Below are 72,089 nucleotides of genomic sequence, written 5' to 3' on the forward strand. Positions count from 1 at the left end.
CTAGTACCAATGCCCAGGACACCAACTAAAGTATCTGTCCTTCATTTATTTAACACCAATGATAAAAGTCGCAATAAAGAATAACAATAAGTATTATTATCATTACTACTACTACTTTTGCTGCTACCATCATAATCATCTTCCCTTAAAATCTTTACTTTGCTCTTTAAATCAAACTACCAAGTCAGCTTACAATAAAATAAAAAGTACATAAATAAGGTCAAACCAACAAACTTATGAAAGCAGTAATACAATAAATAAACGAGGCAGAATAAAGCAGATCATCAAAAGTTTAAAAGTCCAGGAAAATAAAAATGTCTTCACCTGGCTCCAGGAAGTCATCAAACTAGGCAGCCTTAAACCATTTTCTAACATCCAAACAAGATTCCATCTTGTCTGCGGCAGGGAAGAAAACACAATTCTAAACATTTAAGCGCACTCTGAAATATATGCTTTAACAATGAATTTTAAGGATGTTTTCTCAGTTGGGTGGGAATTTAAAAAATGAGCTAGTGCTTAGATGATGGTGATGTGGATGACAATTTGTATCTAAAGTGGAAAGGCAAAAGGACAGTCCTTCTCTGCTCTTTTTTATTATTATTAAATGACACACAAAAATAGGTACCGGAGGCAAAGAAATGGTGCTTCTCTGAAAGCTGCCTCCCAAGAAAATGTTTCAGATTGCAATCTAGGTTCATCTTTCGGTTACACGTAGCCTCTTCACATCAAAATTAGAATGTTGCACCTGTTTGTGTTGGTGGTATTAATAAGCAGTAATATCATCAATGTCTCAACCAAAGTCATGTTCCTGCCCCAGCTTATTACCTATATTTGGGCTTCATTTCTGCTGGAGGAGAATCTTCATATACACTCCCTGTTCATCACACTTGACCTTCAGCAGGAAAATTTCCCAACTGATTGCATCCAATAGGTTTCTTTCTTCTTCTATTAGTTCAAATGAAATGTGGGGAGGTGTGTGTGGATTATCCATATGCTAACCAGAGCCACAATAGTCCAATTTCTGGAGGGCACATATTTCTTACTATTACATGAAGGGATGGGAATCAGCCCTACTGAAAAAACTGACATATAAACTGAGAGCCTCTAGAGGTCAAAAAAGTAAGGACACTCCCCCCCCATTTAGTATAATTTTGTTTATGTTAATAATGCAGATTTTCACCAATCTCAACCCCTGTAACCTCCAGTCAATAAATGGCCGTGGATAATACCATAAAAAAGAAATATGTGAAGAGTTTCACGAACAAAGGTTCGATGGAAATGCAGCTCATCCCCCTGACAAATAAGGGATATTCGTGTTAATACCTGATTTTGTTTTATGATTGACTCTGTATTTTAATAAAATATGTGCATTTCACTTGTCTACAGCATATGGATATGCTAAAAATAAACCCCTGTAGTTTTGACTGCTCCCTGTCCAGACACTTTACTTGAACCACTTGCCCAATAGCCAGCAGATCCATCATGAATTTATGACCCCCAGCATCTTGGTCTCTTATGAAGTAGAAGAGATATGACTCGTAGCCCAATGAATGTTTTAAGCAGTCATTGCCCTTTAACCCAGGGCGCTTCTCATAGACACATCAACTATTCCGTTTCTTAAAGACCTCCAGTGGGCCCTCTCAAAGTAGAGTATCTTTCCCTCTAGGCAACTTGCTTAGATTCCGTTTAATCGTGGATGATTTTTATTGCCAAGCTATTTCATTCTGTCAGATTTTATGAGCATTCATATACTGGCTTACCCTGTGATAATGATGTTCTCTTTTCTCAAAAACTGTGAATGGAATTTAACCTATTGGGGGGGGGGGAATGGGGCTAAATTAAACATTATGCTAAATACACATCCCAGTAAAGCACCACTCAAAAGTTGAGGTCTCTGTGGTCCCTAATTATTTGAAGCATGGTTCATATGTTGGGCTCATTGTGGAAGCTGTGGGCAGAAGGGCCTAAGCATGGTGAAATTGGAATAAACGCAGGATAGCCACTTGAGATTAAAATGGGCCACAACTTTATTGATTACAGATGTCATTAGGTGTATATCCAGAATACCCATGAGTGTGGATAAACCAACCTGTCTGCAGAGTTAACCAAGGTTACAGATCACCCTATGTTGTATACCAAATCAGGGAGACCCAGCCTGAGATCACCATAGTGGAGCTATGCCCATCCCCCATCCCCCATCTGGGCATCTGGATAGAAGTACAGTCGTAACTCGGAAGTCAAACAGAATCCGTTCCAGAAGTCCATTCGACTTCTGAAACATTCAGAAACAAAGGTGTGGCTTCCGATTGGTTACTGATTGCGCAGGTGCACTGGAAACAATAGCGGAAGCTGTGCCGGATATTCGGCTTCCAAAAAGTAACTTCTGGGTTTTGATGGTTCGGGAGCCGGAATATTCGACTCCCATGGTGTTTGGGAGCTGAGGCACGACTGTACCCTGTATCCCTTTAACTGGATACCCTGTTTCCTTGGCCCAGTGGAAGAGGAAGTGACGTCCTTGCCCAGCCTGAGAGAATGTTCCTGTCCTAATCTCCACATATAAATAAGTCACAGTGTTTAAGAATGTAATTAGTGGCCATAAGACATTCTGTGGTAACAAATCACATTGCTTAATTTTGAACTGTGGGAAATATTCGCTTACACTGGCTGCTATCAATTTCTTTGAGAAATTCCAAGCATGTTTATTTTGAAAGTGAATAATCTTTCCCCTTGCTTTCTCTCCACATCCCATAATGCTCCCCATCAATCATCTTCCCTCTCCTAATCTATGAAGTCCCAACACTTTAAGCCTTTCTTTTTAAAGATTATATATCCATCTGTTATTTCTGCTGCCCTTTTCTGTACCTTTTCTCTATCTCTTTTCAAGGCAAGGTTAGGAGACACACACACAATTCTCTAATGGATGTTGAATGCTAACTGTTCTGTTTTCTTTTGTTATTAGCTTCCTTTAAAAAAATAATTCCCTGCCTAACCACCCACTTCAGCATTTGGCCTATGCATTTTGGTGATTACTCTACAAGAATCACTTTGTTAAGAAACTGTCCAAACCACCTCACAACAGATCCATGCACGTTTGTGATCAATATACTTGAGGAAAAACAGTTAAACCTCCTGCTCTTTAATGATCACTCATGCTGCAATCTTGGCAAGCGCCATGAGGGTCTGACCTAAAACATTTTGCTGTCAGAGTTAAAGGACACAGAAGGCGGGCGCCACTACCGAGAAGGCTCTCTGCCTGGTTCCCTGTCACTTCACTTCTCACAGTGAGGGAACTGCCAGAAGGCCCTCGGAGCTGGATCTCAGCTGGACCCAAACTGAACAAAAGGGGTGAAGACATACCTTCAGGTTGAGGCCATTTAGGGCTTTAAAGGGGCTTTATAATTGCTGCCATAGTAAGGGTCGCCCTGTGTGTGAGGCAGGAGGCAGTTCCACGCTATACATTTCTATCCCTCAGCCACCCTTTAAAAAGGCTGCAGTGGCTCCCTATAGGTCTCAAGCAAGGTTTGGCTGCCCTGACTGAAGAGCTTCAGTCCTTTCCCCTTTCCCTCTCTCCTGAGCTCTCCTCCCTCTGCTGCCATGGATGCCTTACCTCAGCCAGCTCTGATAGTGGCAACACTTGAGGGTGCCCTTCCAAAAGAGTTCCCTCACAGGGCAGGGGAGAGATATCTTTCTTGGGAAATGAGAGTTTCCAACACCCACTCGCTCTCGTCTTTCCCTTCCTTCCTCCCTTCCTTTCCCCTTTCCTCCTCCTCGTCTGCCAGCTGGCACCCTTAATGCATCATGCTGGCAGCCGCCATCCAGCTATGTGGCTGCTCTCTGCCAAGTCCGCGTCCATCTGGCCTCACTACCAGTGCCTTCTGGTGCTCTCATTTCTGGCTGATGGTGGCCATGACTTGAGCTGCTCAGTCTGTGTCTCAGACCATGGGCAGGTAAGCGGGTGCTACAGCAGATAGTGAGTGATGTGCCAGTTAGTGTTCTGCCCAAATGGCTTGCAATGACTAAGTGGCAATCAATAAATCATGAAAGCTAAGCAACATGGCTTGACTACTGAGTATGGAACAACCAATGACTAACATTAGTAGCAGACCATGTCAAAAATGTGCCAGTTGTATGAATAATTTATCCTTCTTTGTGTCTCTTTTGTGGCTGTGGAAACTCAGTAATACCAGGGTTCTGATCTCAGACTCATACCTGGTCTCAGAAAATTTTCCTAGATTAGTGGCCCATATGGTCAAGGATTGGTGCAGAAGCCTGTGGCGCTCACTTAAGTAATGGAAGAAATCCTGTTAATTTCTTCAGTAAGGAACAGTCTGGGAAGCACTGAACACAGCAATTTATACTCAAGCTTTGAATATCTTCTTACTATTTTCTCAGAAGGCATAAGATAGTAAATGAGTCATTTTCTGCCGTTTAAAAATATAGCCTTGCTGTAGCCCTGCTATACGCATAGAATCAACCTTGGTAAAATATACCATGTGTGCAACCCTGCGCCTCCAAAGAATAATTAAAATATTTTCATTTAAAATGAACGCCACCTGGTTAACATTCATTAAAATGTTTTAAGAGAATGTATTCTGTTAATAAACAGATGCCTGAAACATATTACAAGTAATTAGGTGGTGGAATTATCAGCGAAAAAGCTGGTAATAATTAAGCAGATGGTTTTCTAAAACTACCTGTCATGCATACTGTCATAGAGTTCAAACAGAAATGCCCATGAATGTTCATATATTCTAGCTAGCATGGGTAAAGCCACTGTTTTGCACAATGTGGTGAAATTCTGTTTGGAGTGCATTACTATAATGCTCTGTCTGTTGGGCTGCTCGTGTCAGACACTGCTGTCAGTACAAAATATGACCACTAAGAACATGAGAAGAGCCTGCTGGATCAAGCCAATGGCCCATCTGATTCCAGCATCCTGGTCTCACAGAGGTCAGCCAGATGCCTGCGGGAAATCCGAACGCAAGACCTGAGCCCCATAGCAGCCTCTCCCACTTGTGATTCCCAGCAACTGGCATTCAGAGACATCCTGCCTCCTGACAATGAAGGTGGAAGGTGGAACGTATTGACCATTTCTCATCCCTCTTTGCTCCTAGCCTGTTTCTGTGCCCAGTTCAAGGTGCTGGCATTCCAAACCTACACATGGGTTGAGAGGGTGATAACTTAAAGGTTGCAAATCTGCCTGACTATTAATATATTCTTCATCAGCCATTCACCAAATCCACTTTGGAAGTTAGGCAGGACTTTTTCACTTTGGGGTCCCTGACTTTGGAATACTTTCTCTAGGGGGTGGGGCTCAAGGGCACAGAACATGATATCTTAGCAGTTCCGTGTGCAGTGTTGTTTTTTCGGGGCGGGGGCGGGGGCGCAGGGGTATGCATACCCCTAAATATTTTGTGAATCTAAGTTTGGCCTCATTGAGGGGCAGTATTTCAATATGAGTAGGAAAATGAGAGTAAACATTTTTTAAAAAAGCACTGGCTTTTGTGAATAACTCTCCAATCAGGCCTTATCATTTATAAACTTCATGCTGCTTCTGTTATGCCATTTTTTTAAAAAAAAAAACATTATTATTTTAGTGTTGCTTTCTCCCATTTTAAAAGCCACTGAAGAATGGAGCATATCGTCTCAAAATAAATGAATGAATAAATTTGTTTCCAATACCAATTCCAAGTTCTGGCTTTGACCTATGAAGCCATGGATGGCCAATATCTCAGGGGTCCCTTTCCCCATTTAAATCTACCCAGACCCAGAGCTCAAAATCTGAGCCCCTTCTCAGAAGGCAGCAATGAGAGAAAAGGCCTTTTCTGTGGTGGCTCCCCCAGTTGTGGAATGCTGTCCTGAGTGAGTTTTACCTGGTGTAGACTTTGTCATCCATACAATGCCAAGCAAATATATTTTTACTCTTCTGGGCATTTGTACAGTGCTAATTATCTCCCTCCCCACCCCCTCATGTACTAAGGTGATTTTTGTGGATGAACACCTTTAATATGTTCCATTTTGATGATTTTTTTTTGGGTATATTTTATGTGTTATTGTCACTGTAAATCACTTTGAGACTCCCTGGACAGTGGGAAGTAATGCCTAAACTGAATTAATTGATATGAATTTAGTAAAGTGAGAACTAAATTTTGCAGGCCACCCCATTGCCATATTATGCGAGCAGTAAAAGCATGCCACTTTTGTTTATGAGCATGACATCCATGCTGATATGTGGCAGGATCCATTATCCCACTGAAATTTCATGTGCCTATCCAACACTCTGAGTGCTCTATATTTGTAGGTGGTTAGAGGTTGTCTATTTCAGCATTAAGACATGAAGGGAGGAAAGCCCATGTGTGAGCAATATTTGTTACTGAAGTGGAGCTGTTTCCCAGCACGAAATGGGAATTAGGTAAAGGAGGTCTATTATTAGAGAGCCAACAGGCTCACATTAGAGAATATTTATCTTCTAGATTTATTTGTTTGTTTCATTCTTGAATGATCATAGAAAGCAATTCACATAATTTATATCAATAGGCTGCTTCTGCGAAGTGTGAAGCAAATAATAGTCCTCTACAAATGGCTTCTTTTTTAAAAAAGGCTGCCTTTTAATCCGCTTATTTACCTTTATGCAAACATGGCCGCTGCAAAAAACAAACAAACCACCTTTACAGAGTCATGTGAATCGCTAACTAAGTAGGATGTGCCAGTGTTTGGGTTTTATAGCTGAGATAGAATAACATCTTCCTATCTGTTTGGCTTGAGACAGCACTCCATTCATTAGGAGAACATTCTGACTATTGACAATTTACTTCCCCAGCCTGACCTGCTTAAGCTTGTGGTTAGGGCAAAAGCTTCCGTAGGCTCGTCTGTGTGAACAGGTCAATAACTTCACCAACTAAGTTCCTCCGCTTTGCCTTTCGAAGTGACCTTTTGGCTCGCCATCATCACATTCAGCTCATGCTTTATTTCACTTTATTTTACTGTGGAGCACTTTGGAATGTTTGTCATGAAAAGAGCTACATAAATATTAATGTGTTGATGGTGTTATGGCTTTTCAGGTCTATTTTTCATTTCATGGGGTTTAAGAGCTACAAAATTTACTGAGTGCACAGAAAATATAGGTATAATGGACTTTCCGAAATGCCCTGAATGAGATAAAATATATGAATTATTAATCTCGGCAAAGTTAGTGCAATCCTGCTTAAGCACCACATTTTTTTTAAGCCTACCTTGTATTTTCGTCTGCTGCCACACACACAACAATATATGCTGTAGTGAGGTTGGTGGACGTGTTTTAATTCAGCGATTAAAAGGAGAATGTAGATCACTTATAGGGCTTCATTTGTCATAAGCTATGTGGCATGTGGCTTTATACTGTACATGAAGGTGAGCCACAAGATAAGTGGAAGCTCACCAAACTCTTGACCAAGATCTCATTAATTGTATGCAAGAGCCCAATGATTCCTGGATCCATCAAGTCTTGCAATTTAATCTCTACTCCAGGATACAGGGGCCCCTCCATCAATAAATAAAGCCAGAGGTTAGAGTTAGGAGTAATGTGACCTAGAAGAAAGCAGCAATTTGGAAAGCCAGAGAGGCAGAGCATGATGTTTGATTTCTGCTTGAATACAGGACTGTGGCTATGGGAGAAACAAGACCCTTTTGCGGTCTTAAAGCTGTGAACATGTCTATCATAGGCTCAGGTAGTATCAGTGCTTTTTTTCTGGGGGGACACAGGGGTACGCGTACCCCTAAACATTTTGTGCATCTAACAGGAGGAGAAACTAATTTTTTTAAAATTAGTTTCTTCTCTAGCAAGGAGAATTGTCAGTTCCATTGCTACCCCCCCATGGCAGCCTCATTTCCTGTCACGGTGTTTCCCGAGTCTCAGACAGAAGCGCGCGTTTGATGTGTGAAATAGGAGTTGGAATCTAGCACGGTGATTGGTGAGTTTTGTTGTCACCACCTACGACGGTGGCTTCGTTTTCTTTCCCGGTGACTTTCAAAATGAGAATACCCCTAAACATTTTTTAAGAAAAAAAGCACTGGGTTGTATGCAGGTGTAAATAAACCGCATATCATAAAAACATAACAATCTCTGCTGTGCCTCATTACCAAAAAGAAACATGAACCCTGAGTCCAACCCTGGACTGTTGCACCGCTTGGAGATTGGGGTGGCGTGTAACAGTATGCTGTTTGTGATAGTAGAGATAGCCAGCATGGTAAGTATCCATATACAGACATCTCCTTCCTCCTCCTCCTCCTCTTCATTTCATACCACTTTTTATTTTTAAGTAAAATCTGAAAGCGGTTTATAGCATATTAAAACATCAATAAAACAATCCAGAATCAAACATTTCTGAAGAAAGTCAAATATAGTCTTTAGTCAAAGCAACAGAAAACTAAAATATTATCTTAAAGATTTCAAAATAAAACATTACAAAGGAGGTCAGCTACAGAATATTCAACACAAACAAAGTTAACAACAACAACAGCAACAAAATCTTAACCATTTCACACACAAAAATGAATTTTTTTATCATTCATGAATTTCAAGCTGGTGGCCATGACTACGTCTGGTGGTAGTGAATTTGAACTTCAAGCTTTGTGATTCACACAAGGGCCAGTCAACACTGTGTGGAGCCTAGATCTAAAACAGGGTGTGAAGTAGTTCTGCTTCTGAAATAAAAGCTGGCTGGTTTCTGCACCGACCAAACAAGTGTGTCTGCTGCCAACAGTAAGACTGTGAATGTGTCCCAAATGGTGGCAATTACATTTCGATAGCAGAGTCACCACTAAATCTGTGCTTGTCTCCATGCAGCCTTGAGAAGGCAAGCCTTCCAGGTATTTCTAAGCATCCAACAGGAAACTTTCCTCACATATTCAGCTCCTAAAAATAAGGACCAGAAACAACTTTGCTATTTGAGTGAAAACCCTATTGGTTCTAATTCAGTGGGGGGGGGGGGGGGACAGTCCATGCAACTGAAAGAATATAACCTACTTCTTTATGAGTGAAAATGCACATGCCTTCTCCTAAGAAATGTATAGTGCTATCAACAGAAAGATTTCTATCTGAAACAATTTTTTCTGCTTTACCTAAATAATAAAGGCTGGCAGAGAAGTCACTATTGCAAAAGAAACCACACAACATCTTGGTTAACAAAAGCTGCAAAGGATACCAATGCAGATTTAGAATACAAGGGGATTGTTTCATCTCTCATGATTTTTGCTGTTATTGATCACTTTCCTGCACAAATCACATGGTTCGCTTTATAGGAAAAGCTTGTTCTTTGTTCTTGGTAGAATATATCTATCTATTTTCACATTTTTTCAAACACTTGAATTCAAGAATTGATAGATTATTGTGCAGACGTTCTCCAGAAATTCAGTGCCAAACTCCTGCATTGGGAAGATGGGCTGGAAGGTGTATGAACATCTCTACCTTTTGAGTTCTATGACTTAAGCATGCTCAGTTCAATCCATCAATTCCAGACTTCCTACAAAAAAACCCAAAATACACCAAGTGGGTGAGAGGATTGGGTTTAAATAGATAATTTTCACATTAAGAGACAAATGCCAAGGAGTTGGGAAATTTGTCATTTCTTCAACCCATCATCTTCCAGTTCTTTCCTTCCCATGCTAATAAATGTGCAGCTGTTTTTTTAAAAATAAAAATATGAAGTTCCTTAATACTATGTCATGGGAAGATGATGTCACTGGGTGGAGTGTGAAAAACAATCTGCTTGTTTTCCACAGTTACACAACTGCTATCATGCGAAAATTGCAAAGCAGAAATCCAGCTGTAATTCTGGTTTCAAAGTTTGCTTTGGCTATTAATGGATACTGATTCATTTAATGGAGTTAATGGGCGATATCTAAATTATAAAAGGATACCTTAACATGCCTGTGTTGTTTGTTTGTTTGTTTGTTTGTTTGTTTAAGTATGACAGGAAAGCGTTTTAAAATTTCATATTATCCACAATTGGATTGCAGACATTTTACTTTACCCCTAGCAATTGAAGCAAATTATACATGCTGGTCAGCAACAAAGTGAAATAACATTCTCAGCTTTTATGATAGCGAATGCATTGAATGACTTTTACTTCATAAACTGCAGTATATGGAATATACAGTGTTGAAATGCATAGAAATGTGATGAATAGCCAGAGAAAGTCAGTTATGCTGAAAAATGCTATTTAATATAACCCCTAGTTATCCATTAGAATTAAAATGAGAAGCTCAAAGGGAAGGTGCATGTGTACATTTCTTACTAAAGGTGTAGGAGATGGGGTTATTTATTTGCTGGAAATGGTCATTTATCTGGTAGGTGAGGTTTCAAAGAGTATGCCCAGGGGTTCTTGAAAATATGCCTTTTAAGTGCCCCTGGTGATGACACCTGGAATTATACATGGCGATGGAAATGAATAGACACCTGACAAAAACATTTTTATTCCAGAAGGCTTATGGTTTGGGTGGCCCCTAGATACTACTGTTATGCTGTCACCTCCTGTATTATTCAATTTAGGTTGTTGTTCTTAAATTATGTTGCTAGTAGACTTGGGAACCTCACATTTTATGAAGTGGCACTATCATGACTAGAGCTTGCATCAATGTAGTTTTGTTTTGGAGCTTCTCCTCCTGTGAACAGACGCCAATTCTGTGTTTCGATTCTTGCTTGCCAATAAAGGTTGATTAACTGAATGATCGATGAAAAATGTGTTGGTTGATAAAGGTGTCACAAGACTCCCCTTGGTCATTTGTGAGTTAGGAAGATAATGCATCCATCACAGGTGGTAATCTAATCTGTGCTTAAAAACCGCCAATGAAGCAGTTACTGTTACTGCTGTTACTGAATATGTTGCCTGTTCTTTTAACAAATTCAGTAGTTATGAAAGTATGTACAGTACCTGATTGTTTTGCAAACAATTTCTTTCAATACCCTCCAATTCAGTTCAGATTTGTTCTCTTTTGATTGGTCTATCTTGCCTTTAGAAAACCCCAACAACAACATAATCTATGGAATGCCCTATCCTCTGACCATTGTTTGTCTTTTAGGTTTCTCCTTGCAAGGAATGTGGGGTGATTAAAAAATGGGTATTAAAGGGGAAAGAATCTGGAGCCAATGTATGCTGGCACAGTTTTCATTCTGTCCATGTATGCAAGGTGAAAATATTGATAATTTGTTTAGTCTCTTTTAATGACAAGGACTGAAATGAAATTTCCCCAGACTGTGCCGCTTCTAATATATATATCCATTGTTTGTCCAAATCACTCTTTATCATATATATATATATATATATATATATATATATATATATATATATATATGTCACAGTGGCCGGAGTGGGCTACTTCAGAGTAACGACGCTACGCAGCTCTGCATTTTATTCTTTTATTGGTGCTGCGTATTTACAGTGCTGAAGTCATTGCTATTTACACGGAGTGATGTGGTCAGTCGGTTCCAGAACCTCCGAATGGCTTTTGGCGCGTCTTTCTCCAACACAAAAGCTTTGGCAGACCCATCCTCTTTCCCCTCCTCTTTCTGCGTAATTCCGGAGTTGGGGGGATGGGTCTCCCCCCCTTATTCGCCCCTTCCTGTCCCACCTGGGACCCTGGCTCCTCTACCTTGCCTGAGCCTCGGACACGACTTCCTGCTTCCCCATTGGAATCGGAACTCTCTCTGCTTTCCCCTGTGCTCGGGGATGGGCTTGAACTCAGGAGGGGAGGGACTTCGCGATATCCCCTGTCCCTCACATCCACCCCCCCAAGCTCTCCTTCACCCCTCCCCAGGTCCCCCCCAGGTGTCGGTGACGACTGGAAGCCTAAGAACTCAGTGCTTTCCGAGCCCGTTGGTGTGAACACCTCCCCCCAGTCCTGCGAGCCCCCCCCTTCCGCCTGGGAGGACGGGAATCCCAAAAAGTCCGTGGCGTCAGAGCTGGTAGGGGTAAAAACGTTCTGCCAATCTGCTCCTTCCTCTGACTGGGTGGATCTCGGTGACACCCATACCTCATCCTCTGGTTCCTCAAACTCCGCTTCCCAGCGCCATGGTGAACTGCTCTCCCGTGCTTCCTCCCCCTCCCCCTCCCTTTCCATGTGCCAGGGCTTGGGTCTATGGGGAAAGAGGGCGTGAAATTCTTCTACCAGGAATTCCTCCTGTATCTGAGTGGCTGGGACCCATTCATTCTGGGACGGTGGAGCATCCTCCCATGCCATGAGGTACTCCAGGCCCCCCACCCCCCTCCTTGAGTCCAGGATGGCCGTGGCCTCATTGAGTTGCTCCCTGCCTTCTCTCTCCCCCCCTCCCTCAGGGGTTTGTTCGCTGCCTCGGAGCCTGCTGCTTTCCCTGTACGGCGACAGCAGCGATCTATGAAACACTGGGTGCACCCTCATGTCCTCCGGCAGTGCCAGCCTGTATGCCACCGGGTTGACCTGTTGCGTGACCGTGAAGGGGCCCAACCTTCTGGGCGCCAGCTTTTTGCACCTCCCTCTGATGGGAAGGCCCTCCGAGGACAACCAAACTTTGTCCCCCACCCTAATGACCTCCCCCGGTCGCCTGTGGCGATCTGCCCCCTTCTTGTACGCTTCCTTGGCTCTCTCCAAGTGTTCTCTAAGCTGCTGGTGCACCGTCTCCAGTTCCTCTGCCCAATCCTCAGCCTGTGGGCCCTCCTCCTCCTCCTCCCCCTCCCTCTCTGGGAAAGATCTGAGGTCGCGCCCGTAATTGGCCTTAAAGGGCGACACCCCTGTGGAGACGTGCACCGCATTGTTGTAGGCAAATTCTGCCAGTGGCAGGCGATCCACCCAGTCCGTTTGCCGCTGGCTGACGTAGCATCTCAGGTACTGCTGCAGAATGGCGTTGACCCTCTCCGCCTGTCCATTGGTTTGCGGGTGTCTAGCCGTCGACAAGCTGACCTCCACCTGCAGGAGGTTCATTAGCCGCCGCCAGAACCTGGAAACAAATTGGCGGCCACGATCCGAAATAACCCTTAAAGGTAATCCATGCAGTCTGAATACGTGATCCACAAACAGTTTGGCTGTCTCCTCTGCAGAGACCGCCCTGGCACACGGTATAAAGTGGCACATTTTGGACATGAGGTCCACCACCACCAACACTGCGGTCTTGCCCCTGGAAGAAGGCAGATCTGTGATGAAGTCCATAGACACCACTTCCCACGGCCTGTGTGGCGTGGCTAAGGGCTCCAGCAATCCCGGTGGCGCTGCTCTGACCACCTTTGCCCGCTGGCAGGTGTCACAGCCCCGTACATAGTCTCTAACATCTTCCCGCACCCCTGGCCACCAGAAGTGTCTCATGACTAGGTGAGCGGTTTTGTCCCTCCCAAAATGACCCGCCGTTGGGTTGTCGTGCATCTGCTTGAGGACCGTACGTCTAAGCTGGGTGGTGGGCAGGTACAGTGCACCCTTGTAGAAAAGCAGCCCCCTGCGTTCTGCAAAGTCTTTTGCCTGCTCCCCCCCCTCTCAGTTCTCTGAAGATGCGGTTGGCAAATTCATCCGCTGTCGTCAGTGCTGTGAGTTCCGCCTCGCTCACCACTGCTGCTCCGCAGGACCATGCTGACGGGGGGGAAATGTGTCTGGGTGCCGGTGGCGCCTCCTCCTCCATGTACTCTGGCTTGCGGGAGAGGGCATCCGCCCTGACATTCTGCTCTCCCGGGATGTAGTGTATGGAGAAGTTGAAGTTCGAGAAGAACTCTGCCCACCGTATCTGCCGCTGGTTGAGCACCCTGGCAGTTCTCCAGAACTCCAGGTTCTTGTGGTCTGTGCACACCTGGATGGGGTGCTTGGCGCCCACTAGGAAGTGTCTCCAGTGCTGGAACGCAGCGTGGATCGCAAGAAGTTCCCGATCAAACACCGTGTAGTTTCGCTCTGGCTGGGTCAACTTCCTGGAGAAGAAGGCACAGGGTCTCCACTCTCTGTTGGCGTCCAGTTGCAACAAAATGGCGCCCACAGCTTTATCAGAAGCATCTGTCTCCACGCGTAGGGGCGCGTCCTGAACCACGTGGAACAGGTTCTGGTCTGAGGCGAACACCCTCTTGAGGCTTTCGAACGCTGCTTGCGCCTCTGGTGTCCACCTGAACTTCTGCTTGCCTCTCAGGCAGTCAGTGATGGGAGCCGTAACGCGAGAGAAGTTCTTGATGAACTTCCTGTAGAAGTTGGCGAAGCCTAGTAGGCGTTGGGCATCTTTGCGCGTCCTGGGGCTGTGCCAGTCCAGGATGGCCTGCACCTTGTCCTTGTCCATCGCCAGCCCCTTGTCTGACAGCTTGTAGCCCAGGAAGTCCACCTCCTTGGTGTGAAACTTGCACTTCTCCAGCTTCACATACAGGTGGTTCTCCTTCAGGCGCTGCAACACCTCCCTGACATCTTTCACATGCTGCACTGGGTCATCGGAATAGATAAGGATGTCATCCAGGAAGACCAAGCATTTCCTGAAGAGGAGGGACCCCAGGACGTGGTGCATGAAGGCCTGGAAGCATGCTGAGCCCCCTTGCAACCCGAAGGGCATCACCAGATATTCAAAAGAGCCCAGAGGCGTGAACATCGTGGTTTTCCATTCATCGCCTTCCCGGATCCTGATTAAGTTGTACGCCCCCCTCAGGTCTAGCTTGGTGAAGATTTTGCCCCTGCGCGCTGCTGTCAACAGATCGTCCACTCTGGGCATGGGGAAAGCCACTGGCTCTGTCACTGAATTCAGCCGTCTAAAATCCACCACAAGACGGCGCTGTTGCGTGTCTTTCTTGTCCACCCAGAAGACTGGGCTGCCCCCTGCTGCCTTGCTTTCTCTGATGAACCCCCGCTCGAGGTTCTTGTCGATGAAAGCGCGCAGATCCTCCAGTTCCTGGTCTGACATGGCGTACAGCTTGGCTGGGGGTATAGTTGCCCCTGGCACCAGGTTGATCTGGCAGTCAAAAGGCCTGTGTGGGGGTAGGTGGTCGGACTCCGCTTCGCTGAAGACCTCCTGCAGGTCCCAGTACGGCTTGGGTATCGCCTCACCCCCTTTGACGTGCATGGTGGCCACCGTGGCTATCGGAGGCCCCTCCCCTGGTTGGCGCTGCATGCAATGTTCCAGGCAAAAGTCCGATCCAAAAGTGATGCATCTCTGGTGCCAACTGATGGAGGGGTCGTGGCGCGCCAGCCAGCTCATGCCCAAGACGATGGGGGGGTCTGAGATGGTGGTGACGTTGAATGCCAGTGTCTCTGAGTGCCTTCCCACCGTCATTTTCATGGGGGGGGTTGATGAGTGATGGCCCCTCCCAGCAGCTCTCTGCCGTCAATGGTCGCCACGTGCAGAGGAAAATCCAGCTGCAGAAGCTGGATCTGGTGCTCTTCTGCAAAGTTTCTCGAGAAGAAGTTAGCTGACGCCCCACTGTCAATTAGGGCGAGGACCGTCAGGGGATAGCCATTTGGGAGCGTGAGCGTCACTTCTAGAACCACTCCTGCTCTGGGAGGGGTGGGCTGGCTCTGCTCCTCTCTGTGCGGGTGGGTGGGCTGGGGCTGTTGTTTGCTGACTGTGCCTGGCTGCTGCCCCTTGTCTCCTGCAGCCAGGCTTTCCCGTTTCCCTGCTGTGGTGCTGCGTCAGTGGGGGAGGGCACAACCGTTCCCGCCTTTCCTTGCCACTCCCTGCGATGTGGGCAGTCTCTGACGAGATGCTGGGGGGAGTTGCAGAGAAAGCAATTCCCACCCCTTCCCTCCTTGCGTCTTGGCGCCGCTGGGGTTTGAAAAGCCCCCGCGCGCGCGCTATCAATCTGCATGGGTTCCTGGTCCTGGCTGGCCCCAGGCGTGGCTTGAAAGGGTTGTTGGGGGAGTGGCTTCTCCTGCGACCGTGGGAACCAAGCCCGCTTTGCGCGCGTTGCTTGCTTGTCGCTCCACCGGGATTCCTGTCTCACCCCCACCGCCAGAGCCGCTTTGCTCAGCTGATCCATATTACTGGGCTTTGGACCTCTCGAGAGCTCATCCTTCACCTCCTCATGCAACCCCAAGTAGAACGCCGCTTGCATTGGGGGTGACTCCAGTTCCCACCCCAATCTGTGCATCAGCATGGTGAATTTCGCCCAATACGCGCGAACTGTCATATTTCCTTGGCGTAAATTATGAAGTTCCTCCTTAGTCTGGTCCATATGACTATCGGACGAATACATCGTTTTCAAACCTTCTAGAAATAGTTTGACATTCTTCATGCAAGGATTCTTTGTTGCGATTAACGGTCTTAGCCACTCCCTGGCTGCCCCGGTAAGGTGCTCCACAATAAACGCTACCCTGTGCTCATCATCAGGGAACTCATCGTGGTGCAGCTCAAGAGCATACACAATCTCAGTCTCAAAGCCCTGATATTCCCTCGGGTCTCCATTGAACTTGCTTACTAGGGTCCCGGCTCTCCTTCCTGGCAGCACTTGGACTTGGGGTGCCCCTCCCGCCTTGTTTTTCTCTGCATCCAGCTTGTTTTGGAGGTCTACCGCCACCGCCCTTAATTCCTGCTCTCTTTCCTGTAGCGCTCTCACCTGTTCCGCAAGTTGTAGCCGGTCGTCCTGGACCTTCTTAGTCTCTTCTTTAGCTGCCTTCAATTCCCCCTGCGCCTGCAGCGACAGCTGCTGCAGTTCTTGCTGGGCTTGCTCCGCGATCTGCCGCCATCTCTCCGCCTCTGACACGCTCATCCCGGCAACTCCAAAGTAGCCCAAAAAAGGATTCGGAGGTTGCTGTCACAGTGGCCGGAGTGGGCTACTTCAGAGTAACGACGCTACGCAGCTCTGCATTTTATTCTTTTATTGGTGCTGCGTATTTACAGTGCTGAAGTCATTGCTATTTACACGGAGTGATGTGGTCAGTCGGTTCCAGAACCTCCGAATGGCTTTTGGCGCGTCTTTCTCCAACACAAAAGCTTTGGCAGACCCATCCTCTTTCCCCTCCTCTTTCTGCGTAATTCCGGAGTTGGGGGGATGGGTCTCCCCCCCTTATTCGCCCCTTCCTGTCCCACCTGGGACCCTGGCTCCTCTACCTTGCCTGAGCCTCGGACACGACTTCCTGCTTCCCCATTGGAATCGGAACTCTCTCTGCTTTCCCCTGTGCTCGGGGATGGGTTTGAACTCAGGAGGGGAGGGACTTCGCGATATCCCCTGTCCCTCACAATATATATTGTCTCAATTGAAATGTTATAAATTTTTAGAAAAGCATGGTGATCTCCCGAACCCTCCCACAATTGCTTTACCTTTTTACTTAGTGGTTCCCAATCTTTTTCCCCCATTGACCACTTGAAAACTGTTAAGAGTCTTGCTGGACCACTTAATGATTTTTCTGCCTGTTGTAGCAACTGTAATGCTCTGTAATGATCTTAATCGTATTTGTACGAGTCAGACATACTGCAGACCACCTGAATGAAGTGGTCTGGGGAACACAGTTTTGGACCCCCTGCTATATATGGATTCATGAAAGTCTCTGGGAAATTCCTGACTATCATGACTAGAGTTTGCACCAATGATTTGGTTGTTCTTTGGACTTCTACAATGCTCAGGCAGTAGTCACGGTGGAGTCTAAGCACCATTTCCTCTGACTAGAACCTTTTCATTGCTCAGGATTACGATGGAGTTGTAAGCAATGAAATAAGTTGCAATAGTGACTGGAAGACATACAGGGATGTAGAGAAAAACTCAGCATGAGTTCTTCTAATGCAAGTAAGATTGAAAAGAACTAAAAGTTCATCTTTGAACTTTCTCTATGGGAGGGATGATAGTGGAAAACCAATATTTGTCCATCACTATTATATGTTTGCAGTATTTCAGAGCCGTGTATGACCTAAGGATGGCCAAACATCTCTGTGCTCACCTTGAAAACCGTCTTGGTTTTCCAGCCATTTCTTAGGATTGCAGATCCTCAAGGGATTTTGTGCACTTTTGGAAAGAATGATGGCAAAAGCAAGATAACACACATAGTTCACAAACAATAAAGAAACTTTATCTGTGCAAAGTGAACATTTGAGGGAGTCGAACATCCCACACAATCAAAGTGTGTCAACTATTTCAGAACATGTTCAGAACCTTCTCTTCCTGATGGGACTAACCTTTCTGCTAAAAAGACTTCAAATCCCACCCTTTTCATAGGAAATTATGAGCATGAAATGCAGAGTGGGAAAATGATTCAACCTTTATAGGACTTCAGTTCCCATGAGACCCATCCAGCATGGCCAAAAGTCAGGGATGATGGGAGCTGTAGTTCCCTACATCTGTTGGTTACCCCTGTACTAGAATAAAGTGAGACATAAAATGTTGTTTCTAGCTGTCCCCATTTACAAGAGATCCTAATTCTGATTAACCGAGAAAGAAGAGATAGGCCATTATCAGTGCTGAAGATTTGATAAAAATAGAGAAGGGAATGGAAGCAATTGTGTGTGCATGTATTAATTTAATTACATTGAAGAGATTAAAATGATTGTTTTGCAGCAGGGCACTAGATTAAATGAATAATAATTTGGGCATTTGGATAGAAGAGCAAGACACAAAGGATTTAAGGAAGTTTCTGGGAAAAATGATAGCCTGGCAGCACTTAAAATGATGAAATCTCAATTGCCCTCCGGAATTGTCAGACAGTGTAATTTTATAATTAAGAAAAACACACTTGAAGTTAAGAGATTGGGATATAAATATTGAGACACTTGATCTTGTGCTTGGAATTATCCAATTCACAGTTAAGCACTCAATTTTATATTGAGACAATATAAGTAGGAGGCACAAAAGTCACAGGATGATTAATCTAAGTGAACAGATCCATTGTTATATTGTTGTGTATAGTATGCACAGTATATTAAATACCTGTCAGCAGAGCACAATTGTTCACATCCTCAAAGCTATTTGGGGACCAGGAATAAATCACAACTGTTTCCATTAAAAAGCATTCCCTATTTTTTCTTATTATGTGTTACTGTGCATATAGTTTACAATTCCCTAAAGCTCCTTTCCTCAGCCTGATGCCCTCTAGATGTTGCTAGACTACAACTCCCAATGTCCCTGACCACCGGTCATGCTTGCAGGGGCTGATGGGAGTTGGAATTCTACAAGACGGGAGTTGGGCTTTGACAATACCTCCAAGCCACCAGTTGGGGAAGACTGGTCTCAAGTTGTTGTTGTTGTTTAGTCGTTTAGTCGTGTCCGACTCTTCGTGACCCCATGGACCATAGCACGCCAGGCACTCCTGTCTTGCACTGCCTCCCGCAGTTTGGTCAAACTCATGTTCGTAGCTTCGAGAACACTGTCCAACCATCTTGTCCTCTGTCGTCCCCTTCTCCTAGTGCCCTCAATCTTTCCCAACATCAGGGTCTTTTCCAAGGATTCTTCTCTTCTCATGAGGTGGCCAAAGTATTGGAGCCTCAGCTTCACGATCTGTCCTTCCAGGGAGCACTCAGGGCTGATTTCCTTAAGAATGGATAGGTTTGATCTTCTTGCAGTCCATGGGACTCTCAAGAGTCTCCTCCAGCACCATAAGTGTCCCCTGTGTCTCAAGTTACATGCCTATGAATCACTGTGGTGACAAAAAAGACACAAGTTTTAATTGTAAGTATGAGACACATTTATGGACAGCCTAATGCCTATTTAGGTTGGGAACTGATACTAGTGACAGACATCAGGCAGTCGTGTATAGATGAAAAACAGTTTGCCTTACCTTGATATGGTGCCCATCAAGTCATTTCCTGATGCATACAGTCCAGAAAAGAGCTTTTAATTTACACTTCTTCTTTTTTTACCTACCCAAACTGAGTATATACATTATCATCTGCTCACTGGAGAAGTTCATTGTTAGAAAATGCAGCTGGTGAATAATGTGCAAGTAGCATTTCCTAGAATTTCACATTTTTTGTTCAAAATTCATTGGCCGTTTCATGTAGCGGTAAAAACTATATTGAAATTATTGTTGCACTTCTGAGAAAAATCTGTATCTGTTTCCTCTTCCTAGATTTCCCCCGACATTACAGGGATTTCAAAGGCAGAATTGACATCTGGGGAGAATTTCTGAAAGGCGGCACTTTGTCCTGGATCTTAGGGAAGTCAATTGAAAAATTGCAATTTTGGGGGGATTTTGTAAATAATAATAATAATAATAATAATAATAATAATAATAATAATAATATATTATTTATACCCCACCCGTCAAGTTTGGGATCTTCCAAGTTTTGGGGTGTCCTGGTTTTTACTTTTTGAAATATGGCAACCCTAGTCAAAAATCACCATTGATCAACTTGGATCCATGTATTGGTGGAGAAAATAGAGAACATTTTCAGTGTCTTGAATACCATTTGCTGGAAACTACATGGAAAGAGGTTTTGCCCTGTGCCCACAGACATTTGTATGGTCACTGTGAGAACAGCAGTATTTCTTACAGAATGGCCCAATAGGAACAATGTGACATTACAAGGTTGCAACTCTCCCAAGGGCATTGTGGGAGGGTGGAGAGCAGCCCACTGGCACAGCTATCTCCCTCACCTCTCCCAACAATGTTCCTGGGAATGAAACCACACCAGGGATGGCCAGATGTTGCTGGAAAACAGGTCCCATCAACCAAACGCAACATGGACAATGGAAGGTGAGGATGAGAGTTGTGGTCCAACAACATCTGGAATCTCCCCTGACATTGCATCACCCTTGTTGGACCATTCTGTAGGAAACAGCAGCACTGTTGGGCTGATTATTGTAGCTCAGTGTGGCAGCAAAGCTTCTTTGTTAAAGAAGAAACAATGGAAAACCTGTTGCCATACTTTCCAGAGCAAACCACTATACCCTGCCCTGTTATAGATTTTGCCCTACCCCCCCCCAAACCACTCTCCTTTTCAGCAACACTTTTTTTTAGCAACCCTCCCTTCAGCGGAGAATCACAGAAAAAGTCTCTTATGGAAACATCAGTCCAGCACAAAGTCTGCTGCTCTTCAGGGACACTTCCCACTGTCAACTTTAATCATTTAATGCAGAATTTCAGCGAGTCTAGTATTATGCAGGTCTCTGTTACATCAGGAAATACTTCCACTTTACAATTACGGTACCTGTGCACTACAGCAGGAGGAAGCACCCGCTGTCAGTGGCTTCTTTTACGGTGTCCCAATACAAGGCTGTTGTTAAAATATGTTGTTAAGTGGTAAACAGTGTTTTGCAAAGCATGTAATTTTGTTGTCCTGTGTTGATGAATATTCCCTCTGCAATAGCTGCTAATAGTAGGAGGAAAACACACTTACAGAACACTGAAGTCAAGTGAGCGGAACAGAGCATAAATACCAGGACGAATCCAAACTATTATTTCTAGCATAATATAGATATGTGTGAGAGTTTTTAAAACAGCATGTAGTAGCCTGTGCATGTTTTATTGGGGTAAGTCCCAGGGAGCAGAATAGGGATTACTCACAGGTAACCACGGTGCATGTCTCTTGTTAGAGGAAAGAAGATAAAAGTGACAGTTGCCTGGAGTGGTTATGAAGAGCCAGATGGTTCTCCTCCACTTATGAATTAAACAACACAATTCTGTGGTGCAAACTGCTATTTGTGTTGCTATGAATTTAAGGAGATTCATAAGTGCAAGACAGAAATTATGCAAAAGCAGGATGACATCCTGTCCCCCTCTTCCACACCTTGCTTATTGCTAACAAAGCTCTAATCCCCATCTTAAATCCTTGTTCCACATTCATTCAGCTCAGTGTAACCTCATTGCAGCTGTGATTTCCTGATAAAAGCTTTAATTAAAGGCCGGCTTACACAAACAGGCAGCTCTTCATACAAGACTGCATGTGGTCGGGTACACCAACTGTTTACATTGACACCCATTTCCATAATCATATTAGCTTGGGAAGGAGAGGCCATGATCATAGCATTTTCTGCAGCTGACCCTAGAAGGGGCCAGAAATGTCACCACAGCGCCATGTCTTATGCGGAGAAAATTAATACCACTTGTTTGGATAATTGTGGTGGCCTAGCTATGAACATCTGGTCATCATTTTTCAGTGGTACATAGAGCAGAACTAGGAGCGGGGCGTGTATCTCTGAGAAAAGCAGAAAACGTTTTACCGTTCAAAGTGGAAAGATGACACCCGATGTCAGAAAGTCCACAGTGTACAGCGACTGTCACTTTTGGGCTTCATGCACCAAATATGTGCACATTTAAAACACCTAATTTCCCCATCCTGGGAGCTGTAGTCTGTTAAGGATGTTTGGAATTCTGAGGCATAAACAATGATTCCCAGAATTCTTTGGGGGGAGGTCATGTGCTTTAAATGTGTGTATGCAGTCAATCTTAGTTATTCAGTCCCATGAATAGGGGTGAAGAAATTACTGTTATATGAAGGGATGCTCTGAACTTCAGCACCACCTCAGAGGTTGTATTTCAGGTGTATTGTGGCAGATTTTTTTTTGCATGCTTTTTTCTGACAGCCACCTTGTTCCTCACCAACACCACCTCAAATGCCCCCAACCATGTTACAATGTAGTTATTTTGAGGTTTTAAATATGGCAGCCCTTGTGTAGCAAAACAAAAGGTTAAGAAGCTACCTCCCACTACCAAACCTAAAAAGAACCCACAAAATGGCAGTGAATTTCCCACTCTCCAATAATACCTCAAAGCCAGCTGATAACAAAGTTGCATGGTATGTTTGAACTCTGAAAACACTCAGTCGGAGCACATTCATTTCCCGGCTTGAGATGTCAGCATAGCTCTCCAGAGGCAGGCTTGGAACAGAACTTTAGGTTGTCTGTTAAAGCCTGCTTCACAGGAGAGTCAAGTTTCTTTTCATTAGCTTGCATAGACTGTGTGTGGTTATTTAAATTCTTAGTTATCAACTCCTTCCTGTTCAATAACTTTGCTCAGAAATCGAGGCCCTTCTGGTTGTGCCCCCATCTAAGAATAGTTTGATTGATAGGATGTGGGAGGCCGCCATTCCAACATGACATTCAAATTATGGAATGATCTCCCCAGAAAGGTTCAGCGAGCCTCACCATTGCCTGTTTTACTGCCTTCATTACTGGAGATGGCATGCCTCAAAATACTTGTTTGTATAACATTATTCTTGTTTATAAAACCCAATAATAATAATAATAATAATAATAATAATAATAATAATAATAATAACCAAGAGTTGCTAAGGAACATGCGTAGGGAGACGTTCGTGCACCCAGGTCCTGTTTGAATGCTTCCCACATTTGGTCAATGTGAGAACAAGATGTTGGCCTTGATGGGCCTTTCACCTAATCCAGCAAGGACGTTCTTCTGTGATTTATTATTTCATCACACCCAGATAATTTCACTACAGCTGGATTTTGAAAGGTGTTTTTTCCTGTTTTTATTGTGTATTAATTGTTTGATTGTATTTGATCTCATTTTGTTACACTGCTTTATCTTGAAAAATTGTATGTTCCTTTGAGTGGACAATTTTCCTAGAAATCCACAGCTATCAATTTTAAATACATGCATCGTTGTTCCTCACAGAAATGATACTATTCTATGGCCAATCTCAGAGGGAACATCTGACCTTGTACCATGGAAATCTCCACACTCCTTGCCTTACCGGCATTGAAGTTCCAGCAACAGTTGAGGCAACCCCCGCCCCGCCCCCCAAAAAGCCATACTGGGTTGGACTGGGGGCTTGGCAAATGTAGATCACAGAAACTTTGGGGCCTGAAGGATCCAAAGTCTTCACATTTCCCTCACACCTCTTCCCCAACCCAAACCCCAAAAACCTAGGGAGAATTATATGCTACCCCTGGAGCTAGAATGCATATTTTCTTCTCCCAATGGGAGGGAAACCATTAAAAAGAGTTTAAAAAGTGGGGTGACAGTCTTCTTTCCCTTCTGCCTATTGCCATGTGCCTGAAAGGGATTAGAAGATTCAAATTATCTAACTTCAGGTGTGTGTGTGTGTGTGTGTGTGCGCACACACACACACAGAGAGAGAGAGACAGAGAGAGAGAGAGAGCGCCATCAGCAGGATTACTCTATTGCAGGCACGTCCAACAGGTAGATCGTGATCTACCAGTAGATCACTGGACGTCTGTGGTAGATCACTGGTAGATCACTGGCTCCCTCCAAAGAAGCTCAACAACTTTGGCTCCCCTAAAAATGCTCAACATTTTAGCCCTTCACCCCCCCCCCAAACAGGGCTTTCTTCCCACCTCAGAAAAGCTCAACAACTCTGACCTGAACCCCTAAAAAATGGGCCTTCCTCCTTCCTAAACAACTTTGACCTGAACACCCCAAAAGTGGGTAGATCACTGCCAGTTTTTAACTCTGTGAGTAGATTGCAGTCTCTTCGGAGTTGGCCACCCCTGCTCTATTGAATGTCTCCTTCTCATGTAGACACATTTGGGCCCAAGCCTTAGATGAAACAAATGGTCTACAGAGATGCTCTTTAGTAAATTTTCTCCACAAATGCCTGCTCAGATTGAAAGCACTGGGTTTTTTTTTTTCCTTCAGGAAAACATGACCAAGTTGTCTTCTTTTCATCTCTTCAATTTATTCTGTGGTCCTCAAAGAATTCCGCCACAAATTGAAATATCAGCATGTTTTTTTTCCTGCACTATTGAATGGCATACAGGGTGAGCCCAGTGTGAAGTTTTCCTACATCACCCCATCCTCAAGTTTTTTCAGCTACTTTGACAAAATGATACCTTTAAGCCTCCTGTGGAGATTTCTAGTTAACTGATTCTTTCTAGATAAAACCGATCTGTTTGTAACTATCCTGCTCTAACCTTTATGGTCCTTGACTCTGCCTTTAGGAAGTCTCTATGGAAGCAAATATCAAAGGAAGAGGAGGCCAATTAAACTGTGCAAGGTATTTTATTTTTAGAGATATAATCTGGGAAATTGCAAACAATTTATCAGCAAAGGAGTGGGGTTTTTTTGTTAGTAGTTGTCAGGGTTTCTAACAGATCACTAGGAATTCTAAGTGAATTCTCCCAAACTGGTCTTTAATCAGTGGGTTATCAGAAAGCACTGTTCTGTAGAATATTGTTATAGAACATTTCATTTCTGCTATAAAGTTACTTTTATTTTGCCTGTCATTATCAAACTCCACTTGTAAGGTATGGACATCTTTTAAACAAAAGGCTGACTTTATGATCTGAGTCTGATTCCTAGATTTGAAATTGGGTAGGATTTCTTTCTTCAGCCAGCAACTACAGAAGGTATCTTTGCTACCCTTTAGCCTATAGTTTGGTCATTAGGTCTGAGTCATCTGGATTATTCACAATAGCTTCTTCCCATATTATGATTATGGACTTAGATGTGTAATTGACCCTATTGAATTGTGGCTTAAGGATTCACAGTGCGGCCCTATATGTGAATGTTCAGAAATTATAATAATAATAATTCATTATTTGTACCCCGCCCACCTGGCTGAGTCTCCCCAGCCACTCTGGGTGGCTCCCAATTGAATATTTAAACAATACAGCATTAAATATTAAAAACTTCCCTAAACAAGGCTGCTGCCTTCATGTGTCTTTTTAAAAATAGGATAGCTGCTTATTTTCTTGACATCTGCGGGTGCCACTACTGAGAAGGCCCTCTGTCTGGTTCCCTGTGACTGCCTGCTGCTGGACCCTCAACCCTGCACCTGTTCCTGCTTCTACACCACCATCTTGCCTCTGGTCCTGACGTCCTCAGCCAGGGCTTCAACCGCCCGCTGACCGGACCGTGACAGTAATATGGTCTCGATGGCCACTCCCACTCACCAGCCTGGCTGCTGCATTAGGAAGAACGACATTAGGAAGAGGAGTGTAGGGGGGAGCGCACCGCTCCCAGCAGCGCGATCCCGGTGGGGTGCCAACCTGGCTTCCCTTCCCCCCCACGCTGGGCACCTTGCCCCCACAGGCAGCGCGCCACGCCTCTGGGATGCACGCCACCCCCGTCTGCTCTCCGCCCCTCGGTGCCAGAGCATACCTATTCCTGATAGGTATGATTTGAATTTCACACTCAAAACACCAGCCGTTGCTTCTCCCAACGGAGTTCAGTCTATGGAAGCATTGCTTGCAAAACCCCAAGTGAGCAGCAGCAGGCAGACACAATGTCTCATTGCATCCAGGGAGCAGGGACCAATTCAATGACAGATAATTACTATACAGTGCTGGGTTTTTCTTTGAAGCTTGCCTATAAATTTAAGTACATATTTTTTTTTTTAAAAAAAAAGAACACCAGGGAAGGGTATAATTCCAAGTAAATAAAATTAGTTTTCAAATAGTTTAATTCTCAACCACAATAGCCCATTCCACTGCCTAAATGGGCTGCGAGATGGAATGTTGCTTCCTTCAATTAAGCTTTTCTTATTATCCAGTTATTTGTCTCACTGCTATTTTTGTGTGTGTGAGCATAGACAGAGTTCCCCAGATACCTTCCTCTTCATTCAAATCTGGGCCATTTCTCCTTTGTAGTTTAGGTTTGCTGGAGCAGAACTTGCTCAACTTGGGGTGTTTTTTTATTATTGTGGCTGCTTAGCTAAAATACAAGCCGTTCATCACAGAGTAGCCAGCGATACAAAGAAATGTAGCTTTGGGGCAAATTATTTTTCAGGATTTTCAGACAGCCACTACACTAGACTGACTGAGCATTTCCAACCATATAATTGTGTATACAGAGTGCCTGGAGCATGAATGAGAAAGCAGAGAATAAGCCGTAATTCCTATTTATTGAAGTGTTTCAGTGAATGTGGGTTTACACTACTGAAGAAAATTGGATTACTGAGGATTTCTACAGGTTTTTTTTTTTTTTTTGGCTTTTCAAAGCACCATTCTCGCAGTGATTCATGCATCCACATGGAGACTCCTTGGCTCCAGTCAGCGAGCTCCTCCTGTCCACCTGTGCATAGCTGATCGTACTGGCTTAGAATGGTTAGCATCTTCAAGGATGCAGATTAAAGCTACGTAGTTTGCACAAGTCTGCAATGAATGGACAGGTTTGAGCTGCTTTGTTTCATACTTGTCTTTACCCACCTGGTGTTCTCCAGATATTTTGTAGACTACAACTCCCATCAGCTCCAGACAGCTGTTGTCAGGTTTTACGATGCCTCTCCCAGCTGACAGGTTAATTACTCTTCGATTTATTTAGTAATTCACACAGTAGCTGCAGTCCGAGCTCTCCTAGCTCAGTCATCACTGGATGAACCAGTTGGCCACTGGATGACGCCGTCTGCGCCAGCAGGATATCCTCCACCTTTTGCCCCACCTCCTGCTGGTCTGACGTTGCCCCAGTACCCGGTTCTTCTTCTTCTTCTTCTTCCTCCTCCTCCTCCTCCTCTCAAGCTGGCTCTGTGCTGCTTTGAGAATTGACAGCCTGCATTCCAGAGCGAGAGGGGCTTACATCACTCTCAATGTGGGAAGGAACCAAGTCTCTACTCCCCCCAGTCTGCTCTCCTTCCTCTTCAGATTCCTCGCTGTCACTCTGGGGAGGAACGTCCCTACAGCTACGAAGGCTGTAGCTTATGGAAGTTCTCATCCAAAACATCTGAAGGGTACCAGGAGGTCAAAGACTGTTCAGTCTAGGTCAGAACCACACATTGGACAGTGCATCGGACAGGAAAATTCACTCCAATTCAATTTATTCAATTTAAATTTATTCATTTTAAATATTCAAAAGCATAATATTACAATTATATAAGTAAAAACATTTAAAAAAACACACCAAGCAAATCACATTTCAAAGGCCTGTCTGAATACCGCAGTTAAACAGAAAACAAAACAAAACAGGGATGGTTTCTGCTGGGCTTCCATTGGGAAGACATTGTGCATGGAAAAGACTTAGCTAAGATAAAGCACTTAACTAAAAAATAAAATGGAATACCAATGTGAAAAGGTATTTTTCTTGTTCCATAAGTTAAAATATATGCAATAGGTAAATATTAAGAATGTATTTGCATTACCTTGCTTATAGGCCACATGCCAATTAAATGAAAGTGCTCCTTGAAATGATTCAAACATCACTGAGAAGCTACAAGGAAGCATAATTACATGCCTTTGGAGAGGTTTCATTTTATTTGTCTGGCACATACATTGGAATTCAATGCAGCATTAAGGAGATCACTCTGTCAGCACCAGTGCAGGATCTACATATAAGTTAAACAAGCTATAGCTTAGGGCCCAACTCTCTTGGGCTCCCCAAAAAAATCTAAAGGGGAAAAACCCTGGATGTACATTTCCAAAATATAAGATAAAAAAGAAATAAAATAAAACCTACATGCAGCAACAGTGTTTTGTGTTGTGTAGGATCCTATGGTTTAAGTTATAGCCCCGCCTGCTCCCTAAAATATCACTGGTTTGCTCATTTTTATATATAGAGTACCTACATTCTGCATGGACTGGTTGCATGGCAACATGTGCAAAATGGCTTTAGATACCTTTTAAAAGTAAAGGTACCCCGGACCGTTAGGTCCAGTTGCAGATGACTCTGGGGTTGTGGCGGTCATCTCACTCTATAGGCCGGCGTTTGTCCGCAGACAGCTTCTGAGTCATGTGGCCAGCATGACAAAGCCGCTTCTGGCAAACCACAGCAGTGCATGGAAATGCCATTTACCTTCCCGCCAGAGTGGTAGCTATTTATCTACTTGCACTTGCTGTGCTTTTGAACTGCTAGGTTGGCAGGAGCTGGGACCGAGCAACAGGAGCTTACCCCGTCGCGGGGATTCGAACTGCCGACCTTCCGATCGGCAAGCCCTAGGCTCTGTGGTTTAGACCACAGCACGCATCCTCTTGCCCACTTCACCGGATTAAGAGAAACAATCTTTTCCAACATTAGAGGTGATCTGAAACTTGCCAATACATGCTCATTTTTATGCTGTGTTGTGGATATTTTATACAGCCACAGGCTGTAGTGCCTGAAGTACGTAGTTTCGAAACAAGAGTTATTACCCACTGCCCAAACTTTAAAGAGTCTTTGTGTGTGTTTGTGTGTGTATAGCATGAAATCATTGCTAAGGTGCTTAAGGAGAAACGGGCAGGATTTTCTTATTATAGAGGCATAAAAACTTCAAACAAAAATGCTCCCCATTTATTATCTTTCTAAAATTGTTGGCATAATGCAATTATGCAAATGACGATCTGCAATCACACTGAGTATTTCTTCCATTTTTGAAGCATATATTTATTAGATCAGAGCTGTTTCTTTTTTTAAAGAAGAAGAAGCAAAAGCAGCACTAGGTTGAATTCAGGGAATGTGAAAGAGCATGAGAAATTCCCATTGGAACTGTTCCCGATTCATAAATAAAGGTAGAGAGGATGGTTGCTGGAGGTTTTATATAGCGTTTTTTTAAAAGTTCTTTTTTGTGTGTGTGCAGTTTTTCTTCAACATTTTCTCAGAAAAGAGAATGTGAAGCCTGGGGAATGAGGCATTGCCGAAGCAGTCAGGAAGCCCTCTTCTATCCTGGTTTCTGCCTAATTTTCCCTTTCAGACCCACCAGCCCTCTCTCTCTCACTCCACCACAAAAGGTTTCCAGCGGAGAGCAGCTGGTGCCTGGTTTTGGCAGCTTTCCACGGTCTCTGGGGCTTTCTCTAGAAATCAATGGCTGCTTATTTTCCCCTGCACTGGGTTTTTATGTGTGAACTGACATGGCCTCAACCATACTGACCCATTCTGTTGAGCTATTTCCATTCAGATTGTGGCTCTTTACAAATAACGGAAATTAGTCGAGGGCCAGTGTCAAACTGCTTGTCACATCTTGTTTTCAGTCTGTTGAAATCAGGTTTATAGTGTCCTATTCAGAAGCCTAGACGGCTTTTGAAGGCACACAATGCATTTCAGGAGTTCCATCAGGCGGTAAATACAGAGCTCCACATTGCTATTAAAAAATAATAAAAATGATTAGTCTTTTGATTTTTTTTCTGAAATAACGTCTTTGCATGGAATTTGTTGTTTTAATTGCACAACGTCACTTGTTTCTAGGTATTCATCCCTGCAACGTGTAAAATCATTTGTAGCTGATCTGTCAGTGTTGCAGCTATAACACGTGAATACGTTTCCCCATTGAGTTGCTAGCAATGAATGAATGAATAGATGGAAGAATGAATGAATGAATGAATGACTAATTTGAGAGTTGCTAGAGTGAATGCAGTCAAGTTTAGCTTTAGGAAGACCTGAAGACTGTGTCTAACCCTCCCAGAATGCAGCTACGTTAACATTCTGCATGGAGCATTAATTAAAACCAATGAGGTCATTAGTTAGAGAAAGTGTTTATTTGCTAAAGTTGGAACATTTTATATTTTATATGTTTAAAAGATCCTTGTTTTTCTCTCTCTCAAGGCTCCCACTATTACGTCTGACAAAATTTCGAAATTATACAAGTATTATTTATTTATTTTTAAAAAATATTTCCATATTCTTTGCAGCTGATTTCAAGGTCTTCCCATGTAGAATTGGCATCACACAAAATAACAAATGCCTTTTCGACTGGCTTTCGATGCATATCAACTGACAAATAATTAGGTTGTTTGGAAATACATATTCAGATCCCCAATTCAATATTTTCTACCAAGTCTTAGCAATATGTAGAAGTACAGAGTTTAAGATGCACTCACCATTCTGATGTAAAAGCACCTGCTGCCGTATGTTTGTGAAAGGCACATCTCAGAGTGCCTATTGGAGACTCTGTATTTAGAGATGTGGGACTCGTATACACAGCTGCAAATGAAAAGATTTAAATGTGTTGTAAAGTGCAATGTGCAAATGTGATACTAGAGGGCGAAAGTGAGCTATGCAAAGTTCAATGTATTTTTTTAAATAAAAAAAATAAGCATTTTCGCAGCATTTTTAATATGTGTGTAGATTCTCCCCGTGGTTTCTTCAGTGTGTTCAGATGTACAGGAAGGACATTCTCTGCAGAAACACATGCTACTTTAAAACAACTTTAGGACGTGATCAAATCCTAGGGCATCTACAGCTGGAGGAAGCCCATAGGATCAGCAGACTCCTGTATTAGGAGTCTTAATGAACTACAAGATAAAAACCCTAAAAAATACTTAAAGAAAACAGGGAAAGAAACTGAGTATAGTTGCTATGGAAAAGGAATTGTTTGGACAAAAATATAGGTAAAGTACGTATTAATCACTGCAAAATTGGAGGATCTGTTTTTATAGAATTCTGCCTCCCTCAGCGATATTTGGTATCTCAGATGTATAGCCTGTATGGGATATTTGCTGGAAATATGGAAAACCTTTCTGCAGATTATTTACACTTATTTTGGCAGTGATACAGGACTTAAAGCTTCTAGAGGTTTGTGTTCTATTAAACAGATAACTGGATGTCATCTCCCAAATGACCTAATTATAACACGACTGAATTATTTGCTTTTTTAAAAAAATAATTTTTATTAATTTTAAAATAAATTTTAAAAAAATAAATTAAAAAAAATTAAAAAAAATTAAAAAATTAATGAATTATTTGCAATGACATGTGGAGATGGTTACCACAAGCGGCGTGTATTAAAGAAAGAAGGTCGCACCCTATATCAGAGTTGTTTTCCAGGATCTGGGATACACCTATAATGTGCAAATTGACCTGATATATTCAAATGTGGGAAAGCTGTATTTGAATACCAATTTTGTAAGAAATGGTCACTCTTCACCAGTTATTGAAATGATAAAAGTGGTGATGGTGTGTGAACATTTCACTTTATTTACATTGGTTTGATGAATTTTGGGTCGGGCTTTTTCTTAAAGCAATGTGATGAATTATTTAATAATTCTTTTCTCTGCCCACCCAACCCTGACCCACCCTATATCAAGCTTTTTCTTTTTCAGCCTGTGTACCAATGAAGAAATTTTGTACTGATTTTAAAAAATGCAAATAAAAAATAAATTGTGTAAATCAGGTTCTCTTTCCTCAAGGAAATGAGGAAACTCTGGATAAGATGTACCCAATGCTTGCAAAGTCATTTTAAATAGAAAGAGGGTGGCATAAGAATGGGAAAGACAAAAAATAGCATTACACTGGCAGACATGCTTTTAAAACATTAACAGTACCAAGTTTTGATTAACATGCATAGTTCTACTTTATTATTTATTTTATATAGTAAACCAGTTGCCTACCTTTAAAATTAATTATTATTTGGAGCAAAATATCCATCAGGAATGTAGAGAGCCACAAAACAATCCAAAATATTCTATGATAAAACAGTGAGATCAACTACAGTAAAACCAAAACAATAAAAGCAGTGGACGTGAGATTGACTAAGGAAAGCACAGAAAAATGAAACAGGGTGAAATGGGATATTAATGTCTGTCTACCACCAGGATGAAACTTCCTCTTCTCCCAGCAATTACTTGGAAACACCTAAAATCTGCTCTAGGAGTTGGGAAAGAAGAGGCAGTCCCATCATACAAGCAGAAGCCCACTTGCATGGTGTTTATTATATCTATCTGTCTATACTGCTTAATCATTTGTGTTTCTAAGCATTATATATAAAAGTAAATGAAGCAGAAGCCTGAAGACTACAGTACCTTAAATGCCAACTGGAATATGAAAGTCTTTGTCTGAACTCAGCCCGAACTTCATCAAGATGCGGGACTATCTAACCTCAGTTGGGTGGGGGAGCCACAGGCTTGGGGCCACAATACTGAATGCATCTTGGATGACAAAACTGAAGTTGAATTAGGTGAATTAGTGAAGTTCTTTGGAGTGTCTGTCCTACAATGGAGGCACCCCAACAAAAAGGGTTCTGTTTCCAATATCCACCCATCTAACCTCCAGTGGTGGGATCATCTGGAGCAGAACCTCTGATGACAATCTCAGCAAATGGGCAATGTTGGAAGGTTGCCTGCAGAACTGTGAGCCAGAACTTATATGAATCCTTGTGTGTGTGCTTCTTGATAATGGACTCTATATGTAAAAAAAAAGGGGGAGGGGTTCCAAAGTTGTATGGCCCTATTGGTAGAATAAATGTTTTCAGCAACCTTTCCATGCATCAGCTATATAATGCATTATTTATTTATTTTATTATGCATTTATTGCCGCGGGATCACATTCATCCAGTGCTTTACCAGCTGTACTGGCTCCCAGTAGAGTACAGGATCAGGTTTAAGGTGCTGGTTTTGACCTTTAAAGCCCTATGCGGCTTAGGACCCTCATACCTACGGGACCGCCTCTCCTGGTATGCCCCGTGGAGGACCTTAAGGTCCACAAATAACAACATGTTGGAGATTCCGAGCCATAAGGTGGTTAGATTGGTCTTGACTAGGGCCAGGGGCTTTTCAGTATTGGCCCCGACTTGGTGGAACGCTCTTTCACAGGAGACCAGGGCCCTGCAGGATTTGTGATCTTTCTGCAGGGCCTGCAAGACAGAGCTGTTCCTCCTGGCCTTTGGGTTGGATTCAGTCTGACCCCTGTGTTTTCCTCCCTCATGGTTTTGATTTATAGACTACTTAAAATGAGGCTGCATTTTAAATTTTAATATTGTACCGGTATTTTAATCTGTATTTTAATTAATTTTTTTCTTTTCTTTTATGTCTTATTGTAATTTTATTGGTGTTAGCCGCCCTGAGCCCAGTTTTGACTGGAGAGGGCGGGGTATAAATAAAAATATTATTATTATTATTATTATTATTATTAGTCCTGTTCCTGCCACTATGCAGGTTCAGGTAGACTGGAACCAATGCCTAAGCAACCACTCACATGCTGTAGAGGCAGTCCGTGAACTTGTCTCCTACGTGATTTCAAGCACCTCACTCTTTAAATCTCGTGCATATACCTTGCTTTATTTGTGTGGTTTACTTTGCTTTACCACAGGTACACATAATTAGTTGTGGTTTTTGTGAACCTGGGCAGAAATAAAAAACAGTGAGGATTTGTGGAAAACGTAGGTGACATCTGAAGCAAAAAAGCAGCAGGAGACTGTATTTCTTATTTAATATGTCCATCAAAGGCATAAATTAAAAAAGCAAAAAAGAAATGATGATATTGAAAAACCTGAGGGGTTTTTTCTTCTTCTGTGCATAGGGATATTGTAAAAACAGCCTTGGCATATCATTTCTCTCTCCTCAGTGAAGGTAAATGAAGCTTTTACCTTCAGATTTCAGTGTCAAACAGGTTAATGGCAAATTAGATGTCTATTTTAGAAACTTTAATTAACTTGAATAATTGAAGCTGATGATACCTGGAAGCCCCCCCCCCCCCCAATGTCTTATTGCATGTCAATTTGTAGCAAAAGCGAAAGTGTGTTTTTAAAGTATAGCCTGAGGTGAGTCGCTCGGCTAGGTAAGCTGTGTCAGTAGAAAAACACAGCTTTTAAATAAAACTTCTTCTTTTTTTACTCCCCCCTTTTTTCCCTTTTGGTAATTCCTGCACCTGTGCAATGACATCACACCCACCTAGGTCTTTGCATATTTAAATCAACATTTTTGGATCTTAGACCTACAGTAACAAGGATTTTCAAATATAGAAAGCCTAATTCCACAAAGAAAGCCTAATTGCTACACCAAATGATGACAGTCACCTCTGACAATAATAATAATAATAATAATAATAATAATAATAATAATAATAATAATAATAATAATGTATACCCCTGGATAGCAAACTAGGCTTCTAAGCAGCTGACAAAGTATTAAAACCAAGTTACACAAACATTTAAATATAAATACCCACAATTAAAATGCACACTAAAGTAGTACTATTAAAACAATACAATCATTAAGAAACGGAGGCTGATCAATAACAGGAATGCCTGTGTGAACAGGTGCATCTTCAAAATCCAGAAAAAAATGCCATTACAGATGGGCTATTTCATATTTCAGCAGGGAGTATACTCTATATACTACTAGTATGACCAGTGGGGAAAAAAAACATGTCTCCACATTGGTACAGGCCAATAATCATCAGGCTGTACCAAGCTAACTGGATTCTATTTGTTCATCTTAATGCCTTGCTGGTCAGCGATGGGAAAGCTGGTGTTTGGGGTCCAGAGCTGCATAGAGTTTTATAAGTATGTAAAAAGACCTTAAAATTGGCACAGTGTCTAAAAGACAGCCAGTGCAGGTTCTTCAACACTGGTGTGATATATGCTCAGAAAGGGGCATCATTCACCTTTTGGGTCACCACATTCTGCATCAGCTGAAGTATCGAGAATACTTTTCGGGGAGCCCCACATATTGTGCTTTACAGTAGCCTAATGGAAAAATTACCATAGAGGTCAAGTAATTCTTAATATTAGGCGTTCTATGCCATGGGGGCCACCTGGAGCGCCATAGACAAATACAGTTCCAAGACTGTGTACCTATTCCTTTAGGACAGGCTTCCTCAACCTCGGCCCTCCAGATGTTTTTGGCCTACAACTCCCATGATCCCTAGCTAGCAGGACCAGTCATCAGGGATGATGGGAATTGTAGTCTCAAAACATCTGGAGGGCCGAGGTTGAGGAAGCCTGCTTTTGGAGTACATCCAGAGCAAGAAAAGGCAAAGGTACCCCACTCTTGGACCTGGAAACCACCCACCGACAGTGCCTCTGTCTTAGCAGGATTTAGCTTCAGTTTGTGGTCACTGGTTCAGCTGGTTCGGTTTTTTACACTGACTCAGTTTTTTACACTGACTCAGTTTTTTACACTGTGCCCAAAATCCCCTTATGACTCTTTCCAACCATTTCATATAAGCAATGATGGAGCTAAAATGGTGCCTTGTAGCATCCAGCAACTGAGTTATCACTCAGTTATCATTAAATTATAACTTATCAGGGTGTGGACAAGTAGTTCTTCAAGGTCCTCCGATTAGGAACAGAACCCCTGTAGAAAAGTGTCTCCAACCCTTAACTCAGAAAGAGGGTCCCGAAGGATACCATGGTCAATGGTATAAACAGCTGCTGAGAGATCCAGAAGGAGCAAGCCTTATTATCCTCTGTCTACCTGACCCTCCATATATCTTCAAGATTAATCTTCTATATCCAAAAAGCAGCATATCCAACATATTGCTGATATTAAATAAGCCCATGACTGTTTCTTTTGTTGTGTGCCACATTAATAAGTTCAGAACTAGTAATTACAAATTGTCAGGCTTCAGGGAATCTGAGCCCACTCACGGCAGGCAGCCAATAATTAGATAAACAAGGAGAGTTCTTACCAAGTCTTTTGTTCAATATTCACAGAGAGAGGCTTTGAAAAGTGCCTCTTTTGCAGTAATGGCGTTGCTCCAACTAAAGCCCCACCCACCCCTTTGTCTTTCCTATTATACATCATCCGTATGCGGGCCAATCTGTGCTTTCTGCCTCTGAGCTTTCTGTTCTCCTACTTTCCATGCCTGCCGGGTTCTGGGAGAAGGGGGGGTCTGGGATGCTTTCTAAAGACACTGAGTCTGTCAGGTATCTCTCCCCTGGTGTTTCTTCTTCTTCCTGCTTCCAGGGCGCCACATTCTGGAGGGTGCCAGGGAAGAGGGGGAGGCTGGACACGGCGCCTCCTGGCATCAACTCGCCACCCTTGCCTGCCTCTACCAAGCCACGCCAAAGCAGCGCCACGCCTTGAGCCTCCGTCTGCCATGGCCATCATGGCACGAAGCGGCCAGCCGCTGCCTGCCTCCTCCAGTCCTGCTGGCAGCACCGTCCTCCCTAAAAAACTCTGGGAAGGGGGGTGCCGGAGGGAGCTTTGCACCATGGCGCCGGATATGCTTAAGACGGCCCTGGGGCTAGGCCTGGGGAAATGAGTGAAACTGATGTGGGTGTGGTTTGAGAACCACTGGCTTTGGTGGCACCAGCCATCTACAGCAGCTTGACATTTTACTGCATTCCTGAAAATGTCAAAGAGTTGTGTCAGCCTGCGTTGTAACATTAGCTCTCCATCCTGATTTACTTAACCAATGTTTCAAAACTCTTCCAGGAATATGTTAACTTGTGTGTTGGCTCATAGCTTCAATTCTAATGCAGGCACTCTCTTGATTTCCCACAACACACATATCCCCAAATCCTTGCTTTGGCACTGTCAGGAATGCATACACAATGCCAGCATGCCCTACAAAGCTGTATAGTCATTTAAGCAAAACTTTTATTTGCTTATCCTCATCTAGGAATTCTGTTTTGATGCTTGCACTGAGGGTGGCAGTATATGAGTTGAGCAAAACCTATTATTCACATGCAACTATCATTTCACATGGAACACTGTGCCACACTCAGTATTCTGTTTGCTGAGTGCTCTCTATTCGGCTGCAAAAACAATTTCATTGAGTTATGTTGTTTGGACAACAGAATTTATTGACCTATCTTTTCAGCCACCGGTTGCATTTTGAAAACGCCTGGATGGTACAGTTACTTTGCCATCTGTGGCAGCAGTTAGAAAACATGGAGATGATGGTCATAATTCTTCGTGACAACCTATATCCTCGCATCTAATAACAGCTGCCAAAAAAACACCTGCCAGGGCTCCTTGAATTCTTTATGGCTTACGGATTCCAAACTAGGAAGTTGCTAAACAAAAATAAAGGCCACCATCCGAAGCGAGACTGATGTGCAAATGTTATTTACATTTGTTAAGGACAAGAGGTACCATAACAGGGCCACATGTCTACAAAATGTATCAGTCGAAAGATAATCAGAGCTGCGATCCCTGATGGGCCTTGTTAGTTCAAAGTTCTATCAAAGATGAGAAATGAAATAGCGTCCAATATTTTCTTTAGTAGAATTCCTCTGGGTTATATTCCTACAGTATTTATCAAATCAAAACAGCACTTTTCAACAACTCCACTGTGGATAACAGCATTTCAGCTCCACAAAGTTAATGTTGATACTGTCAGACCAGAAAGGCAAAAACCAAAAATAAATCAAGCCCAAAATGGAATGATGTGATTCATATTTTACAGCATGTGACATTTCCCCCTGAAATCATCTCTGAGAAATATTTCCAAGGAACTGGACAGTAGCAAAGGAGGATAGTTATTTTTCTTCAGTATTAAAGTGCAAGTTATAAATGCTGCTGTGGGGTTTTTAAAAATGCTACAGTTCTTATACCTTCAGTATTCTTGGGAATTGAGACTAATGGATAACGCATAAGAGAAATATTCTCATAAATATATTATACATCTAGCAGTTTAGGCATGATGCCTTATCTGAGGGGTTGAGTTTGCCTATGCCTGGTATAAAGTGTCATCAGCTCAGCTTTGGAATTACACAAAGAGATTTTGTCCAGATCCACAAACCCAAAGGATGGCCTGAACGATACCAAAGAAGGGTGTCAAAAATGCCAGAATGGCCAATACTAGTACTCTATTAGAAGAAAGTGTTCCTCACTGAAATGCTTCTGTCCTGTGACCTCTCTGAGGGTGGAGAGAGGGAGGCCCAATCTGAGAGGGGACACCTGACCTTGTACCATGAAAATCTTAAAACATAACCGGAACATACCTTCCAAGTGTCCCAATTTTCCATGGACAGTCCCAGAATTACAAAAGCCATCCTGGCTTCTGGTTTGATCCTGGAATGTCCCTATTTTCCCCACCAGTGCTTCTGCTGCCAAGCTTAGGGAAAGAGGATGAGCCGACACTTGTCCTGAGCAGCACTCAAGGAGAGTCAGTTTTGGTGTGTGAGAGAAATGTCCCTCTTTTCATCTGAAAACTGTTGGAAGCTCTGCCTGCAGAACCTTGCTGTCATTACAGACTCGGCATGCCACTGAAATGGCAAACGTTCGTAATGACTTGTCTGCACCCAGGAAAATTTTTATTTATTACTTCTATTAAAAGAAACAGCACACATCAATTTGGGCACAGCCTCCCATCGTTCCACCTGCCAATGACAGCATAGGAGGTTGACATCTTATGGATACGTCCCCTCTTTAGGCCAATAAGGATAAGCATAGCATCAAAGCAAACCAATTAGTATATATCAAAGCAAGCGCATAAGCATATGTGAGCTCATTCTTGCAGCAACTGCTTATCTGTCCTGGGGGTTATCTTGACTACCAAGATGTAATTTACAGGCTTTGCAGAACATTCTCACCATTTAGTTCTACACAATTCAGGATAACCCTATCAATGCGATCTTCCGCAGTTCCCTTGGGGTCTCGAAGGAGGAGAGTTGTGTGGTGAGTTTGCTATTCAGCTGAAAGCAACATCCACAACAACAATACAAAAAGTCACAATGAATTGATCCTATTACTATAATAGTGACCAAAAAATATGTTAATAAGCAGTGTCACCACCCTCCAAGCCCTTGGGACCACCCTTGTATTACAGTGCACCATATTTTTTGTTCCAAGTCAGCTATCTTAGCACTAATTTGATATAAAGCATGCACGGTTTTATTTAAAAAGCCAGATTAGATGATAGATAGATAGATAGATAGATAGATAGATAGATAGATAGATAGATGATAGATAGATGTAGAAGAATAGATAGATGATGATGATAGATAGATGATGATAGATAGATAGATAGATAGATAGATAGATAGATAGATAGATAGATAGATGATAGATAGATAGATAGATAGATAGATAGATAGATAGATAGATATAGTTGATAGATATTTAGCATTCCTTTTTAAAATTAATAATAATAATAATAATAATAATAATAATAATAATAATAATTTATTATTTCTACCCCGCCCATCTGGCTGGGTTTCCACAGCCACTCTGGGCGGCTTCGAAGAAAAGATTAAAAATACATTAAAACATCAGTCATTAAAAACTTCAGATGTCTTCTAAAAGTCAGATACAGTGGTCCCTCGACTTACGAATTACTCGACATCCGTAGGTTTTGACTTACAAATGAGACAAATGGCCGCATGCTTACGAATTTTTCTACATCTGAACGGAAACCATTGGCGGCTTTAAGGTGGGTTTTTCGACTTACAATTTTTTTCAAATATTTTTTCCTATGGGAAGCCGCGTTTCGACTTCCGAACTTTTCGACCTACGAATGGGCATTCGGAACGGATTAAGTTTGTAAGTCGAGGGACCACTGTAGTTGTTTATTTCCTTGACATCTGATGGGAAGGCGTTCCACAGGGCGGGCGACACTACTGCCTGGTTCCCTGTAACCTCTTCCCGGTTCCCTGTAGTATAGAGTCCAGCTTGGGGCAGTGAGAGACCCCTCAGGAGGCTGCATGCCTCACGCCCTGGACAGTGCCCAGAATGGGCCACCTTGAAAGCAAGCCCTGGTGAGGAATCTGGTTTTTGCTCCTTTGTGAATAAACCCTGGCCAATGTTGTGAGTCTGATCTTGGCTTCCCAAGAGGCCTGGGGTCCTCACATTCAACAACAACAATTTATTATTTGTACCCCGCCCATCTGGCTGGGTTTCCCCAGCCACTCTGGGTGGCTCGCAACAGAATAAAAGCAGAATAAAACATCAAATATTAAAAACTTCCCTAAACAGGGCTGCTTCAGATGTCTTCTAAAAGTCAGATACAGTACAGTAGTTGTTTATGTCATTGACATCTGATGGGAGGGCGTTCCACAGGGCGGGCGCCACTACTGAGAAGGCCCTCTGCCTGGTTCCCTGTAACCTCACTTCTCGCTGTGAGGGAACCGTCAGAAGGCCCTCGGAGCTGGACCTCAGTGTCTGGGCTGAACGATGGGGGTGGAGACGCTCCTTCAGGTATACTGGGCCAAGTCCATTCCTAACTGCATAAAACCTATTAAAAAGAGAATACTTTTAATACGAAAACACTGTAGCAATCTAGACTTTGTCTCTGGGGAAGAGAGAGCCAAGAGTGAGTGACAAATGCTATTAAACCACAGCACTGTTAAACTGATTTGGAATGAGTCAATATATCTCAGCAAACTACACATGGAAAATAATTTAAAGTAATAAAAATGATATAGCAAGCAGAGAAACACTGTCAACTCATCACTTAGTGTGGGTGAAATCTTGCTATGAAGTTAAGCTTAAGGATTTTCAAAACTACCTTTGATTAATGTGCGTCTATAACAACACACTCGTTATTTCATACATTATGAATTGTTTTAATGAAATCAGATATGTTTGTTTGCTTAAGATGAAAATCAGATACATCCATACCCCCTCAACTCACAGGCTGCTTTTTCAGCAAAGAGATTAATTGTGTGCAATCTAAGACAAGTTAGATATATGAAGAATTGTGCTGTAAATGTCCAAATCCCAACTGAAATAAGAATGGAGACTATAAACAAAGAGTCTGTAGGTTCCAGATCCACACAACATCAACCTTACAGTCAAGCAAGGAATTCCCTGTTCTCCATTCTTACCAGGTCTGTATTACATTGAATTGAGATAAACACAGAAAACATGGCAGACCCTTTTGATTAGGCAGAATGAACATTAATTTCAGTTTTAAAGTTCAAAGACTCCATTGTACTCCTCTTAAGTGAGTAAGCTTAAGAGGAGCAATGCAATCTTAATTCCAACTCTCCTATTTGAATTCTAAAGACAGGGATTATTTTATATAATCATGCATGTGGAGTTATCAATCATGTGGAGTAACTCTGTGTCAATATTAAAAGATATAGTTTTGTAGTTAGATTATTGTGCAATTCTTGTACTCATTGCTGAAACAATGTACAAGAATTGCACATTGCTCTAGGTGTTTCCCCAACGCTCTGGAGCCTATTTGCGGAGGATGCAGCATACACATGGGTGGAAGTCCTGTTATATAAGCAGTAATACTTGGGCTGGTGGGACACATTAACTGAATATCGCCCTGGATGAATCTTCCTATGCATCGCCAGGTCTTTCTACACTGGCTCCCAGTACATTTCCGAGCACAATTCAAAGTGTTGGTGTTGACCTTTAAAGCCCTAAATGGCCTTGGCCCAGTATACCTGAAGGAGCGTCTCCACCCCCATCGTTCTGCCCGGACACTGAGGTTCAGCACCGAGGGCCTTCTGGTGGTTCCCTCACTGTGAGAAGCAAAGCTACAGGGAACCAGACAGACAGAGGGCCTTCTCGTTAGTGGCATCCGCCCTGTGGAATGCCCTCCCATCAGATGTTAAAGAGATAAATAACTACCTGATGTCCTGACATTTAGAAAACATCTGAAGGCAGCCCTGTTCAGGGAAGTTTTTAATGTGTGACATTTTAATGTATTTTAAATCTTTGTTGGAAGCCACCCATAGTAGCTGGGGAAACCCAGCCAGATGGGCAGGGTACAAATAATAAACTGTTGTTGTTGTTGTTGTTTCTGGCTTTTTGTTACGTAGAGTCCTAAACAATATTTTCTCCCTGCCACAGTTCTGGAAAAAAATTGCATTTCTTAAAATGCAGATAGAAGCATCTGATGTGATCCTTATTTACTGATGTAGGTGGGCGTCACATACGCCTGGAATAATCACTATTTGTATCTTCCATTTATATTTGTTCACTAGTTTTTCTTCAAGAAGTAGAACTGGCAACCTGGCATATTCAACCCATGTCCTATCTAAATTTTAAATGATGACTGGGGGGAAAGGAACCTTTTCCTTGCTGAATTTTTAAATGTTGAATTAAACACATGTGGATAGTGTCATTATATAGATCAATCAGTAGGTGGCACTGGACTTAGTTGTTTTTGGGCAGAGTCCGAAGTTTCCGGTTGTTGTTTTGTTCTTGTTTCGGGGCGCAAGAGCGCGAAGAGATCTTCTCCAGCTTCCCGACTGGCATGCCTTCTAAGTCTTCCATGAAAAATTGCCTGTTAATTGCCTGTTAAAAATTTATTTTAGTACAAGAGAGGGCAAAAAGATAGGCAAACTATCTGTCTCTCTCATGATGTGCTTCCAACAAAGACAACAAAGTCGTGATGTGCTTTAAGGTGTGGGGGGGAGCCATTTATTAGGGTTATTAATACAGTGGTACCTCGGGTTAAGAACTTAATTCGTTCTGGAGCTCTGTTCTTAACCTGAAACCTGATGTACCACTTTAGCTAATGGGGCCTCCCACTGCCGCCTCCATGCGATATCTGTTCTTATCCTGAAGCCAAGTTCTTAACCCGAGGTACTGCTTCCGGGTTAGCGGAGTCTGTAACCTGAAGAGTCTGTAACCTGAAGCATCTGTAACCCAAGGCACCACTGTATAAAATTAAAGTTGTTGTTTCCCTTTCCATGAAAAAGATACAAGCTTTCAGGTAGCTAAAAAGAAACTTTTCCATGACATTTCCTTTTTCACGGTGAATTTTCCCTTCAAGGACTGTGTTTTACCCATCAAACATTTTTTTTTCTCAATGGAAAGGATATTTTCAGTCATGAAAAAGTTTCCTCTGTAATTTCTGTCCAGTTCTGTGAAGTCGCAGCAGAGGTCTGAAAACGTTTGATGCACAAAACTGAGCATGCTGCACTACAGCAGCCAAGTAGGACAGAGAAAAAAGTTTTTTATAAGGAAAAATTATATGAAAATACTTTTTTCCCCTGCATCTGTTTTCTTCTGATAAGGCAGCTGTAAATATCATTGCTTTTTATACCTTTCACGACACTAAAATTGAGTGAAATGTGAGCTTTAAACACAACAGTCATTATGAGCCTCTTTCTCAGCTGAAGTACTTTCCCTTCTCATCAACTTGGCAGTCTTGCCATTGATTTATTTAGGTTCAGTGCTATCCCCCAGTTACATTTCTCAAGCTCAGAATTAGACCTTTTAAAGAAGGAAACACACTGTACTTGTAAAGCACATTCAAATCTCATTATCTACCTCAAAGGATTGTTCGTTGAGGGCTGCTGGCAGGGCTTTTTAGCAGGAACTCACCGGAAATGGCCCCTCTCAGGTGGGTGCCATTGCCATTGCATGACCAGGCGGCGACAGCCCCAGCCCCCAGGGATCATAAGGAAGGAAGAAAGACTCTGACAACTTTATATGGAATGAAAATTAGGCCACAACTTTATTAAACCTCCGAATGTAGAAAGACCCTGGCTTAAGCCTTGAGCGTGTATCCCTCCCAGCCCAGATAGGGCTCATCAGGGTAAATGGGATATGGGGGTGCTCTGCGAGACGTAGGTGTAGCAGGCGGCCAAGCCCATATCCCCGCATGCAGGGTAGTTCACTGACAACCTTTCAGTGTATGGCCAGTGACACCCATATATATAACCCTTTTAAGAGGGGGACCCTGGAATCATCGCCACAGGGGGGGGGGTGAGTGACCACTTCATGCCCCCCCATATAGGGAAGAAAAGACTAAAGGATTCCACCCAAGGTGATAACCGCCAAAGTTGTGACGAATTGCTACGGGGACCACAAAACCTGCCAATGCAGGAAAATTTCTTCCCGGGCTTCAACAGTCAAAGACCGTAGCAGCGCCCGCTAAACAGGAAGAAAAAGTTAACCCACAAACAAGAAACATTAAAGAAAGGGAGGGTAGAGAGGGTGAATCTCCGGAGCTGACTGCCTGGCTATTGTCAGCTCCACCCCCTATTTATAAATGGGGCTGGCCCCACCTCCCAGCAAGAAACCTGATTACTGAGGTTGGCCATGAACCTCCAAAAATTAACACTGAGAGGCAAGCCAACCCCTGTTTGCTAGTAAGCTCCCTGGGAACTGTAGCACCACGCGCGATCCTGCAAACGGCACCCTCAATGTAAAGTGTGAGTGCTCATTATAAGAGAATAAGGGAGTTCTGGCACCTCATGGTGAATTCAAGCACCTCTTTTTCTAGCACTGGTTGCTGGGAATTGGAGCTCTGAGTGGGGTAATAAACGACAGTTCCCAGAATTATTTGAGGGAAAGAATGTGCTTTAAAGGTGTAGTGTGTACACAATTCTCCATAATTTACTTCATGAGCAGCTTCCACTTTGGGCGGCTTCCAACAGAGATTAAAAACACAATAAAACATCAAACGTTAAAAACTTCCCTAAACAGGGCTGCCTTCAGATGTCTTCTAAACATCAGAAAATTGTTTATTTCCTTGACATCTGATGGGAGGGTGTTCTACAGGGCGGGTGCCACTACCAAGAAGGCCCTCTGCCTGGTTCCCTGTAGCTTCACTTCTTGCAGTGAGGGAACCACCAGAAGGCCCTCGGTGATGGATCTCAGTGTCCAGGTAGAACAATGGGGGTGGAGACACTCCTTCAGGTATCCTGGACCAAGGCCGTTATGCTAAATATTCCCATAACACTACCTTAGATGGGGGGAAAGAGCACAAAGATCCTGTTCCTGTCAAAAGAATATATTTCCTGGACCTCCTACACACAAAGGACTACATCATGATGAGAGTATATTTTGGTGGGGGTGTATACAGAGGATTTGCAGTCCTAAATGTACTCTGAAGAAACTTCAATTTAGCACAGTGGTGCTTACTTCCAGGTAGATAGGTACAAGATTGGAATTCTAGGTGAACTACAGTTTATAAGCCAAGCTCCTGGCAGGAACAGTAGAATGACTTTTTGATGTTTTCAATGAGGATTTGTCTGCTATCTATAGTATACAGCTCTAAATAGGCAAATGTAAAATAGCACAAATGCTCTTATCTAAAACATTACCATCCTTGAGAAACTGGAAGATTATGTGAAGTGGAATGTCAAAACCTATCACATTTGTCTTTCATTTTGCAAATCCATCTATTAATTTCTCTTTAGCATTTTTCTGTTCTAGGAAGCCCCGGGAAAAGCTCAACATCAGAAATGTGTTGGCATGTGTGAAACTCACTGGGAGAATTTCCCTCTTCAGTTGCTTTAAATCTTGAGCAGCAAATTTCTGCACACCCACATAACTTATCTGCCAGCTTTAATTTTTGTGGGTTGCTGTTACACATCAATAGGATCCACATTGTCACCACTGCACTTTCAGTCAAGACCCTGAATATTTTTGTGCATGTATGTTTCCCTTGCAGGTGCAATTTATTATGGAGTTTGTAGTTTTAAAACTGCATCATTACTTAGATTGATATTCACATATTGTAAGGGGAAGAGAATACAGAGATCCCCCTCCCATCATCAAGAGCAGCTCCTCCAATAGCAGCAATGCCAGCGGGGAGGGGGAAGAGTCCAGTGAGGAAGGAGGAAGAGGGATGCAGGGCTCCAGCAACACAGAAGAGCCCCTGCTACACATGAGGGAGGAAGAGAAAGAGGGGGAAAGGGGGGAGAAGGAAAACATGGAGCGTAGACCCTTTTTTCCTCCAGTTCCGGAATTACGCAAAAGAAGGCGGGGAAGAAGGTTTGCCGTCCCGAGACTCTTATGCTGGAAGAAGTCGAGGGGCGGTCCATTCCCGGATTCTGCCTTGGACTAAGCAGACATGTTTTACACACCAACTCCACTGTAAATAGACTGCACTAAATAAAACTGTTTAAAGACAAGAATGTGGAGCGTCGTTACTCTAGAGTAGTCGCAACAACAACCTCTGACACATATTGATGAATATTTCTCTTATGTGCCTACAGTAATATTGCCACAGGCATAGACCAATCTGATTTTTCAGATCAAAACCCGGGACACGGTTCTTCCGAGATGCGCTGCTGGGCAGGTCATGTGACCCGTGCTGCAATCTCACTCCAAAAAAGCACTTTAGTGAGATGCGAGCATGGCGCAAGATTGCGCAACAGTGTGGCACCCAGAATGGCTGCCATAATTTCACATGATAAAATGGGGTGTCCCATTTTTCCCTAGGACACTTGGTGGGTATTTGTTCCATAAACCTCCACGTAGCCTTTGGTTGACTGAGAGCAATTCATAACTCAGAGTGATGTGATTCCTACAGCTTCCTCTGTTTGTTCCAATCTGGGGCTTTCACCTCTACAGTCGGCTGTGGCTGAGTATCGTGCTTATGCACAGTGAGCCAGGCTTCATTGATGCTATAAATTATCTACGCAATCTGGCCTAACAATTTCTGTAGAATTTAGCATCAGATAAGCAACAACATCCAAGACTTTGGTTACCATGGAAATATAAGTTCTATTCAAAAGTTATTGCCGGAAGATCTGCAGTGAGGAGTGAGGCTGCACATCCTAGCCCTGCCCTCAATTTATTTTTTTGTATTTGTCTATTTACTATGTTTTCTAAACCACCTTTAATCCCAAAGGTTCCCATGATGGTTTACAAAATACTAATTCAAAAACACAATATTAAATTACACAATCATTGAAAAATTTAAACCAAAATAAAGCTAACAGCATTCAGATCACTATATTTCAAACATCCAGCAACAAAAAGGTGCACAAGTCTAAGAGCTCATCCACACTTCTGCTTGTCCCATGCCTGGTGTGACGGATTGGGCTGGCTTGAATAGAACTCCAGGGTGTTAAGTGTTAAACCCAGCCTCTTAGTTGATTGACGGCATTCCATTCCATGAGGGGCGGGACAGCCACGGGTTTAAAGAGGATGGGTAGCCGTTAATTCTGAGAGAGAGAGGGTTTTGGGAGCGGGAGCATGTGGGAGGTTGTGGAGTAGGTTACTAGAGCAGGTGTAGATGAGGAATTGGTTAGGTTTGTAATTATATAAATTAACAAGAACAGTTCTATTGAAACCACATGCTTGTACATATGAAACTTGAACGCAACCATTAAGAATTTAAGACATTAAATGTTAAGTTAAAGTCCCATTTAAACTACCGTCGGTGTGATCTTTCCAGCAGAGGTATCTATTGATCATCTGGAGGGGATACTCATTAAAAGGACAAAACCCCTATCCAAGGCAGAAAGGATAGTTTGTTGTCCCTTGAATGCACCGAGAGGGGGGAAGAAGAGGGAGACTGCTTCAAGGGTGACACAAAGTTTCCTCGGGAGGGAGGAAAGCTTCACAGTGGGGAAAGCTCAAGTGAGGAGAACCCCTTACTGGTGTGTACACTAAGAAAAGTCTCATATTCACCCCAGAGCTTAAGAAGATACCGGGCCATGTTTGGGCTGGAAAAGTACTCTCATTTTATTTGTAAAACCCACAAGGGATAGGGGAATTACAATAAGGCTATAGGGAAGAGTGGAGAGGTTTAGTGTTACCTCAGAAATCCCTATTAGTGCTTTTATAATTTGAGAGGTTTGAAAACAAAAGGCGTAAGGTGGGGACGTCTTACATCGCACCTGGAAATCAAGGATCAGAGTGGTTTTCTGCTTGTTCCACATTTTCTTGGCATGCGTCCAACCGATTTTACCTTGGCCTCACTGCTTTCCCCCAGAAAGCCCACTCTTTAGGGCTAAATCAGAACAAATCACAATCCGCAGAAAACTGATCTAGTGCTAAATATCAGATTCTGCCAGGGGGAAGAATAAACCCTAACCTTAAGCACCCTCTCCAAACACACGAGTGAACAAATAAGTAATAATAATAATAATAATAATAATAATAATAATAATAATAATAATATATTTATACCCCGCCCATCTGGCTGGGTCTCCCCAGCCACTCTGGGAGGCTTCCAACAGAAATATTAAAATACACTAATTTCTTAAAGATTAAAAGCTTCCCTAAAAAAGGCTGCCTTCAGATGTCCTCTAAAAGTCTGGTAGTTATTTTTCTTTTTGACATCTGGTGGGAGGGCATTCCACAGGGTGGGTGCCACAACCGAGAAGGCCCTCTGCCTGGTTCCCTGTAACTTGGCTTCTCGCAACGAGGGAACCACCAGAAGGCACTGGACTTCAGTGTCCGGGCAGAGCGATGGGGGTGGAGACGCTCCTTCAGGTATACTGGACCGAGGCCGTTGATGCCAAAAGTTAAATAACAATAGCAAAAGAGATAATTCCCCACCAAAGGGTTGAGTTCCACAACTGGGGCTCCACCACAGAGAGGTCTCTATTCTGTGTCCTCGTACAACAGATTATAACTATTAGCAGAACCATGAAATAGGCATCCTATACAGATCTCAGGACCTGGGCTGAAAGATGTAGGGGAAAACGCTCCTTCGAGGATTTGGTTCCCAAGGCATTCAGGGCTTTAAGTGGGTTCAGTAGCTGCAACTTTGTCTTCCTGGGACAATGTTTAATCAAAAAGTGCCCCAAGCTATAAACCTGCTCTTTCAGGGGCAACGTGACTCCATTCAGAACAGGTTGTCTCTCCAATTTCTGGACATGATAACTACCCACAACCAATGCCTTTATCTTGTCAAGATTGAGTCACTGAGGGTGGTCTTGCAGGTAGTACCGGAACCAACATACAACCATGCCCACAGCTCCCAATTTACAAAGCCAATCCAAGAGTATACCATGGGTGACCAAAAGCTGCCAAGAGATAAGGAGAATCTCTTCCTGAACAGTCATACCTCGGAAGTCAAACGGAATCAGTTCCAGAAGTCTGTTCGACTTCACAAATGTTCGGAAACCAAAGCACGGCTTCTGATTGGCTGCAGGAAGCTCCTGAAGCCAATCGGAAGCCCCGTTGGATGTTCAGCTTCCAAAAGAACGTTTGAAAACTGGAACAGTCACTTCCGGTTTTCGATCATTTGGGAGCTGGAACATTCGACCCCAAGGCATTCGGGAGCCAAGGTACAACTGTACAGGTCATTTACCAGGGTGACCAGGGTGAAGACAGAGTGAAATGGGCTAATAATAATAATAATAATAATAATAATAATATTTAAGTATTATCCATCTGACTGGGTTTCCCCAGCCACTCTGAGCAGCTCCCAACAAGATATTAAAAACACAACAAAACATCAAACATTAAAAACTTCCCTAAACAGGACTGCCTTCAGATGTCTTCTAAAAGTCAGATAGTTGTTTACCTCTTTGACATCTGATGGGAGGGCATTCCACAGGGCGGGTGCCACTACCGAGAAGGCCCTCTGCCTGGTTCCCTGTAGCTTCACTTCTCGCAGTGAGGGAACTGTCAGAAGGCCCTCGGAGCTGGACCTCAGTGTCCGGGCTGAAGGTTGGGGGTGGGGATGCTCCTTCAGGTATACAGGGCCAAGGCCGTTTAGGGCTTCAAAGGTCAGCACCAACACTTTGAGTTGTGCTTGGAAACATCTGGGAGCCAGTGTAGATCCTTTACGACCAGTGTTATATGGTCTTGGCGGCTACTCCAAGTCACCAGTCTAGCTGCCATATTCTGGATTAGTTGTAGTTTCCCAGTTACCTTCAAAGGTAGCCAAGACAATCCATTTCCTCCATACATGCCTGAAGTTGCCCAGCCATAACAAGTTAAGGAAAGGTGCTCAGGTCACCCCTGTCAGAAAGTGAAAACTAATTAAGTCAACCCTAAACAAAAAAAATCTAAACAATGTATCACAAATACCTCTGTCCTTTCAAAAGCAAACTACCCAGCTGCACAGCAGTAATCCTTTTCCATTATTTGGTACCATTGTTGCATATCTGTACTGTATCTCTATTTCTATATTGGTTTCCTGCGGAAATGTAGGACCTGCAACAATGATGAACTGCCTTTGCTATCTCTTTCTGCTAAGGATCTCTGTCCAACACTTTGTTTCTTTTATTGGCAGCCACAGTGTGATCGCCACTGACAAGCTCAAATATGCTAAACTACTGCTATTAAATATACTTCAAAAGGAGAAGTCAATAGGACACAAAATGATGAATAGTTTCAATGGGCTTCCTGTCACTTGAAGGTGGTTAAGAAGCATTTGCTTTATAACTATAAGCAGTATATCATCAACTCATCAAGTCCTTGGATTCTGCTTCAATCCATAGGTATTGATTACTCATTTATTTAAAATCTATTAACCATTTATTAGGCTGCAATAAGCTAATTTAACATTGAACACCCATGATAAGATAAATAACGTATAATCAGCTGTAATTAAGCTGGCAACCAGCTTCCATCGGCCAAGCACCACTTTCATAATTTAGTCTCCAAAATTGGTTTGGCCCGAAATCGGTCAGATTTATTTGAATGCATAAGAATGCACTATCACAATTAGCCTGGAAATAGGGGTTATCTCTATTTGCATGTTAATGAACCATTCTCTTCAAAGAATTGTCAGAAAAAAATAAAAGGCACTAATGAGATTTTATGTGAACCAACTGCTGGCCATTCTCTTTTATTGCTAACCTTGGGTGACAGAGTCTATGTATCAAATGGAAATTGGCATTATTATAAATAATGGGGCAAAACAGCAATCTAAAACCCAGCTTCATTCCAATATAGAATAAATAGCTGCTATATTTTAATATGTGGCTGAACCACTGAAGAGAATAGTTAATGCTCTTGGGCCAAAGTGTGCAAATGAGTGGGACACCTCCAACACAAATATGAATATAGCAGAACGAAATATTTTCTCAGTCTCCCACTGGAATGCATCGGGTGTGATGCCACATGATGTCTTGCCACATTGCAAGCCATTATTGGAAATGTGGCTGGCAGAAGGTGGCACAAGGCTACTACATCCCACCAGACCTTGAATGCTTTTGGAGGAATGGGATGGGGTGCTGCTCCTGAAGTAGGCAGAGAGAAATGGAGCAGCGCGGAGCACTTTCTTTCAAGTTAAAAATGCAAGTAATTCAGCTACCTCGCTAGGTTAAGCAAAGTAAACATCAACCCCCTCCCAAAAATGTTGGAGAAATTTAGCCCCACCCAAGGAAGCAGCAGCAGCAGGTGTGCCCCCTTTTTTCACACGCGTTGTATTTTCAGATAATACTGAGAGTGGGACAAATCTTGGAGTGAGGAGGTCCAGAGGCAAAAGTGGAGAAAGCAATGAAACTGAATTTTACCTGTGTTCAGCAGGCTTTTTTCATATCTGTGAATTCCTCTCTGTCCTCCACCCAGGCAAGCAATAGGCATTCTCAGAGTTCAGGGCTGCTGAGAGGTGCGCCTTGGGAGAGTATGGCCTGAGGGAGTCCAGGGGCTAGATAGACAGGCCTGGAGGGACACACTTGGCCCATGGACTCAAGGCTATTCATTACTGGTTTACAGCATGGCAAAGGATAGCATCAGGCTGCTATATCTGATGACAGAATTATTTGAGAGCCCACTAAATTCCTATAGAAATTCTTTAGCCAGCTTGAAAAATAACCCACCTTAACCCTGATGTTACTATACAGTCATACCTCGAGTTACGTCCGCTTCATGTTGCGTCTTTTCACGTTACGTCCCACAGCAACCTGGAAGTACCAGAATGGGTTACTTCCAGGTTTCGTGGCTTGCACATGCGCAGAAGCACCAAATTGCACCACGCGCCTGCACAGATACAGCGCTTCGAGTTGTGGGCATTTCACGTTACAGGTGGGCCTCCGGAACGGATCCTGTCTGTAACAGGAGGTACTACAGTGGTACCTGGATTTACAATGACGATCCATTCCGGGGAGCCAGTCACTCCCTGAGTTCGTCGCTTGCCGAAGGCACGCTTCTGCGCGTGCGCAAAGCGTCGATAGAGTGCTTCTGCACACGCACACGCTGCGCAGATCGCTTCTGCGCATCCGTGCACGCGGAACCCGGATGTAAATACTTCCAGGTCCACGGCGGTCGCTCGCTCTCCGAGTTCGTCGTAAAAGCCCAGAGGTGGAGCATACCTACTTTTAAAAGGCTTAGCCAGAGGTTTAGACCAGGCATCCCCAAACTGTGGCCCTCCAGATGTTTTGGCCTACAATTCCCACGATCCCTAGCTAACAGGACCAGTGGTCAGGGATGATGGGAATTGTAGTCCAAAACATCTGGAGGGCCGAGGTTTAGACAGTTGGGAAGACAGTTGGAAATAGAGACGGTTAGTTTGCTTGGTTTCCTGTGGGTGGCAGGCATAGGAGTGAGTTAGAGACAGAGGGAAGACAGAGAGAGTGAATCAGATTACAGTGTTTCAAAGTATTTAAAACTTGTTTGCATTCACAATAAACTGGAATCTTTGTGAATACGTTACAACCTGACTGAGTCTGAATATATTACCGGGGAAACCTGGTTGGTGGCAGTGGAAGAGAATATACGTGGTGGCACAGGGTCAATAGTCCGTGGAATGACCAGGGGCTCTGTGTGAACGCCACACCAATGTATGGTTGTATCCAACACTGTTGTTCCACCCATTCTCTCAATGGAGCTTTTCCTTCCTCTTTTCCGCCCTGCACCCAACACCCAACGAGTCCTCAAAATCTGGTTCAGAGGGTTGGAGCCTTCTCTCAAACAGATTCGTGAGGTGCATGAGTGGAAGAGAGTAAGGGGAAGTCCAACCGGGCTAACAGAACTCAGCTAAAACACCATTGGATACAATCCGTTCTTTGAAACTGTCACTATACAGTCAAGAACTGGCTCACCGTGGTGGCACAAAGTTAATAACGAAAACTCAGGGCAAAAAAAGAAAGAAAGAAAAATAATGCAGAAACCTATAAGCTTACACACCAATGTCCTCAACAACACATCATCCCAAAATCAGGTGCTGCTCTGAAACAGAAGAAAATATTTTCAACCATTTTTTTTCTATAGAGTCTTCAGCTATATCTATTTCAGAAAGGAGCAGCATGTATAGATTTGCACTTATTGTGCAACTAAGGTTATAAAGCTGTTATTAAACAATAAGTCACCAGGACAAAGGAAATTATCCTTGTAATAATCTTACAGAAGCTAAAATGTTTATTGCCTATATTTCCATGCGGTGACCTCTTCAGATTATCTTATTATCCCTTTAAAAATATCAGTGACATCTGTTTTATGTAGTGTACTAGGAATACATTTATGGATTTGGGGCTCTTGTTTATTATACCTCTCTGTGCTTAAATGGAATACTTCGCTCGCCCTTTCATCTGTTCACTGCCATACGTGTCCTTTATACAACACCATTAGAAACTAGCACAGAAGAGGCTTTGAAATTCAATATCATCGCAACATATAGATCTGTGTTTTTATATTATAGGTCTGGGTAATTGGCTATCATGTCATAATCAAGTTGTTTAAGGGATCAAAGCCAGAACGAACATTCATCAGTAAGTGTTGGCAATCGCCCCTTTGGATAGATCATAATCTTTATACAAACTAAAGAGCTCTACATGGTTATCACCTCACCTATTTGATTCACATAGAAACCCTGTGAAGTTGCCTAGGCTAAGAAATAATGACTTGCCCAATGTCACCCAGTGAACTGTGTAACTGAATGTGGATTGGGCCCTAGGTTTTCCCAGTTCTAGCCTGTCACTCTAACCACTACAACACACTGACTCCCAAACTATGACCCAGTCCAACAGTTTCAGTAGATACTGTGGAGAGAGACAGGGTTTTGAATCTTCATTTATTTTCATCAGAGCCCCATGTACAAGGAGTGCTAACTTAATTGTTTTTCACTGCCGCCCCAATTTCGATTTGTCCCTCCACCACAACATACACATCTGTTGTTTGCATCAAAAGAAAAGCTCCCACTGGTGTAACAAAGAAAGAAAGCCATTTTAAAGAACTAATAGGATATCCTCTTGATCTTCCTTCACCAACGCTCTCCAGATGTTTTAGACTACAGCTCCCATCAGCCTTACAACTCTCATTACACAGTCCAAAACATCTGGAGGGCACTAGACTAGAAAAGTTGCTCTAGATTTTTTTTTTAAAGTTCTCGCAACAGATGTTGGTAAATGCTCTTGTCCATCAGAAGGAAGGAAGGAAGGAAGGAAGGAAGGAAGGAAGGAAGGAAGGAAGGAAGGAAGGAAGGAAGGAAGGAAGGAAGGAAGGTCAATAGAATGATGATGATGATAATAATAATAATAATAATAATAATAATAATAATAATAATAATAATAATTTATTATTTATACCCTGCCCATCTGGCTGGGTTTCCCAGCCAGATAACTTTGTCACCTGCTTTTTTCATACTTGTGAGATTCTAGGTGACTCACACATTGACACTCATTATCAGTTACACTTGAATGGATTCCCAATTAATTTGATCACATGGCGGAAGAGATGTGATTTCTCAGTTCCCCGTGCTTTTCTGTGAGGCATTTTTTTAAAATGTATTTTTCTTCTCTTTAGTTGTTGGACTGGGCTGAGCAGTGGCATGATTTGCCTAGAAAATTAAAATAAGACATGTTCATAGCTGCCAAGTTTTCCCTTTTCTCGCGAGGAAGCATTCAGCCTAAGGGAAAATCCCTTAAAAAAAGGGATAACTTGGCAGCTATGGACATGTTTGTGTCGATTTAAGCTGTGTAAAGAAACTTGCAGCAGGATCTGTGCCAGGATGCTGAGTGACAGCTTGTTTGCTTTCAAGTTATCCACGCCAAGTAACGTGTATGGAACAAAGATATGCAGCAAGGACACAGATGTTTCTTAAGAACAGTCTTATCTTATTTGCTCATCATAACAAGAAATAAATATCACACAATCAGCTTTCTCAGTTATCTGTCTCTTGCAAGGAAAATACTGTAGTTCTTCATGGACAGCCATCCATTTATTTGAAGGTGTGTGGAAGGGCAACAGGACTATGGATACAACTTCAAGCAAAAATAAGAACTCCTTTTAAAATGTTCAGGGACCCACAAGCTGTTGATGGCATTAACCACCAAGGATGGAAGCAATCATTATTTTTCAGCGTTGCTGTTGTTGTTGTTTAGTCATGTCCGACTCTTCGTGACCCCATGGACCAGAGCATGCCAGGCATTATTCTTCAGCATGATGAACTGTTTATTAAAGGCTTGGATGCATTCATCGAAAACATGCAGTGACCCACAGTGTGATTTGCAAACCACTTAAGGCAATTAGCTTACAGGTAAACTACGCCACTGCTATGGCTGCTGTATGAACTGGACATTTCCAGCTTTACTTTAATTTCAGACCTTCCATTCTCCTAAAAGCCAACAACATTACTTTTAATACAGGCTAGTGCGGTGCCTGGTGGATAGCAGCACAGTCGTACCTTGGAAGTCGAACAGAATCCATTCCGGAAGTCCGTTCAACTTCCAAGATGTTCAGAAACTAAAACGCGGCTTCTGATTGGCTGCAGGAAGCTCCTGCAGCCAATCAGAAGCCCCGGCGGACGTTCGGCTTCCAAAAAACAGTCACTTCTGGGTTTGCGGCATATGGGAGCCAAAATGTTTGAGAACTAAGCTGTTCAAAAAACAAGGTACGACTGTGTAGCTTGACAAGAAGGCAAAAGGGCGGCAGGAGTTAAAGACTTCTGACGGAAGATTTAAAGAGTGTGTGTTGATATTATGTGGCAGCTATGATTTCTACACACAAATATACCTGCTGTTTTCTGGTCAAAAATCACACCTCAATCTGTTTCTTCTTTTGTGGAGTAAAGACAATGGAGCTGTGGAAACAGTTATGTTTCACCTCCTCCTCTTCCTGGTGCTGCTTCTTCCTCTTGCAATCCCTTTTAAAATTAAAAAGTTAGGAGAATGTTCTACACAACTTTGTATAACATCTATTTTGACCCTGTAGAAAAACATGTACATCAAATAGCTTCAGTTTATCACTTCAGGAAAGTAAATCCAATCTCGTTTGAGAGCCACTGAATTAAATTAAGCTATCAGTATGATTGTCTAATTTGAAAATCCAATTAGCCAATAGGATAACCTTCAGCAGGAGAACAGAAATCTGATATGGTTATGGTGGCTTTTTCTCCCATCCTTCCTGGTCCAGTCGCAGCCAGCTTGGTTTAGGACTCAAACAAGGGCAGGGTGTGACCACCAGCTTTTGAAACTGCCGACTTCCGGTCTGTCGCGGCGGAGAGAAGGACGCAGGGACCTCGCGCGCCGATGTCCCTGGCTTCGCGGAGGGGGGGAGGTCCGCAGAGCGAGCGGATTCCCCGTAAAAACACCGGGTAGAGAGTCCCGGTGACTCACGCGCCCAGCGGCTGCTCCATTTGTTGCGGATCCCCCGCTGCCCGAGAGCTCAGTAGAGCGATCGAGAGCCGGTGGGGTGGAACCGCGGGAGCCATTTTGGGCTTGATCTTACCTCCGAGAAGTGAAGCTCCAAGTCCCGACCCGGCAAGCGGCAGATTCTTCCGAAACAAATTCGAACTTCCAAAAAAGTAAGTGGAATTGTGATTACGGACTTTAAATTTGTCAATTGGAAAAATAGGAGAGACTCTAAAGAAACGGAAGTCGGTCTCTTCCTAATGGAAAATCGAGAGGCGCTATAAATAACCTTAAGCTGAACGATAAAGGACTTTTGAGATTGTGGACCCGAGAGAAAGAAGACCTTCTGGAACCCTCTCAACTCCCGAGTCCGGCCCCCCTTGAGGTACAGCATCATTAAGGGGGAGAGCGCTTTGACAGCTGTCAAAGAGCTGTCAAGCTGTCAAAAGACCGGGTGGACTGCTTTTACTGTTAAAATCGGAAAAATTGGATGAAAATGTGCTAGAATTGTTTAATTTTGGATTTAAGAATGGACTTGTGATTGAGTTAAAAGACAAAGGAAAAGACCAGCCAAAATGGAGTCGACCGTCTGAGAAAGGAATTTTCCAGTACCTCTTTGTTCTCCACCTCCTGTTTGTCTGCGGTCAGGAGAAATATGAAAACAAAGTACTCTCGAGCCTTCCAGGAGGCTGTGCTAAACTATCTACAAACATGGGAGGATATCTATAAGGAACGGCAGCATCCCAATTTACCAGCAGATGAGGACGAAGTCCAAGCCCAGGATATAGAGGAAAATTTGACTTTAGAGACTGTGGAGATTGAATCTGGATGTCAGGAGGAACAATTGGATGAAAATTTTAAAGAGGACTTGGACTTTAAAAAATATGTTTGGGATGAAGCAAAGCATGGACCTCAAAAGGAAGAAAATCAAACAGAGCAAGACAATGAGAAGCAAAGGAATTTGAGGATTGATGGACTTGATGATCCTGGAGGGGGTGAAATGTGGGATGATGTTAGGGAGGAGTGGAAAAGACAGGGGCAGGGGGGGACAAGGGCCTGGAGATGGACATGGGAAAGAATGGGTGTGGGGTGAATATTTTAGTTAAAAGACTTTGTTTTTAGTTTCTGAGAGACGGTTTTTTGAAATTTTGGCTTGCTTAACGGAAATGCTGATCCAATTGGGGGAAAAGATTTAGGGAGAGGAGATGGAGTCTAAAAAAGAATGGAAAAAGTTGTGCTTTCTGGAGGGAATTATAAGAGCAGCTTAGGAAAGAATTTAAGTGAATGTAAATTTTTGTAAGATAAGTTAGGTCTAGGCAGAAGGCTGCCTACTCTCCTTTCCTTACTCTGAGATACTCAGTGGAAGGGGGTGCTTGGAGGGGTGAGGAGGGGATATAATGGAACCTTGGAAATGCTGTGCCCCACGGATTTCTCTTGTGGCAGGAGGGGGTCTGTGGGAGGGCAGCATGGAAAAGGAGGAGGGTTGAGTTAATATTATAAGAAAAGGATTTTAAACTGAAATAGAAAACCCGCCATCAATTTTAGATTTTGTTTTAAGGAAAACCAGGAGGAAGACCACCGAGGAAGTCACAAGTATAAGGTTAAGGTAATAAGAATTGGGGAGTTAAAACTCTCCCCTATTATGTTTATGTCTGTATTGTGTTAAGGTATATCTAGGAAAGAGCTGGGGGAAACCAATCCTCAGAACTCCTCCACTCCTGTCCTCTCAGTGGCAGGGGGGGGAAGAGGGGGGAGGAGGGAGGGGGGAGGCTAAACCCAACTTACAATGGACCCCTTTGATGCTCAAAGCACACTGGTTTCACTGGTGGCAGAGGTGAACCAGTGGGTGGAGGGAGAACAAAGGGACAGTATTATATTGTATGTTTGTGTAGTTTGTAGTTTTGTTTGTAAAATCAATAAAAATTATTTTTTAAAAAAATGAAACTGCCTTTGTTCTCAGAAACACTTTGCCTACAGCAGTGGTTCCCAACAGGTGGTCCGGGGACCCCCAGGGGTCCGCGAGCTATGCCAGAGGGGTCCGCAAGATGCTATTAGAATAAAAAAAATATTAAATATATTTTGTATGATAACAGATTTTTTGTTTTGGCCGCTTCCTGCATGAGCAGAGTCTAGCGCAAAACTAGAATTAGATAGAGGCAGTAGTTCTGCTGTATGCCGTTAGGTGGCGCTTTACAAACACTACTGTTTTGCAAAGAGGCAGCGCGCGCATTCTACTAATGCTCACCTCCCCAAGATGCTTTGCGCGCATCGGCTTCATTTGTGCGCTACTGCGCAGGTACCCTGTCTTCTCCATTCTCCTCCCTCCTCCCTGGACTCTTATAAAAGACTCTTAATTTGGCTCTCACTTTTTAATTTTAGGATTAGGAATTAATGGGGGTCCTTGTCACAATAGCGGCTCGATGAGGGGTCCTCGAGAAAATTTTGTTGGGAACCCCTGGCCTAAAGGATGGTGGGGGCAAATCCAGAATAGGCACATGGAATTAAGACTAGTCATTAGACTATTTTTAAAAACTCCTGGTTAGGACGGCCATTTGAACATCACCAAAAAGGAGCAAATGCATCACCAAAAGAAGAGAAAGTGAAAAATATGATGTATGAAATTGGTATATGGTTTAATTCTATTAAGAGGTGCAAATTTAGAAATGATTGCTATAATTTAAATAGCAATACCATAGTGGGGAAGACTGTGATCGGGGGCCATTGGTGCTTGCTCAGTTTGCTGTCGACCTGCTTAACTTTTAATATGATACTGGATTAAATTCAAGGTGCTCATATTGATTTACAAAGTCCCATTCAAATTGGAAGCTAAATACAAAGTGTTTCTTGCCATACCAACCCACCTGGCAGTTCAGATCAATGCCAGGGGTGAGGAACCTGTTTTTTCTGCTGAGTGTTGCCTTTCTTTAGGGGTAAACTGCTCTGGGGGTTCACGAGCTAGAGGGGAACAGAGGCACAAAGAGGTAGTAGCTGGGCAGAGTCAAAAGCAGGTGAGACAGAGCCAAAAAGTGAGAACAGTCTCTTCCCCTGCACCCCTCTCTCTGTTTTGCAACAAGCCTACCTGCACACCTAGGCTTTGTGAACCAGTCCTATGAATGTTGTATCTCTATGGTACATCCCCCCCCTCTCTCTCTCCCCTCCCTCCCTGCCCCCAACCTTCCTGTGCTTCTTTCAGCTCAGTTGGGACCTGAATGAAAGGGAAACTGTAAAACTATCCTTGATGGAATACTGAAAGAAATGCCACCTCCTAGTGTAGTTCAGACTGCAACAAACAGATCCCGCATGCTTAGTTTATTGTGTTCCAAACTCCAGTCAATCTATGGTAATTTTCACCTCTTAGTGGAATGCAGATTAAGTCTGTTGTGTATTGAGTCAAAGGATTTTATCTCTGTATTATTATTGTCTGTATTTGCATTAGGATAAAGTAACTGCCTTTTGGTTCCAGAGGGTACAGCTACTATTGGTTCATTTAAGCTGCTGTATTTGGATCCTCTGTCTTATTGGTTCCCTCCAAAAGGCAGCACTGTGATTGCCTGATATTGTTCCCTCCAAAATGTATCCCTTTCTAGCTAGTTCCCTGTCCCTATAAATGTAGCCTTCCTGCCCTCACAGTCAGTCTTGTTCACTTTAATAAAGAGCTGTTACTAGAGAACTGTCTCCAGCATGTTATGTCAAGAGAGCTGAAATCACAAACCCCACGTAACAACAAAGTCCATGCTAATTTTTCTGTTCACAGCCAGCGTGGTGTAGTGGTTAAGAGCCATAGCTGCCAAGTTCTCCCTTTTTTTAAGGGAAATTCCCTTACACTGAATAGGCTTCCTCGCGAAAAAAGGGAAAAATTGGCAGCTATGTTAAGGTTCGCGTCTCTGCTCCTCCACATGCACCTGCTGGGTGACCTTGGGCTAGTCACACTTCTCTGAAGTCTCTCAGCCTTACTCACCTCACAGAGTGTTGTTGTGGGGGAGGAAGAGAAGGGAGATTGTTAGGTGCTTTGAGACTCCTTAAGGGGAGTGAAAGGCGGGATATAAAGTCCAAACTCCTCCTCCTGCTCCTCCTCCTCTTCTTTTTCATGTTTCTCCAAAAATAAGACACCATCTTATATTTATTTTCCTCGAGAAAATAAGCCTATGTCTTATTTTGGGGGGATGTCTCATTTTTAATTACGCACCCAGCCTCGCCTCTTCCTTGGCGCCCTCCAGAACTGCGCCTATCACTATGTCTTATTTTTGGGGTATGGCTTATATTGCGCAAATGCTTAGAAATCCTGCTATGGCTTATTTTATGGGTATGTCTTATTTTAGGGGAAACAGGGTATATATATATGCACCAATGCACCCAGTCCTCCTCCTACATCTCAGATGTGAAATATTTAACACTATGATATTTACAAATTCTGTGTTACATTCTGTGCTCTTTTCATTTCCATTGTTTACAGTGAATGGGCTTTTTATTATCTGTTTTGCCCATCAGCCCAGCATCTCAGGCACACTTTATAATGTCTGCATGCATTAGATCCTGCTACAGTAACTGGGCAATCCTGATGCAGAGAGTGAATCTGCCTGCCTGTTATCTGTCCAGGTTGACTTTTTCTCTTAATCTTCAGTGGAAGTTTTACAATTGCACAGCCACAGATATGTGCTACCTTCTGCATTAATGTTATTGCTCTGTGAATTTCTGAAATGAGATTTTGTCCACCCACAGTTTGAGTAGCACAGTAACTAAGCAGCTATACTGATTCCCTGCTGCAGCAGGTGAGGAGGATGTTAAATAACCGTTAAATACACATTAACGCATGGTAAGCAACCAGTGCAGAAAAGGCCTTTATCTGTCTTGCTGTGTGTTCTCGATGCCCACTAGAAGTTAATAACCTGCCAAAATCTAAGCAGTTTTAGAAGAAGGATCATTTTGTAAAAAGAAATGGTTAAGTATTCGGAATTTTCCATAATATTATTGGAAGACACAGAATTTTTTCAGACCTCCTTTCAAGAACTGAATCAACCTTAGTCACTCTGATGGAATGACCTTTATATTGAGAAGGGCAGAGGGAGTATGGTCCTGTTGCTGTTTCTCACTCTTTTGGCAACTTTTTGGTAGAGATAGATGGATAGATGATAGATGAGATAGATGATAGATAGATAGATAGATAGATAGATGATAGATAGATATTTAATACAATGATTTAAAAGTTTGAAAACTTCCATATGTGTGCCACAGCAGGCTAGAAAGTAAGACATTCCAGTGCCTTTGTTCGCTTGTTTATAAAAATACTTCTAGATTACAATTTCATTTAAAAAAATACCAAAGCTGTTTACAACAATTATACATGCGCAAGACAAACCACAAAAAGATTTAAAATTACAGATCACCAGCTATTAAAGAAAATGCTTTCCTTAACTGTCTGCATAAGCCTGGCAGCAAAGACATGTGTTCAGCAAATGTTTAAAGCTTAATATAGATGATGCCAATTGAACCTCTACTGGAAGAGCATTCGGCACGATTCCCTCCCTTAAAATGCCCCTACAATAATGGCGGCAGTGTGGCACTTGGACCATGCATGGGGTCTTCAAATTCTGCTCTCTGGTGACACATATGCCAGTTTCTTAGCTTAATTTAAAAAAAGAAGAAGAAAGAAAGAAATCCACAAGGGCGGGTGAGCAGGATGACTCAAATCTTCTACTATACCAGCAAAATAGAAACAATGCGAAACAAAGGAACTGCATCTAAATTTCCACCCTCCCCTGTGGGCATTTCACTTTCAAGAAAAGGTTAAGAGTGCATAAAGCTCTTAGGATTTTGGGATAAATCCAGTGCTTTTTTTTCTGAGGGGACGCAGGGGTATGCATACCCCTAAACATTTTGTGAATCTAAGTTTGGCCTCATTGAGGGGCAGTATTTCAATATGAATAGGAAAATGAGAGTACCTCTAAACATTTTTTAAGATAAAAAGCACTGGATAAATCCCTCACAAGAGCAACATGAGAAGAGCTTTGCAGGATAAAACCAAATCTAGTCCAACTTCTTCTTCTTCTTCTTCTTCTTCTTCTTCTTCTTCTTCTTCTTCTTCTTCTTCTTCTTTTTTTTTTTTTCTTCTTCTTCTTCCACTTGTAGCCAAGTAAGATTGTCTTCCATGAATATGGTCTTAATGGCGTGTCCATAAGTGGATGTGGAGGCCAATTCTGGATCCACACGTCCTTCCACAGTGGGGACATAGGTTTCCAGGCAGGAGTTGATAACAGTGGGGATTTGCCATCCTGTTCTCAAAGTGGCCAACCGGATGCAGGACCTGTGTGCAAAAGGACTCTTCTCACTGGTGGATTCCAGCAGTTGGTATTTAGTTGGTAGTGGCATCACCCTCAATGATAGGCTACCATCCCTTTTTTTCCACAAAAAACAAGTGTGGCCAATTTTAAGCTCTTTTCCAAACAGAGGAGAAGGAGAAGTTTTTGCTACAGCTATCACCTATCAGATGGATGGGAAGGAAGGAGAGCACCTTTTCCTGTGGCATTTTTCTTTAGCACCGTGGGATAAAAGGAAAGTCAGGTGAGCCCTTCTAAACTGTAGGAGGCACAGTTCCCTTGGTGCTCCTGTGATCTCAGTGCTGTGTGGCAACATAAGAAGGTGCCAAGACTTCTGTATCTTTGAAAGATTCCAAGTTAGGTTTTTGTGGTGTTTTTTTTTTAACAGGAAATTGAATGTGCTGTCAATCTGCTCTAAAGGAACTCCAAGGGAAGCCAAGCCGGAGTCTTTAGTATTTTGCAAAGCTCATTGAAAACAGTGACACTTATTGACTTTAATGGACTTTGGACCAGGTCTGCATTGTGGTGGCCAAAATAACAATAACAAAGGCTGCCAGAGGAAGAATTCAGTGCATTTTCAGCATGTGCAATGGGTATTTCAGATAGTCAGCAGCCCAAAGCATTTGAGCTTTGTTCTGGAGCTCGAGAGAAGGGCCTGCATATTATTCTAAGGAAGGATTAGAGGTCTTCTTAGGACTCATTTGTTTCTTAAGCCTATCAGTTTTATTTCTGCTCAGTGGCTGCTACTTAAGAAATCATCTGGAGAGATAATCCCCAGAACAGTGTTATTTTTTTCACACAAAAACAATGTAATTCTAAAAACTAGACATCTAATCCTTAGGCTTGTTAACTAACAATGTGCCATATTGAAGACCCTGAGGTCAGCTTCCTTAGGGCTTGGGCTCCTTTCTCTCTCTCTCTCTAAAAGAACTTAAGAAACAGGAACTAATCTTCCTTCCTCAATTGGCTACTCAGATATTAATATTTTGAGTGCCTAAGGAAACACAATTTTTTCCTACCTAAACCCAAATGCTCTTTTTATGGGAATAGTTTATCCTCAGCATTGGAAAGGTAGCAACAAATTTGCCAAACTAAAGAGGACAAATCTCACTTGGTGAATTCCTGGACTCATTGTTAAGCAATGGACTGTGTCTCATTCCTGCCTGTGTTTGTGTTTTAAGTAGAAACCATATCTACCATTTATGTTACAGAAACTACCAAGATTTTTTCCTAAGGATAAAAAGTGGATTCTCCCCCCTTCCTGCATCTCTGGGCTCTCTATGAATAATATATCATACTTTTTTATTTTACTTTGCTGTCTACCTCTGCATTTTTAATACTTTTATACAGGGTCTGTGCCTGCAAAAACATGATCCACCATGAAAAGCATAATATAGGATTCCCAGAACATGATTAGCCTGAAGGGTTTTCTTTCAAGAGCCACCAGAATGGCTCTGAATGGTAAAATAACAGCTAGCCCCTTGACATGAAGTGATTTGAAACAGTCACGCTAGGCTGCAGACTCAACAGTCGGTGCCATTTTCCTTCTTTCAGCCTCCATGCCTATGTGTCAGGAGTGGGGAAACTGAGGCCCAGGGGCTTCCTTAACTACATGGCCGCTTCAGTGGGTTTGGTGGGCATGAGCGCGGTCTCTTTGGAGGTCATCAATGAGCCTCACACGGACTGGAATATAGCAGTGAAGATCTGCCTGAGGCCGCGCCTCAGTGACATGTCAAGGGTGATGCTAAGGCACACTTAGTGTCTCACTTGTGTCTCGGAGCCCCTCTGCTTCTCTGCCCGGCGCCAGCTCTTTTAATGCAAACACAGGCAATTGAGCCCAAGTTTCCAGCATTGGCAGCATATATGGTCCATGTTTAAAATATTATTTTATTATTTTGCTAATTATGCTGTTTTAAATGTGTTTTCTATGTCTGACCTCTTTTAGTAATGTTTGATTTTGGAATGTTTGATATATATTTTTATTGAGGATTTTCTTGGTTTACAGAAATATGTGCAATGTCTCTCGTAACATTTTTACAGATCAGTTTCATTTATTGAGACATTGGGAGGGGAAGGGGGGAAAGAGGTAGATGGGGGAAAGGTGGATGGGGGTGGGTTTGGGTGATGATGTTTCTATTTTCCTTAATATATGTGGGGTTTTTGTTAGCATCGCTTGTGCAGGTTCTCTGTTGTTTGCTTGTGTTTCCTTTGGTGGTGAGACAACAATGCCCACGTACACCACAAAGAACTCATAACCCACTTAACTCTCAGCAGCCAGAAACACCATAACCAGACACTGGAAAGATCTGTCTGGAGTAAGCATGGACCAATGGAACCAGATAGTATGGGAAACAGCCCCACTAGAAAAATTAACCAACAAACTGAAACTGACACGGGGACAAATAGAAGAAGATGGCTTCACCCCGGTATGGCTCCCTTTCATCACATACACAGCCCAACAAGACAATGACAAAAATCCACCAACAGCATACAAATCAATATGGCTAACTTGATTCAAAACACCCACCCACCCCACTCACACATGAAACAAAAACCACCACAGCCAACCACAAATGAACAATCATACCCTAGGAATGTTTGATTTGATATGCAAATGAAGGTTGTAAACACCTTGAGCAAACACAGCAAACTATGGCAAGTTCTTAAAGAAATGGGAGTGCCTGATCACCTCATCTGTCTCCTGAGAAATCTCTACGTGGGACAAGAAGCTACAGTTAGAACTGGATATAGAACAACCGATTGGTTCAAAATTGGGAAAGGAGTACGACAAGGTTGTATATTGTCTCCCTGCTTATTTAACTTATATGCAGAATTCATCATGCGAAAGGCTGGACTAGATGAATCCCAAGCCAGAATTAAGATTGCCGGAAGAAATATCAACAACCTCAGATATGCAGATGACACAACCTTGATGGCAGGAAGTGAGGAGGAATTAAAGAACCTTTTAATGAGGGTGAAAGAGGAGAGCGCAAAATATGGTCTGAAGCTCAACATCAAAAAAACCAAGATCATGGCCACTGGTCCCATCACCTCCTGGCAAATAGAAGGGGAAGAAATGGAGGCAGTGAGAGATTTTACTTTCTTGGGCTCCTTGATCACTGCAGATGGTGACAGCAGTCACGAAATTAAAAGACGCCTGCTTCTTGGGAGAAAAGCAATGACAAACCTAGACAGCATCTTAAAAAGCAGAGACATCACCTTGCCGACAAAGGTCCGTATAGTTAAAGCTATGGTTTTCCCAGTAGTGATGTATGGAAGTGAGAGCTGGACCATAAAGAAGGCTGATCGCCGAAGAATTGATGCTTTTGAATTATGGTGCTGGAGGAGACTCTTGAGAGTCCCATGGACTGCTAGAAGATCAAACCTATCCATTCTTAAGGAAATCAGCCCTGAGAGCTCACTGGAAGGACAGATCGTGAAGCTGAGGCTCCAATACTTTGGCCACCTGATGAGAAGAGAAGACTCCCTGGAAAAGACCCTGATGTTGGGAAAGACTGAGGGCACTAGGAGAAAGGGACGACAGAGGACGAGATGGTTGGACAGTGTTCTCGAAGCTACGAACATGAGTTTGACCAAACTGCGGGAGGCAGTGGAAGACAGGAGTGCCTGGCGTGCTATGGTCCATGGGGTCACAAAGAGTCGGACACGACTAAACGACTAAACAACAACAACAACAAAACACCTTGAGATGTAGCACGGTAGTAGTAGTAGTAGTAGTAGTAAATTTACATGCCACCTTTCTGACTGGATTGCCCCAGCCACTCTGGGTGGCTTCCAACAAATGAAACACATTAAGCACAATAAAACACACAACATTAAAAATGTCCCTATACTTCAGGTGTCCTCTAAAAGTCAGATAGTGGTTTATTTCCTTGACATGTGGCAGGCAGGCATTCCATAAAGCAGTATAGAAATGAAATTAGTAGTAGTAGTAGTAGTAATACACCCCTCTCCCCAGACTACCCCCCCCCCCGTGGCTGTTCTTTTTACACACACACACACACACACACACACACACACACACACACACACCAAAGCATCTAGAGGGTGGCAGGTTTGGGATGGCTGGTCATACAACTGTAGGGTTGGAAGAGACCACGAGGGTCTAAACTTTCAATAAAAACTAATATAATTTTTTAATTTAAAAAAATCTTATTTTTTGGTTTAATCTATAAATATACTTTGTGCTCATATGTTTCTCTTTGGTTTTTTTTTGGGGGGGGGTTGAAATAAAGGGTTAACAAAGGTTTTGAACAGCCATAACTAAACTGATTGTTTTCATGCACTGAGGTAATTCAGACCAAGGTCCTTCCTAGCAGCCTCTCTAAACTTTTGTTTATGCTCTCCCATAGCTAAAGATATAAGTGTGGGAACCATTTGTCATAGGAAAATGTGAGATAAAATGTGACAGAAAGGAAGACAGCTACAATATATTGAGTTACAATAAAGCCGAGCGGTTTTGTTTACCTCACCCGGCGCTACCTCAGAGATCGCTCAGTACCGAAATGCAATTTCTTCACATGCAATGCAATCCTACACATAACTACTCAGAAGTAAGCCTCGCCAAGTTCACCAGGACTTATTCCCAGGTAAAGTGAGATTAGAATTCCAGCCCGAGGCACATTTTGGGCAAGGCAGCATTCTAGCAGCAGCAGGGGAGAGAAGGGGAAATTTTTATTTCATGCCCAGTTTATTTGAGCACTGCTACTCACAACCAGAACAGCTGCTGCTCCATAATCCATTGTTGTTTAGTCGTTTAGTCGTGTCCGACTCTTCGTGACCCCATGGACCATAGCACGCCAGGCACTCCTGTCTTGCACTGCCTCCCGTAGTTTGGTCAAACTCATGTTCGTAGCTTCGAGAACACTGTCCAACCATCTTGTCCTCTGTCGTCCCCTTCTCCTAGTGCCCTCAATCTTTCCCAACATCAGGGTCTTTTCCAAGGATTCTTCTCTTCTCATGAGGTGGCCAAAGTATTGGAGCCTCAGCTTCACGATCTGTCCTTCCAGGGAGCACTCAGGGCTGATTTCCTTAAGAATTGATAGGTTTGATCTTCTTGCAGGTGATGGGACCAGTGGCCATGATCTTGGTTTTTTTGATGTTGAGCTTCAGACCATATTTTGCGCTCTCCTCTTTCACCCTCATTAAAAGGTTCTTTAATTCCTCCTCACTTTCTGCCATCAAGGTTGTGTCATCTGCATATCTGAGGTTGTTGATATTTATTCCGGCAATCTTAATTCCTGCTTGGGATTCATCTAGTCCAGCCTTTCGCATGATGAATTCTGCATATAAGTTAAATAAGCAGGGAGACAATATACAACCCTGTCGTACTCCTTTCCCAATTTTGAACCAATCAGTTGTTCCATATCCAGTTCTAACTGTAGCTTCTTGTCCCACATAGAGATTTCTCAGGAGACAGATGAGGTGATCAGGCACTCCCATTTCTTTAAGAACTTGCCATAGTTTGCTGTGGTCGACACAGTCAAAGGCTTTTGCATAGTCAATGAAGCAGAAGTAGACGTTTTTCTGGAACTCTCTAGCTTTCTCCATAATCCAGCGCATGTTTGCTATTTGGTCTCTGGTTCCTCTGCCCTTTCGAAATCCAGCTTGCACTTCTGGGAGTTCTCGGTCCACATACTGCCTAAGCCTGCCTTGTAGAATTTTAAGCATAACCTTGCTAGCGTGTGAAATGAGCGCAATTGTGCGGTAGTTGGAGCATTCTTTGGCACTGCCCTTCTTTGGAATTGGGATGTAGACTGATCTTCTCCATAATCCATAATCCATAATCCATAATCCATAGGCAGTAATAAAATTTAAAAACACAACCTTTTCATATTAGGCAGTCTCCGAACGAACAGTAGGCATATGATAAACTGTACAGCTATTACTGTCCACTGTGTCAACAGCCTATATTTTAAAGAGCCCCTAAATACACATTCAATGTAAATTGGTCAACAGTGAATATTTAAACAAGTCTGCATGTGTACACTTTACCTGAAAGGTTGCGGCAAGCACTTGCTGTCATCTGTTATTGAGCTACAGTATATGCACACACACACACTCTCAGCCAGGTTTAATCTTGTCTTCTTAAGTTGTGGGGTCATATGCAGTATAAGAGGAACAATGGAGGAAGGCAGGAAGTTTTCTTATACTGAATCAGTTCACCTAGATCAGGGGTCAGGAAACTTTTTTCCGCAGGGGGCCGGTCCACTGTCCCTCAGACCTTGTGGGGGGGGCGGACGGACTATATTTTGAAGAAAAGGAAGAAGAAGAAGAAGAAGAAGAAGAAGAAGAAGAAGAAGAAGAAGAAGAAGAAGAAGAAGAAGAAGAAGAACGAATTCCTATGCCCCACAAATAACCCAGAGATGCATTTTAAATAAAAGGACACATTCTACTCATGCAAAAACATGCTGATTCCCGGACCGTCCGCAGGCAGAACATTATCAGGGGGAAGAGGGAAGACATCAGTCAGAGAGCTAATTGTAGCATGGAATAAACGCAGCATGCAAACCAAGCCATGCAAAAAAGTTGACCAAACCTTTCCTTTCTTCTACATAACTTTGTGAAATACTGCCAACCCCATTTCATTGAGTCGAAATGTGTTATTGAAGAAATGTCACCACGGGCAGCCTCAGCCCTGTACCAATGTTTTTCAAAACTTAGCATAAAATGCACTGGTGGATTAAAATGTATAGTAGGAAATACCTTTGATGTGGAAATTAGTCTAGCCTTCTCAGTTACTTTCCACGATAAAGGTTAGCAGCACATGCAATATGCAAAATTCTCAATCCTACTTAGGGAAATCCTGATTTGAATTGTAGATGATAAAACTCCTAAGAGTATAATTAGCTTTGCACACTTTCTAGAGGTTGGAGGTTTTCACTTCTTCCACTTCTTCTTTTTTTTGATCAGCCCTACAAAGAACGAACCAAAACCTATGGAAGGAAAAAGAGAGCTTGCTTCTGCCTCCCCTTCTAGCAAAGAGGCACAGATAGTGGCCTTTCTCTTCAAATTTGACCTGTAAAATTGTACAGTCTAACATGGAGTGTGAATCCAGCATGTATAGAACTGTCATCAGGAATTTCATTGGTAGTCAATTCTGGCATAGAGTCCACATGAAAAAAAAAAACATTCGACAAAAGTCACTTTCTAGTATTTCCTCTCTTGGCATTCTGTCATTCATATCTGTTGTTTACTGTCACATAGTGCATCTCCTGGTTACAGAAAAGGTAGACCGAAAGGTAGATCCTATTTTGCATCTTGCAGTGTATAGTCAGAATAGAACTTCTCATTTAACTTTGTATTCTCTCTCTCTCTCTCTCTCTCTCTCTCTCTGTGTGTGTGTGTGTGTGTGTGTGTGTGTGTGTGTTCCACTGAATAGAAAATTATGCTCTTTGAAATACAGATCTTTTCAATGTTACTGAACATCTGTCCCCTTTTAGTGAAGTGAGAAGCTTTCTTGTTGATGGGTGGGTGGATGAACACGATGAAATGTTTTGAGATTTCCTATTGCCCAAGAACAAAATGGAGCTGAGCCAAATTCTAGCTTGTAACTGAACATCTCCCAGATTCTCAGAAAAATACAAACTTCCGAGGAATGGCTGGGGTTGGCTTTTATGAAGAAATGGAAATAGTGAATAATCAAATTAAGAAGAGCAAGGAGAGGAATGCTATGAATATAAAAAAATATCTGAGACAAATTTGGAAAACTAATAAAAATGATTTTGGGGGGAGGGGGAAAATCTGGGACAACCATGGCAGAGTCTTGCCTGCTATCATGGGGTGTTGTTATATAAATGAGAAGCAATTTTCCTTATGTATGTTAGCAGAAGTTTAGACCTGAGCCTTCTGGGAATCTACCGGTAGCTGCCGAGTAGGGCTAACAATTTTTAAAGGATGAACTCTGGAAAGGAAAAGGGTGTTCCAGGCTAGCGTCAAGACCAAGGAAAATAGATTGAAAACCATACTGTTAGAAACCCAAGCAGCAAGAAAAAGGGTCTCTTTGCGGAGAAGAATGAGAGAGATGCTTCTACATCTGCTTCTGCTTTCTTTCCTGGAACCTAGTAGAGTCTTGCGGGGGTCATGATTCTGTATGTGGCATAGAACTTGGACAAGTATTAAAAATGTCTCAGTTTCAAATCTTGGCAGACATATTTTGCATTTGAAATTCATGTTGAAGTTGAACATCAAATTGTACTTTGGGATTTAAATTACAAAACATCTAGACCTGTAGATGTCTCTGCATCTCTGTGTTTGCATAACTAAACTGCTTCTGGTGCAACGGAACACCGTGATGGAAACCAGAGAGCAAGGAAACGCTGTTTACCTTCCCATCACAGCAGTACCTATTTATCTACTTGCACTGGTATGCTTTCAAACTGCTATATTGGCAGGAGCTGGGACAGAGCAACGGGAGCTCACCCTGTTGCAAGGATTCGAACCGCCAACCTTCTGATCATCAAGCCCAAGAGGCTCAGTGGTTTAGACCAGAGCACCACCAGCATCCCACTTGCAGAGCAACAAGGCAGAGATGCCAATCTCAAAAGCCAAGCAAAGCCAGGTGAGAGGAGCAGGTGGCTTCAGAGATAAACAAGTCCAAAGCCATTTAGGGCTTTAAAGGTCAGTTTGACATTTGACATTTCTGGACTGTTTTTAAAGGCAGCCCAAGGTTGAGAGCATTGCGGTAATCCAGCCTGGAAGTAACCAGGGTGTAGATAACAGATGCCAGCTTCATCTACTCTAGGAAAGGCACAGCTGGGGAACCAGCTGGTGTCGACAGAATCTCAGCAGAGCATGGTGTGTAGTCAAATTATAAGCTTTCATCAGGCTGTTGATGGAAGTGACCCTCCCTGTGCTGTGACCACAAACAACACTGAGAGAGGGGGAAACCAAGACAATAGCCATGCAAGTATGAATGGTAAATAAATAGGTATATTTCACTAGACTGAGCAGTATGCTTGGGAAATTGTTCCTGTCTCGTTAGCCAATAACGTCTGTGAAACATTATTATTTTTGTACACCAGAGCCCTTGTTGGAACATTTTTGAAGGAACGTTGTATTGCCTCAGTAACTTTAGGCAAGCACTTTGTCAGAATGAGTAGAATGTTACAGCTAAACAGAATTTTATTTATTCATTTATTAGTTTTATATACCACCCTTCATAATAAGAAGGTTGTTCACAAAGTAAAATGCAGGATAAAAACAAAACAGCAAAACAATAACCCCAATTCCCACAGACACATTTAAAAGCCTGCAGAATATTAATC

This window comes from Zootoca vivipara, chromosome 10 (assembly GCF_965207765.1).
Source record: "Zootoca vivipara chromosome 10, rZooViv2.hap1.1, whole genome shotgun sequence".
NCBI lineage: Eukaryota > Metazoa > Chordata > Lepidosauria > Squamata > Lacertidae > Zootoca > Zootoca vivipara.